The 72,089-nt window shown below is 44.3% G+C and overlaps 1 protein-coding gene across 3 annotated transcripts; it reads left to right on the forward strand.

Annotated features, from left to right (window-relative positions):
• Nucleotides 1–11,282: 11,282 nt before the first annotated feature.
• Nucleotides 11,283–47,076, forward strand: GATA5 (GATA binding protein 5). Of its 3 annotated transcripts, none has more exons than XM_084645534.1 (7): nucleotides 11,283–11,301; nucleotides 22,065–22,792; nucleotides 26,946–27,121; nucleotides 41,952–42,077; nucleotides 43,432–43,519; nucleotides 44,621–44,745; nucleotides 46,168–47,075. In XM_084645534.1, the coding sequence occupies exons 2-7, from the start codon at nucleotides 22,267–22,269 to the stop codon at nucleotides 46,321–46,323; spliced, it is 1,197 nt and encodes a 398-aa protein (XP_084501660.1). In that variant the 5' UTR covers nucleotides 11,283–11,301; nucleotides 22,065–22,266; the 3' UTR covers nucleotides 46,324–47,075. The 3 variants fall into 3 exon arrangements, with proteins under 3 accessions (XP_084501660.1, XP_084501661.1, XP_084501659.1); XM_084645535.1 differs by lacking the exon at nucleotides 11,283–11,301 and adding an exon at nucleotides 20,347–20,481 and having other exon boundaries at nucleotides 26,952–27,121; nucleotides 46,168–47,076; XM_084645533.1 differs by lacking the exon at nucleotides 11,283–11,301 and adding an exon at nucleotides 20,347–20,481.
• The last annotated feature ends 25,013 nt before the right edge of the window (nucleotides 47,077–72,089 follow it).

Here is a 72,089-nt window from a genome sequence, read left to right on the forward strand (position 1 = left end):
TGCATATCTTACTAAAGATGCTAGTGTTCTGAGCTTTTTCTAGTTGCTCAAATCTATGGTATCCAGATGAAATGATCATACTGGCCTCCAAAAGAAAATATTTAACCCAGAGATGTCAATGGAATATAGAAATAATGGTCAAAATCCCAGAAGCCTGCCTTGTTTTTGTCTTTCTCCTTTCATCTCACACTTTAGGTCATGCCATCACTTACATGCTTCGGCCCAAACAGGCAATCGTTGAGTTAAGAACCTCCAGTTCAAAGTGAACCATAAACCTTAGTCTATAAGATAAATCATACAAATTACTTTACAGAAATAAATAGAACATTTGGGAAGGAGGTTATCTTATTGCCTTCAGTTTACATCTCTAATGACTGTAAGTTCACAAATGCATTCTGTCAAGAATATAAACATTGCTTTTATTATACCAAGTACAGATATTTATTACCAACATTTGCTGTATGGCTTGTTGGTTTAGAGAAAATATTAGACTTTGGGTGAGAATGTATGTATTTTATTATTAAATTCTCTAGACACAATGTTTGTAGCTGTGCAGGGCAATATTTTGAAAGCTTGATCGTCTTTGATAAGAACTGGTGAATTAATTTATGCAAAAGAGTAAAGAAGAGGGGCCAAGCCCTGCTAACCTTTACTCATGTGAGTAATCCTTACTCCCACAAGTAGAGACATTGACTACACATAGGAATAAGGATTACTTACCTGAGTAAGCATCTTTGAAAATCCTTGAATTCAGTATCTCAGTTCCCAGTCTCCCACAAATCAGCATGCTTAGATTTTTTTTATATAGCATGATTATGAGATGTCTATTACTTACGGTCAGATGCTGATATCCTTGCTGACAATGAGTAGTTCCATTAAAATCAATGGATCGATCATTCCATTCGTCCGTATAAGTACTTATTTTTTGGTGGTACAAGCATATTGCTGGGGTACATGTGTTCTGTGATTGTAACAGTCATGAATATGATATGAGAAATGGGACAACGTATTGCATTTCCTGCTCATGCATATGTTTGATAAGCTCTTTGGAGACTGTAGTTGCAGCCAGAGATTGTTTGCTTCCTTCCCATGCTAATCACGGTGACTCTGTTCTGTCAGTCTGTGTTATGTCTGGTAAAGCAATGACAAGGAAGGCACAACATAGACAAAACCATTTAAGCCTAGACATGTTTGTGAGCATATGTGTGACATGTTTACGGGCTTGTTTGTCAGAAGAAGGAATATGAACCCTCTGCCCACAGCCAAGCTGGGCAAATCAAAGGCAGAATATAGTAGAAATTCCAAAGCTCTAGCTATATGTGCAGATCTGCCAAAATGTTGCTCTTATGCAAAGCCAGAACCAGAACAGCGATGAGGAAGTCCCTGATAGAGACCCACCCAAGCTGACGATTTCACCTAAGATAATTTCATACATCCCAAAGTTCAAGGGTATTCAGAACAAGGTTTTTTTTGTTTCAGGTCAGTCTTTCTTTGTTTAGTAAAAACATGGGAATAGACATTCCGGGGGCCCACAATGTACCTCCATGGCTCAATTTAGGAGGGCCTCTAGACTATCAATCCTGGGTTTAGGATCCAGATCCAAGCACTGCTTGGACCTTGTTGTCATCTTTCTCAGGAATGCTGCTAATGGAGAACTAACCAGCATCTGGACTATAAAAAGTATATTTAGATTTTGTATAATTTAATTTTTTATATAATTTCGCTAACTAATATCAATTTTTATTTTTATTTTTTTCAATTTTTAAATTTTCACAGTTGGGCAAAATTATGTGATTTAAATTTTCTCAGCTGTGGGAAATTATGGGGAGATCATACAATAATTATTTAATGACTGTAGATATTGAGATTCAAAAAGTCAAAGCTTTATGACCATTACAACACAAATTATCAACATCACATGTTAAAATATACAAAGTAACTATCCTTAAATCAAACTCTGAAAAGTTCTTGAGCAGCATTTTTCTTCCTTTGCCTCTCAGTAAATTTAGATGATCATCAATTAAAATATTTTTTCATCAGTTTGTATGTGTATGGCAAAATGGACATTTACCCACGTTTACTGATAAAAATGTAATCTTTCCAAGCCTAAATATATTTATTTCTAGATTTTTAGTTAATATTTTCAAAAGTAGCCTCTGACTTTGGGGGGTGCCTCGGTTTCTGAGTCCCAAGTCTAAAGGGCTCAAATAGCAAAGACCAAAAAATGGGAACACACGAGTTGCATCTCAAATGTACTGCAGTTCAAATTTCAGTAACCCAGCTATTATTTGCCAGATGTAGATGATGAAAACTATAAGAGAAGCAGGCTGTGCTGAAGCCTCCTTCATCTGACTATTCTTAATGAATTACATAATTTTCATTCTTCATAGGATAAGGTGTTCCCATACGTTTTAATTTTCAAAGCAATGCTCCATTGAGGTAAAAATCTACACTTTGCACTAGTAATTTTCAGAATTATAAATTCATTATTGCCTGTGTTAAAACTGGCACATCTTAAAATACAGTTTAGGTCTATCCTAGATTAATAAAGTATGTGGATTTCTATATGGAGGATTACTCTTCATTGAAATCTACAGTCTTCTGTAACATGAGAAAGATAGAAGTATGCCTGGATTATACCTGAAGAAGAGCTCTGTGTAAGATCAAAAGCTTGTCTCTTTCACCAACAGAAGTTGGTCCAGTAAAAGATATTACCTCATCCACCTTGTCTCTCTGGATTATACCAGTCATAATAAAGGGCAGGAACAATAATGCATTAAGCACGAAATTTAACTCAGGTGAATGTTTTAATACAGAAGTTTGTATAAGAACTAATACACAGACCATCTACAAAGCCTGTTACCTGAATGATAAATTAAAATCAAGCATCCAATAACAATAATAATGTAAAAGAATTTGTGAAGCTGTTTCCTAAGAACACCTTGGTTAGTTTCCAAAGAAAATAGATGTCAAAAACATTCCAAATCTCATGTGGTTTCATTGACGTTGGCTGGCTCAGAGCTCTGTATACAGAGTTTTCCCCAAATCTCTTAAAGGAAAACAAGCCTAATGAATTAGGGGCCAATCCTGTGAAGTGCTGAGTGCCTTCAATTCTTATTGACCTCTCTGGGATTCATAGATTTCTGGTCAGATCCCCTGTGTAGCAGAGGCCAAGAAATTTCATCCAACACTTCCTGCACCTATAAATGGGAGTTGAGGGTACTCAGCAACTCCCCGTAGGGGCTCAGCAACTTGCAGAATCAGGCCCCTATTTTGAATATTGTTTTTTTTTAAATATAAATAATATGAGACAGAGATCCAGGTCTTGAAGTCCTTATTCAAGCAAAGTTCCTACATTGGAGTCAATAGTGTAAGGACTGCAGAACTGGGCTGATGGTCTCAAGTTTAGGGCCAATTCCTCCTCCTTGCTTTACTCATATGAGCATCCCCAGTGTCTGGGACGGAAAGTGCTCCTGCAAATGTTTCCTTATGTGAGTAATCATTACTTGCAAAAGTAAGACCATTGAGAGTATGTCTACTCTGAATATTAAACCCACGTCTGTGAGAGGTGTGCAGGATTGGACCCTTCGCCCTTAATCTTCCCAGTTAGAACACTGCACACAAGATGTAGCAACAAACCAGATTTAGTTCAAGGTTAGTCTCAAGAACCCTTATCTGATCATGACAGTAATTTATCACCCAGAACCCATCATTAGTGTCAAGCTGTTTTATTACCCACTAACTTAACACTGTTTTACCAAGAGTCAAGTGTGATGTCACTCATGTTAAAGTAATTTACAGCTAATAGATCTGAGGACCTAGTCAGTGTTAGCCTGCTGGGTTCTTTTCATACTGACGGTTAGGAGTTCTTTTAAATTTTACCCAGTAGGCAAATTAGATAACATAAAGGAAGGATTGATAACAAAAAAAAAAAAAAAAATAGCACAAAATCCCTAAATATTCTTGGAGTGGAGCTTTTAACTTTAAATAGAAAATCTCATCCACGGCATGTTTTGCAAAACTGAAGTATCTAGTAAGGCCTAGGAGATAGTAATAAATATTCTGCAATATGTGACAGGAAATTTGTTAATGCTCTGGTCATGTAGCAAGCTTCTGCACATCAGCAGAGATAAATATTGACTATTCGGAGTTAAGAGTTCTTGCCATTCTGAATGTTAAAAAAACTACAGGAGACTTTTAAACCAGATTTTGTTGCAATAAATGGAGTCTGTTACATATGAACAGAGTTTTCATTTTCAGCTTTCTTTGTCTTTCCAGTCAATTCTGTGCAGTCTTAGGGTCAGCCTCAGTGCAGCCGGTGTTTAGAATAGAATACATTTCCCATTTCCAAGCACTTGGTGTCTCTTCTAATGAAATCTCTTGCTGACGTCTCCAGGATCCATATTCTCAGCCTGCTAAATGTTCAGAGATAATCCCGATTAATGGGTATATATTCTAGGCAGTGCATGATGGTGAATTATACTTTTGGAATGAGAGTAAGGCCACCTCTGTCAATTCACCTTACAAGTTTCATATCCGTTAAAAACATCGTAAATGACTAAATCTGCTATTATTTTCCCCTGAAAGTTCTGAAACTCAGGATCACTTTTATGATAATTTGCAAATGGACCAGAAGTTGTGAACCTCCCAAGACATTGCAGAAAAGCCCTAGTTAGGAAAGGTCTTTAAAGATTAAAATTTAACTGTTCTTGGAATCTCGGGTAAATATCTTGCTCTGACAACACACACCTGGACTGTAAATCATTGCAACAGCACGTTTGTCAGCCCTGTCAATAACTGTCCTGGTCTGTAAATTCTGTTTGATCAACAAGCTCTTAAAACACACTATTCATTGGTGACCTCAGCTTCAACTCACGGTAATGATTGTATGCAGATTAGCATAAGGTTCTGGCATAAGTGACCCCAGCACCTTGCTCTTAGAAATGATTGGCCAACCAAATGTTGAGCTGAAGATTTTTGAATACCTGGTGGAGGGTTTTGGCTGCTGAAAGCAAAGCCTGGTCCAGTTAAAGTGGGATGGAACAAACAGGTTACTAACTTTCTTTTCCTTCATGAGGAACAGAATTAGGGTCTGGTCCTACAAACACTTGAGCATGTTCATAGGTAGTTCCATTGGCCCTTAATGACACATGACTCTCTTCAGTTTGGCTCTGTGGAATTGCAGGAGGGAGTTATTGGATGTTAAAAGTTGTCCACTAAGCGCCAGTTCCTGGCCCTGCCTCCATAGCCACAGAGGTGCGCCGGCCACTGAATTAGTGGCTCCACTACATATAGACAGGTTTCAGAGTAGCAGCCGTGTTAGTTTGTATCCGCAAAAAGAACAGGAGGACTTGTGGCACCTTAGAGACTAATAAATTTATTTGAGCATAAGCTTTCGTGAGCTACAGCTCACTTCATCGGATGCATGAAGTGATCTGTAGCTCACAAAAGTTTATGCTCAAATAAATTGGTTAGTCTCTAAGGTGCCACAAGTCCTCCTTTTCTTTTTACTACACATAGGGGAAGCAGGATTTAGGGACAGTCACCTAAGGTATGTGTCCACCTTGTCCGCTATAAAGCCCAGCTCCACGGCAGATCTGTGCATGTCGGCATGCAGGGATGGCATGGGGATCTGCTGTTCAGGTTGATCTTTCCATCCTCGTCCCAACCCTAGATGGCTGAATTAGATCCACATGGGCTATTTGCAGTTTCACAGCTACAGTAGCCATCACGGAGCACCTCTATGGCCTGGAAGAAGATTCTTTCCCCTGTGCACAGCCTGGGCTAGGGTCTGGATTTGGACCTATAAACAGAACTATTTCTATATTGGAACCCGTGCCTCGTACATGCCAGGGTGACCGTTAAAACATTGGCATCTGCCACATAGTGAGTGGTGTTTGGCATTAGTGTGCTATTTACACAGGTTGCTACTCTAAATGGGCGAGCGCTGTATCAACTGGCTGTGACTGATATCACTCCGTGACTGTGGGGATGCATAAGCAGTAGGAAGACTTTTGTCACTGTTTTTAAAACACAAGGCTGGTCTTTTCTTCAGGGAGGATCCTCGTTCTGTCATGACAAATGTTTATTATTTAGCAGTTGTATTATGGTAGCACCTAGACTCCCCTGCTGAGAACAGAACCCCACTGTGTTAGGGGATGCAGTTCCATCTGCGGTGAACCTCCACTATGGGCTCCAGTTGTTCAAAGGTACATGTTTACTTTTGCACGCTCCTGACTTGTGTGTAACCAGTGCCCACAGCATGTGCACAAATTGAGAGGTTATGTGTGTGGGGGGGTGTAACCCTCTGTCAGTGTGTTTTACAGGTCCTCCTCTAGTCTGATCCGCATGGACTATTAGTTGTTACTGTCCCCAGCTACAGAGCCATGGCTCTTTAGCATAAGATCTAGCAGCTCAAGCTTTTATGACTGGAGTTCCCCTTTTCAGTACCCCAGTGTGTCAGCCATAGAGTGCCAGTCCCATGGGCATGAACCTTGACTTGCATGAACATAAGTTTTGTATGTGCACTCTAGAGAATTTGGGACAGAATGAAATTGTTTTCACTAAAACAATAGCTTGCCTAGAAGAGGATAAGACAGCACATTGCATGATGATATATTCCTCTGGCTAGCCAGAGAGACTTAGATCACTGGTATAGATGGAATAGCCATCCCAAACTGTTCTCCCTCCATGGGAGTCTGTTCAGACCCCTTGAAGTTATGTCTTTCTGCCAAAGGAGATGAAAAATGCAGTCAGTGAGGTTGAGATGTCAGTGGTGAGGGACTGAAAAATGAGGTTTGATCAGGTGAGAGATGCAGCCAAAAAGCTGTAGTGAGGCCATGAGAACGGTTTAGAGATGTGGTTGGAGGATGTGCTGGACAAAGCCAGAGGAGCCGAGATGTGTTGGAGAAACTGAGAAATAAAACCATTAGTCTGAGAATGTAGGTAAAGGAGCTAAGGCAGAAAAACGTGTTAGACATGGAGGTATAAAAATCATCTGGCCAAGCACTGCAAAGAACGTTACATTTTGCTACAATGGATAGGGATAGCTGCACTGCATATTTATCTCAGCCTTATCTTGCTCAGGAGGTGTCAGGGTGCCACTTCTCCCTCACGGAAAATTATTTCTATCTTTTGTAAAATAAATGAGGAGAAAGGTGTAGACTGAAAATTAGCCCACGGTAAAGACATTGCTGAAATTCATCTCTGGGATATCTTCAGTAACATCAGTGGACTTGCACCAGATTTGAACTCAGACCTGGGTATGTGTGTGTGTGTGTGTGTGTAGGTCTCTGCAATGTCAATGCTTTAATTCTCTTAGGAATGGATGTGACAAATGCTTTAGATAATGAATGAACATTACTATAACAGCTGATAGGCTTTATAATGTGAACATGTGTGTGTCCAGCTACACGATAGTTAAAATGTGCTGAGGAAAGTGATGGTAAAAATGGGAGCGGACTTAATTTCTCCTTCTGTGTCTTCAGAGTCGTATCTGCTTAGTTTCTGGATGAATATAGGTTTCTGCAACTCTCAGCAGTGCAGAGTCACCATCAATTTGGAAGAAGATTTAGCCCAAACTAGTGGCCCAGGTTTGTAGGTACTTTAAGCCCAGACAAGCTTACCCTGCTGGGCTGTGAATTAGAACCTAGGCTCCATCTTCATTTGGGCTGGAACCTGTCCCTTGTACAGAGCAGATGCAGGCTGAATCACTTGAGTGATGACAGTTCTCCAGTGCCTTCCCACAATTCCCCTGCAGGACAGACACGTTCTCTGCAATTGACACAGTTGACTGGGCAAGAATCCTAGAGCATCTTGGCCCAAAAAATTATGGAATATGCTCCCAGACACACCTGGGGCGAGTGCAGAACCAGTGAATACCCAGTAACATGGGTAGGGCTTTGCTGTGCGAATGTTCACACTGAGGTAGGCCAAGCTGACTGTTAATCACCCATGTTAAGCAGCGAAGCCAGACCCTTCACATGTACAATTGTGTTGAGAATAACCTTACATGGCTGGAGATGATGTACAAAGATGGAAAAAAATGTAGCTCCGTTTTCCAGACACCTGATTGAGTTTAGAATTAGAAGTGTCTTTTCACCTACAAATGCAAACAAAAGTAAGGGGCAGAGACACAAGGCAAACAGTCCAACACGAGACTCCCAAAATTTCCCCCATTAGCCTGGGATCTATCCTAGCATTGCCAAGCCCAATTGTTCATAAATCATGAGTCATGAGTCAGGCCCCACCCCACCCCCAAAAAATCATAAGACCTTTAAAAGATAATATATTGTGCACTTCATCAACAGTTCTCAAAGTCCTTTACAGAGAGGTTTGTATCATTATCCCTATTTTACAGGTGGGGAAACTGAGGTACAGAGGGGTGAAGTGATTTGCCCAAGGTCACCCAGCAGGAGGGGCAGAGCTGGAAATACAACCCAGGTCTCCTGGTCCAGTGATAGAACCACTAACCTACCCTGCCTGTTGGGGGTCTTTAAATTTGCCTTCTAGTTTTTGAGCCTGTGTCACACTGTCAAGCTGTTTTCTGTAACAATTCTGGCTAGAAACTTATCTTTTGTTTCCATGAAAGCTGGGCGTCTGGGGTAATCCCATGACTCCAGTGATTAAAACTTTACGAAAAAAATCATGATAAAACTGGCGAGAATCAGTAATTCTGAGTCCTGTCCCCAGGACGCCAGGCAAGGAGAAACTGGTCACTTACAACAGAATTTTCCAAAGCGCCTAAGTGGCTTCAAAGCCCAAGTCCCATTTTTAGGAGCTGTGCAATGGTGGCAGCTTCCCTGATGGGGCAGAGAGGAGAAAGACCCTTGGCATGTCTCCCTGGGGCCATGTAATAACCATGTTACATCATGACTTAGGTGACTGGAGCCCTGCTCTCTCCCCCACCCCCGCCCCACTGAACAATGGCTAACTGTTCTTTTTCCATCTATAAATTTGTCTGAGTTAACAGTTCCCAAGATCTGGCAGCAAGCTGGAGCTGGGAGTGAGCTGAGAGATAGGAGAGTGACAGTCTGAAATGAAACACAGAACTGCTGGGCCTGCAGCCGTCAGACAGGAGCCTGGCTCTCTCCCTTAAAGATTACTCAGACTCCGGCACTGGAGCCCTCCGCATTCCCCAAAATCCTAGCAACAAAGTGCTGTCTCCCAGCCTCCAATGAATCATGTGAATTTAACCTTTCACCTGGCCACAAGGAGGCTAATATACCAAAATAGCCTTTTTTTTTTTTTCCTTTTTCTTCATTTCATTTATTGCCTTTGGGTTGGGGGAGGAGACTGTGCAGGGTGGAAACCAAAATGTAAGTGGAACAGCACTAAAAGTGAGCAGCCACAACTCCCTGCCTCGCTGGGCTGGCTCGGCCAGGCAGAAGGGCCGCTGGAGGATCCTGAGCACCAGCTGAAGGGTTCAACAGATACAAGTCTGGTATTTTCCATTTTGCTACCATGAAATATTCCCCTCCACCCCCACCCCCCCCCACATACACACGCAGGTGGAAGGTGTAGAGTGGGCAGGTGGAAAGGAGGGGTTTGAGTGCAGGACTCCGGGATTCTACTTCTAGCTTTGTCAATAACTTGCTCTGCCCTTAAGGCCCCAACCCTACAAGCCCTTATACCTAGAGGTACCATTAGCCACAAGAGAAAGGTCCCACTGAGTTTTCACATCTAAGTGCTGGCAGGGCCAAGGCCCAATCCTGTTCCCCTTGAAATTAATGGCAGTGCTCCTATGGACCTCAGTGGAGCAGGATCAGTTCCTTTAGCTGCCTGGGCCAAATTCTGCACAATGTCGAGCATCTACTGAGAAGAGCTGCATGCCCATGTCTACCAATGACTTTGCTCAAAGCTGAGGGGCTCAACAGCTCCCAGGGTCAAATCCGCCTCAGTGTCCCTGTCTGTAAAATGGGGGTGATGATTTTCACCTTTCACTGTAGCTCAATTTTCCTGGCTGGAGCATGGGTACAAGAGTATTTACCTATCTCACCAGGAGAGTGGAAAGTTACAATAATGTTTGCAAAGTTCTACGAGATGAAAATCAGTCGGGATAAGCGCAGGATTATCACTACCACTTATTTGATTTCAGAGTAGCAGCCATGTTAGTCTGTATTCGCAAACAGATGCAGTGGGCTGTAGCTCACGAAAGCTTATGCTCAAATAAATTTGTTAGTCTCTAAGGTGCCACAAGTCTTCCTGTTCTTTTTACTTATTTTATTGTATTCCCTTAATAATGATCATAACGGACTCCCACTCTGCTCACATTCCATCCCATCTTCCCTTAGATGTATACAGCTTGATTGCTGTGAAAGTCTCTATCTGATATTCACTCATGAGTGGGGCAAAGATGCGTTTGAAATCTTACATAAATTCTTTATCAACAAAATTCTTAATGCAAATTACAAGCCAGGGCCAGGTGTGGAAAGGCTTGAATAACTTTGTGCCACGTGATCCATGTGTAATTCAAACCACAAATCCTTAGTCCCTGGCAGGCAATTTGTTTCTCTAAAAATTAAAGTAGTCCTTACTTGGGAAAATGCTTTACCCCTTTATCTGTGACCCGGCGCCCGCTTTGGGATGCGGAAGTGTTGGTGTACAATGTAGCCAGGAGCTGAGGAGAAGCAGACGATATAAACTGCTTGAAACCTGTGGAGGATCCCATTTCCCCCCTGCCATTGGAGTTCTGCTGAATTAGGAAAGAATATATGTGAACTTATTCTAGGAGAGAAAAAGCTTCTTAGAAAGGGGGGAAAGGCATCTTTGAGGGACATACAAATACTTGAGACACACACACACACTCCCTGAGACCTGGCTACATGCAGTGAACATAAGATAAATATTTTCCCATTAAGCCTGTTGTTTGTTTAACCCTTTCCAGGGGCTTCTCTTAAGTGTCCTGCATCTCCTCCCCACAAACCCATGATCGCTCCTTTCAGCTGATGGGGCTTCTTTAGCTTAGTCCTCACACACACCTCGCCCAGTCTCTGCTCTGCTCCATCCCACCAGGCTTCCTTCCCAGCAAGCCTTTTGTCTTGATTTTCTCTCCAGTGTTCCCTGCGGAAATTAACCTCTCTTGCAGGTTGCATTAGGCACCTGAGATCAAGAGCAGGCAGCCGATGAAGTGAGCTGTAGCTCAGGAAAGCTTATACTCAAATAAATGTGTTAGTCTCTAAAGGTGCCACAAGTCCTCCTGTTCTGTTTGCGGATACAGACTAACACAGCTGCTACTCTGGCACCTAATGAGATCGACACCGTGTGAAAAAGACAAAGAATTCGCTCTAAACAGATCGAAAGGTAACTCTTTCTCTGCGGCTTTACCCTGTTGGGAAAATGTTGGTTCCCGTTTCTTTAATTGATATTTGATCACTGCTCGGGGGGCTGGAGAAAAGATACCTATTTTATTATTTAAAGCTGTTGAAATGCTTTCCTGTACAAGAGAAACGAGAAATAAGATCATGCATGCTCCTTATCTCATTGAAGGCCAACGTAGCAAAAGAGAGGGCGCATTTCGGAGTTTAGCAAGAGTTGGCTAACGAATTTTTGAAAATAAGTGTTTCCTGAAGCCATCTTTCTGTTTGTTTCCCTTCCACTTAATTTAGACAGGAAGAGAAAAGCGGATCGAGGTACAGTGTGTCCCCTACACAGCGCTGGCTGTTGGTTTGGAAAGTTTGGGAAAGGTTTAAAAGTGTACAATCCTTTCAAGGAACCTGCAAAGTCTTTCAGTGTGGAGCGACAACATACTCCGTTGGTCTGGTGTAGATTTGGATTTGAATTTGGTTTTTTGGGGTGACATTAGGGAACCAATAGTGAACTATTTGAGCTCTAGATAAAGCAGACACAGATAGGATTGCTGGGTGCATTTTCAGCTCGTAACACTTTTCCTGCTGCTCCATTTCTCACTTGTTTAAAAGACACGGGGCGCGCTATTCTGCACGCAAGGCTTTCTGTTTAAAGTGAATTGAGATTCGGAGCGAACGGCGGGTTAATCTTGCTCCGCGTTGAAGGATTTTCCGTTTCATTGGGCAGCTGCGTGGAATGAAACCGTATGGATCAGTAGGGCACATCACCTGATTTGCGTTGTTTTCCACTCTGCTCAGCCATGGCTGATGCTGACTCCCTAACCTCATTCCAAGGGCATCTCTTCGGTTCTAAAGAAAGAGGGGGCTTGTATTCGTTACTTGGTTTATTGGGGGTGACTTCTCTTATGAAAGGAAAATCTCTTTTGCATTTGCTCTTCTTTCAGCGCATGCCCCTCCAACCCAGACTTGAAGCGAGATCAGAGAGTTTGACTCCTTAAAATCTAAAACCCACCAGTGTTTCTTTCCCCCGCTTCTCTCTCCTTTCGGTAAAAGGCTCCTGATGTCTTTCCCTTTCACCTTAATTGGAAGGAATGTCCCCTGACCTCCACCCCCCCCCCCCGTCCCCGCTTTCCCATCACCACCCTCCTTCCAGTGACCTACTCCTGTAGCGGATGCCTCAGGTGTCTAGGGTCAGAAAATATCCTACAAATCAACAGGGAAGTGGGGGTGGGGGGGATTAGGACAACGGGGTCTGGGGGCGCCACTCAGTCTGTCCCAGAGCCTTGAAAAAAACTCACCTGGACAGTTCAGCTCCTAAATCTCTCTCTCCTCTTCCTCAACACTAGTGGGATTTGCATCCAAGCAGCTGTGAATTACACTTAATGCTGGGGATGGGTTTGGTTTGGGTTTTTTTTTTTTACCGCAGCTAGACAATAATCCGCACGAGTTACTGGATGCTCTTTTGCTAACAGGGCTGCATTTTAAGGCGTTTGGGTACCGCCCCCCCCCCCCCGCATCTTTGGCTGCTCTGATCGCTCTGCAAAAAGACCAAAGGAAAGGAGCGGGCGAGCCTCAGCTGGTGTGAATTGACATTGACTTTAGCTCTGACCATTTCCACCATCTGAGGAGCGGCCCCCAAAGGTGTTTCTACCCCTAGCAAGTGTGACACGGGTCCGGGAATATCTCCGCCACCCGAGGCCCCGATCCTGCTCTCATTAGAGAGAAGTCAGCACAGATCCGTGTCGATCCCTGCATGACACGATCGGGTTGGGTTCCTGAGCACGACTGGCTGGCCGAGGGAGTCCCCACAGGTATTGTCTGGTGTTTAACCAGCAGCCTGCCCCAGCCCGAGCCTGAATTGTCTCTCCTTTGACATCCAATGAGCTTCTCCACACGGTGACATCCCCGCTGGATGAGCTGCGATTGCTTCGCACGCTGCTTCCATAGCGGTTAACAGGGCGATTGTTTTCAGGTCCAAATGACCCGCTCTTAAATACCCCATAGACCATATCCAGCTACACAAACTGCCTTCCCTAGACCCTGCCCTGCTCGACGGACAGGGGAGGACAAAGCCCCGCATTAGCCGGGTCGTTTCCCTCTCTCTCTCTCTCCTCTGATCTAGCACCCCCGCAATGAAGCCCTGGCTGCGAAGTACAACAGCCCAGTGGATGCTGATGAGCCGAGCGGAACCGCAGGCCCATTCCCTGAGCTTGGATCCCTTCCATGAGCACAAAGGTGCCAGCTCTGGGGGAACATTGTCAGCAAGGACCCTGTCCTGGCACTGAACTGAACCCACTCCGGATCCGGATCCTCGCCAATCCGCTGTCGATTCCTTCCCCGGGCGGTTATAAGAAGATCTGGACAGGATCTATACATTTGTTCTGCCCACCCCCACTCTCAGATACACCCTGACACGGGGGAGCTCTCTCGGGGCTCCTGTTGTGAGGGGTCTCACCGCCAGCCCGAAAGCTGTTTCACCAACCGTCGTGAGCTCGGGGAAGGAGCAAGGCTGGAAATCCTCACGCTCCAACCCTTGCTGGGGCAAAACTCCCATTGACTGCCCCGGGAAGGTAGGCTCCAGCCCTGCACCTTTCCAGGCAGCCTTGCAAAACGCGTGCCCCGGGCAGATCTTGTCTTCGTTTGGATGTGCCCGCACAGGGGAGGGAGAGAAAGCCAATTGTCAGGCAACCCAGCGCCTCGCCTCTTTCCAGTGACAAGGGCAGCACCCCGTCTCTCCGGGCCGCTGCTTCGCGGGGGGGGGGCAGTGTTCAGCTGGGACCGCGTGGGGGTCCCTGGTCGCAAGCCAGGGCCACGGACAGGAGCTCGGGAAAGCGCTTGGTTCTCAGACAAGCAAAGAAAACGCAGTGGGGAGTTAGCCTGGCATTGAGTCGCCTCGCCCTTTCCAGAGTAGCGCGGAATTAGCCCGGGGTGGCGCCCTGGTGTCACCCTTTTTTAGGAGTGTGTTTGAATCCGACAGTTACGTTCATATGAGTCTTTGCTTCTCCCAAAGCCAGCTGGGTGGAAGCAACGGGGTGCGGAAGAAATACAGAGACACACAGAGAGAGGAGATTGCCTCCCCTGGAAAAGTGTCCGTTTGCCCTGTCCCCCTCCGACCATTCATTGTTTCTTTAGAGTCATGTCTTCTTTTGACACTACTCTGTCTGATCAGGTGCCTTTGGCTAGGACAGCCTGCTGCATCCTTATAGAGCGATTGGGAGAATTGGGCTCTAGCGGTGATGGTGGGGCGGAAATGGGGATTGTTACTGCTCTAGAGCCCATCAGCCTGACCCTCTGTGTCCGCTGCCTATTTGTACGGACAGGTCCCCCTAGGTTTCGCTAGGAGCGCCCGGTCTGGAATCTCTCTATCCATCCAGGCACACGAGTGTGAAATATCCTGAACCCTGTGTTAGCCTTGCCAAGTTCCAGTCCATGTTTGCTTAGGGGACAGGGTCGATGCACGGGGGATCTAGCTGTCACGCTGAACTTCACTTTCGAGATCCATAAAACAGCTATTTGATCTCTCCTGCCAGGTGCCTTACTGCTATTACATTATAAACCATTGCGGTTACAAGATATCCCAGTGAAGGGACCCTGTGTTGGCTCACACGTCTGTGCTAGCCCCTATGTGCTTTCCTCTTTCCAGATGTGCTGGGCCCTTGCATCCCCCCCCCCCCAGAAATTCAGGATTGAGGGTATCTGAGTTTGGTGCAAACTGGTTAGCTTGGAAACGGTACCGATTTCCGTTTAAACCCTAACATGGATTCGAGCCCAGACAAGCAAACCTGATTGGGAACAGTGAGGTCTGCGCTCGGAGAGGTTCTTGATTTCAGCTCCATTGGGATTTTGACAGTGGCCCTGCAAACCATTCCTAGCCTGAATAATCCTTATTCCCACAGATTGTCCCACGGAAGCCAGTGGGGTCAGTCCCATTAGTAAGGATGGCAAGATCTTAAAGAGAACTGGACCCTGCAGAAGTTTGTCTGGTCCAGCCCCGGGCTCTGTTCCCAGCACCCGAGCTCCTTCTACCTTTCCGTGCGCCCAGCTTCTCTTTCCTAGCGGGCCATTGTACAGGGGACCCCGTGAATTTCGAGGAAGCACACGGGCCGGTGCTCTTTTTCTTGCAACTTCCGAAAGCCTCGACTCCTGGGAAGAGACCGGGAGTCTGCACCACATCTGAGGCAGACGCGTGGGCTACGGACTGGGGGGTCGCAGACGAATTCTGACAAGGATCCAGAACCCTCCTCCTTCAGCAATATTTCGAGACTTTTTTAAAAGCGCCCCCTCTCCCCCCATGTAACCTGGGACAGATCCTGCAGACCCTTGGCTGACTGTATCTCAGCTCTGTCCTGTCCCGGCGATTACGGACCACCTAGCAGAACAAGATCTTTATGTGGTCAATATGAGCGCCACACGTCCCAGGGCTCCTTCTGGGTGGGGGTGGTTGGTTGGTTGGTTGAAGTTTGAGGCGTTTGCAGTTTTCAGCAAGCGGATGGTCCGAAACATTTGCAAAGACCGGTTTCTAAAAGTACAATAACGCTTGAGACTTAAAATCGCAGCTGGCTTTTAAAGAGACACGGACAGCACAGTCTCAAAAATAGACTCGCTATATACCCACAAAGTAACGTGCACATAGAAATACATAGCGACCACGTGTGTATATGCATTATTTAAACACATACATACACTAACTTAAATCATACTAACAATATAGACAAACATACGGATATCATATATGCGTTGCGTCCATAATACGCACAGATATATACACAAACAATACCAACACACTGTGTATACACACTTGTACACGGGTATATGCATAATACGCGCACATCTACACAAACATAATTCTAACACTGTGTATAGACAGGTATAAACATACATAATACGCGCACATCTACACACAAACTTACATAATACTAACGCTGTGTACACTTACAGGGACGTATCCATATATAATACACACACATACACAAACTCATGTAAATTATCCACAAGTATATACACATCTGCATATACACACGCGTATATTATACATATAATGTGTGTGGAACATGCATGTGTAATGTATATATGCTCATACATGTGAGTACTCCGTATGCATATATGCGGTGATGTGTATATACCGTTGACAAATGACACACTTTTGTAGCTTACACTATGTGAATGAACCTCTTTTCCTTTAGGATCGTATTAAACCACTGAAATTATGAGCGTTTAGGAAAGGCTGATGGAAACAATTTGGGGTTTGCAAAGGAATTATTTTCCATAGAAAATATTTTCTGCCTAGAAAGACATGGAGAGAAAACTTTTAAAATGTGGGTTCCTATCTGGTGTTTTTTATAATGATTTGGTGCTTAAAGTGACCACAGTTTTAAGGACATTGTGTTGCACTTGATACCAGTTATGGAGAACCACAGTAGACCTGCTTCTGCCCATTGTAATGGCTACCAGTGTGTCTTCAATATAATGAATAAGCGTCCCAGAGCTTTAAACGCGCACACACGAGCATTAGACCACTCTTGTTTATGGAAATATAACCTTCTTCTGCAAAAAATAGAATTGTGTAAGCAAGGAGGGTACTTAAAGCCATCTACAAGTAATCTAATTAAAAGTACAGCAAGATTTAAGTTTAGGCATAAGATTAATATCTATAATGTATGAATGTGTATTTATATCTATATATACGTCCACATGTATGAGTGAGTATATGTGTGTGGGGGGGGGGGTTATATGTGTATGTTTGTTTGAGTTTAGAACACTTTATGTAAGTTTCCTTTATGGTAAAGATTATATATATATATATATACACATATTATATATGTATATAATAATAATATAATATATAATATATATATATATAATACAAGCTTTATATTTATATATATATATAATATAAAGCTTGTATTGTACATATTGACATCTATCTCTCTCTAGATATAGCTATAGATAGATGTCAATATGTACAATATAAACTTATATATATATATAAACTATAATAGTAAATATATATATAACATGTTTTAATATTATTTTATAATCATGCTTACCCTAGAAATCTTCCAAAAAGATTTTAAATTAAAATATTATTAAATAATGTTTTTAGTTTTAATAGTAAAATCAGAAAATTGAAATATTTTCAGTTCTCTTCGAATTCTACCGTTTTGCCGTAAAGGCTAATGGAAGGGTGTTTTCAACGGGTTTTCGTAACTGCTGTGTATATGAGAAACACAGGCTAAAGATCTGAATCTTCTATACGTTGTTTTTTCTTGAATTGCTTTTCTGTGTACTGAGAATATATTATAAGTAGTAAACTGCAGAATCTTATCTGAATCAGCTAGAATGTAACAAGTAAATAAATACGCACGTTTCGCCAGTATTATTCCGTGGTAAATAGCTCGCACTCTTATACAAATTCATTTTTAACAGGAGATTTTTTTATGCCTCCAACATATTTTTTGTTACTATAAAATATCCCAGTTAAAAGTACACAATAAACCAAACTGGAGAAATAACGTCCAGGGCTTATTACTTCCCTGCTGTCGATTTGTGTCTCTTTTCTAGTTATTCATACTCGCATTTTTTTAAAAAGCTGCCTAATATTTAATTTTTATTATAGGATGTTAGCAATAAATTCCAATGCAGGAATTGAACAGATTGAAACGGGGGGGGGGAGGTGGAGCCCGATCCTGCATGCAGTGGGGCTTCCCACTGTAGTCAGTGGGCGTTTTGCCTGTGCAGAGACTGCAAGATCGGGTCCCTAGTTTGTTGGGAAGCAGTAAACAATGGGGTCTAGTGGGGGATAAGGAATTAAACTCCGATTTTTTTTTTCAATTTGCGCAAAAGGGGTTAGGCGGGAGAGTCTCAAACAGATTCTAATGGCGTTGGTAGGACTCGTTGCCCACCATGAGCTCTGGCTGCCTTGGCTAACTAAGGTGTAATTCCTTGTCCATAGAAGGGAAAGAATTTCACAGGTATTTCAAGGCAGTCGAAATAATCAGAGACCCCTTGACTCCCGAGATTAATTTTGCTAGTTTCGCTCAGGTAAAGCCGGCTGAGAACCTGTCCAGCGATGGAGACAGAAAAGGGACTTGGTTCTGTTTAACCAATCTCTGCCAAAGGGCTTAAAATGTTGAATATAAAATCAAGTTTCATTTCCTGCCACCCCTTGCTTATTACATACGATCCGAATCAACTCTGCATTGTCTCTTTATAGGACAAAATCCAGGTGATAGCTTTGAGCTGTTTTAATATTCACCGTAATAATTAATAACTATACTAATTAAAATGTTGTTAAGCAGGTACAAGCTATAACTTGGATTTATATGTATTTAAGAGCCTTGTTCCTTAAGAGAGAAAATCTAGAATATTTATAACTGTGTGTATTAAATAAAAGGTGGCTGAAAATCCAACTTGATAATCCACTCCCAATAAACTGGTTTCTGATTTTGTTTTATTTTTTTCCTTACAATAATAGCTCCTTGCTCTTTTAACCTCTTTCAAACAGCGACACCTTTAACCACAAGTCCCTAAGAAGAAGAGGGATGTTTTCAAGTACTGAGCAAACGCATGTTAAAATTCTGGTTTTCGAAATTATTTCATACTAAAAACGATAATAATAAACAATCCGGGCTTGTTACTTAGAGCTACATTCTGGCCTTGGTTACTCCTGGTCTTCGGTAAAGAGTTTACTCAACGGTTTGTTCTGTACTTTATTGAAATTGTCAAGTTTTAGAAATAAATTTAGGAATGACCCAGGGCCCTATAAGAATCTCGGCTCTGCCAGCTTCTCCCCACAGGCGCTGCGAATAAAATATGGCTACATCTTTATCCGGATCTGGAACTTGTGAAGCTTTAGTTCAGCCGTTGTTTTGAGTGATTTTGTAAGCTGGTAGCCGGGCTCCCCCCTTTTCTTTATTATGTTGTGGTTTTTTTTTAAATAGAAGTTGTTGTTAAGGCAGAAACCACTTCACAGCTTCCTATATTTCAGTGAAGAATTCTTAGCTCGGTAGGAAAGTTTTAGATTGTTTTCAGACTTGATCATATACAAAGTGACTCTGAAAACCAAAGTGCTTTGACGTGGGGTGAGGGAGGGGAAATCATCTCGCCTCTGACACTTTAAACTGAGGGCACCAGGACAGGGAACCTTGCGCGTTTGATCGCATTTCTGCGGGAAACAGAAACTTCAGCATAGATATACACCGGTTTCAAAGTAATGTCCAGACCCTGCGATCTTTTCTGGCTATAAACCCCACGCGTATTTTCACTCGAATGCCTGAGAGCGGATACATGTTAAGCAAAACAGCTCCTTCCTTTTCAGATCTGAAAGGTGAGTGAGTGAGTGAGTGTGCGGGGGGGTTGTGAGGAAGAAGGTGGCTTGTCCTTCTATTCAGCGCCAGATCAAACAAACAAACAAACTGCCCTCTAAACCCATGGCTTTTGGAGACACCCAGGTGTAGTGAGCACCGCGGAGCATTAGGCAAAGGCAGGGTCTAGCTCTCTAAAACGCTCCGGTTCTTAATAAATACTAATAAAATAAAATAAAAAAGTGAATTAATTATTTAATCGTACCAATAGCCCCCAACCAGTCAATCGACTCAGCCAGGGGATCGCTCTTCCCCCCCCCCCCCTTCCACTAACAGTGCAGCAAAATTCCTGCCGACAAAAGGGACTCCAAGAAGAAATAAATACCTAAAACACATGCCCCTTGTGCAGCCCTGCGAGTTAAAGGGGCGATTCACTCCCCGGGAGTCTCTCGCCTCCCCCTCCCCTGGAAAGTTGGTCGCTGGAGGTTGGTTTTGGGAGACACCCAATCCTTAGAGAACACAACGGCCTACCTAGCCTGGGGGGGGGGGGTCACGTGATCCGGGCCATACAATTGCCCTGCTGTAAAGCGAAGGGAACCACTTTAACTTCGAGATTAGCAGAGAAAGGAGCCAGTTAAAGCCGATAGGGGAGCTGGGTCAAACCCTATCACAGCGATACCACTCCCTTCAAAGGGGAAGGCGGCGCGGGGGGGGGGGGGGAAGGGGGCTAAAGTCACCGATTCTTTACTGGGGAAAAAGGGAGGGGGGCAAGCCAGTTCCTCTTTTTGCTGGAATTTCCCCGAGGATTTGGATTCAGCTGCTTCTTAATTCCCACCCAGCCATGCACGGTTTTGCTCCTTCCCCGCTGCACTGTAAGTACTGTTCTGCGAATTTATCTGCCAGCTGCCCTTATCTCGGAGATAATGCCTCGGGAGTCGGGAGGTTTCCCGATGGGATTCTGTTAGCTTTGCAAGTGCTCCGTGATTTACGTGGTCTCCGATTTGGAAAAAAAAAAAATCCCATTTTCAGATGGTCCTTTTATAGAGGGGCCAGATTAGGATTATTTTGCTGCTTACCGATGAAGCAGCAAAATCCTGATGTGGAAAGGAGCCTTCCCTGCCACCCCTACGCAGCAGGCCGGCCGGGGGAATTAACAACACTTCGCATTCTTCGCTTTGCTTTCTCATTCCAAAAGATCGGTTTAATGCCACGCTTTCTGTTGCTCCTGTGTGCAGCAGCCGCGCTCGTTATCTTTTCACCGAGGCCCATTATTTACAGCGCGGCCACGATTGCTGAGTTGTTTTTAAAAAGACACCGAATTTGCTGACTTCTTAAAATCACCGAGGAAGTTGTAGGGTTGTGTTGCGACTTCTTACTGTGGCTCCTGAATAGACTGTGATGGCTGAAAGCGAACAGGAATCTCTCTTCCTGGCAGGGTTAAACGCAAATGGCGTTATTTATATGGCAGGAAAGTCTTTTCGAAAAGTGTTGATTTTATGTGTTGTGTTTTGTGTTCGTTATAGAACGATTATTCCTATTATTTCATCGGTTGCAAAATGTATCTTCACAAAAATAAATAAACCAAGAATCAGTTTCAGGAACATATTAAATGTTTAAAACGACTGCAGGGTTTTTATTTGTCCAAATCGGTGTTGTAAAGAAAAAGCAAATCCCATTAGAGAACTTCGCGAAATTTACATGGAAAGCAGAACATTCGTGAAGACATTCTTTAAAAAAATCGTACTAACAAAAGTTGAGAGCATTTGTTTAAAACACAGAAGTACCCCGTTTAAAATACTGTGTTATTGTATCTAGCCTAAATGTAACTTTGGGACTTTGAGTGGCGTTTCTATAGATACTGTAAAGCAAACTCCAGAATATGCATTATCACCTGCAAAGCCAGTATTTTATATAAGTAACACTGTATATTTCAATACATATGATGCGAAATATACACAATACACATAAATTATATATGTTGCATATGATCGTGCATTTGGATATATTTGTATGTGTGCTATACTTGTATATGATCGTGCATATGTATATAATTGTATGTTTTGTATATTAGATATGTTGGATATGTGTGTTGTATTATGCAATATAATAATACCCAATATAGTGAATTTTCTCTGTAGAGTGAATTATTATGGATAATACTGGCAAACTGAATAACTAAAAGGGGACTCAGTTCTGAAATAAAGATCTGCATCTGGCAATAATCCAAACCTTTAATTCTCTCCCGGTGCTTCTTCCCATCCTCATTCGTTTCGTCGTGTTTAGCTGCGATCTCCTTCCGTGAAGACGTGTTAAAACATCCCTCCTCTTCACCAGTGTCCGTGTGGAAGGGCAGGTGCAAGAGGCTGCTGCGAACCAACACGGGTTTGGTTTTTTTATGATCTAATAGTTGTGCCATTAAAAAAAAAAGTCATACCTGTCTGCTTTCATGTTTCAGGTGCCTGGAACTGTTACTGACCTGAGCCCGAACATCTGGAGACAGCTGCAAGGGAGCAGCCCGGCTTCTCATGTCAAACTCCCAGCCCTGGACATAGGAATCCTGAAGCCTCACGCCACAGAAAACTTCTGCGCCAACTGAGCGGCCGCTTTCCCCGACCCACGGCTGCCCCGGGCCTTGGTCCCACTTTGGAGGATATAAAATGTATCAGAGTTTAGCCCTAGCCCCCAACCATGGGCAATCGGCTTATTCCCACGACTCCAGCAACTTCCTGCACTCGTCGGCCAGCTCCCCGGTGTACGTGCCCACCACCCGGGTGCCCTCCATGCTGCAGACCCTGCCTTATCTGCAAGGCTGCGAGACAGCCCACCAGAGCCACCCCCTGGGCAACCACCCGGGCTGGGCGCAGACCGGCGGCGAGGCATCGGCCTTCAACCCGAGCAGCCCTCATCCGTCTTCGGGCTTCCCCTACTCGCACAGTCCGCCCGTCAGCAACAACGCCGGCCGGGAGGGAGCCTACCAGAGCCCGCTGCTCCTGGGCAGCGGGGCCAGGGAGCAGTACGGCAATGCCTTGGTGCGCTCGGTCAATGGATCCTACTCCAGCCCCTACCCTGCCTACGTGAGCCCGGAGATGCCTCCCTCCTGGACCGCGGGACACTTTGAAAGCAGCGTCCTGCACAGTCTCCAGACGAGGCAGGCTGCCTTGCCGGGCAGGAGATCCACTTTCGGTAGGTGACCGCACCTGGGCCCTGGTGCACCGCAGAGCCCAGCCCGGCTGAGCCGCACGCGGGTCCCGGTACCTCTGCGCCCCCTTCCCGGCTCCCAGGAGCCCTCCCTTCTGGAGGCCCTGGGGTAGGTTTAACTATTTTTAAAAATGCAAATGATTTGTAAGGCACCCACGTCTCTAGCAGAGGAAGACGGGGGCTTGAGGGGGGGGAGGGCTTGGACCCACGCCGGTTTGTTTTTCCAACCCATTGCACGTTTCCTGGGGGGGGGGGCAATCCACTTTTTGAGTGGGGTCTACCCTGTCTCCCGCTGGAGCCAATGGACGCTTCAGTGGGCAGCAGGATCCGCTCCCTAAAGTGCTGCCAGGAGCCTCATGGAAATGGAAAACTGACAAAAAAGAACCCAGCGTGTTCGTGCATGGCCCGGTTCTTGTGATCAAAGTAGCTCCTGGCTCTGCCCCGCTGGAGCTAATGGGACTAAATGGGGAGTCAGGTAATGGGCGCAATGAGGCAGGAGAATCTGACCCCTGAGTTTGAAGTGAACCTTAAGGAAAAGATGGTTCTCTAGAAAGACCTCCTGTGTCTTTAACCCTATGAAGGGTCAGGTAGTGGAATCAGCTGTTCCCTCCCCTCTCCAGGCAGGAACTGGGTTGTTGCCACATGAATGCCAGTGTGTGTGTGTATATATATATATATAATCTCAAGAAGGGGAAAGAACACGTTTAAAAAGGAGAGTGATTTCCCTGGAGGACAGGAAAATGGAGGTAGTTTAAACGCCTTGCCCTTTACCCCAAATGATCTCTCCTTTCTACAATATCGACTCTATGCCTTCGCCTCAATACTTGCCCTTGTGTTTGAATTAGGAGAGCAGATTTATAGCTCCTTCCCTTTTAAGTAATTTATTGTGGTAAATTAGTTTATATTTGAACAGACTCTTGGTCTCCTAATTCGCCTTCACCCAAACAATTCCCCAATTGCATCAATCTGCTGCCTCTGGAGAGACAGTGAAATCTAGTCAGGCGTTGAACAATAAAACCCACTTCAATTCGTTTTTATCCACACGGAGAGCCCTTTTAAATCAAGGTCCTAGCCAACTTTCCAGCTTCTCCCCCTCCTCCCCCTGACCCTTCCCGGTCTGCTAAATAAATAGGACCAGCTCTGGTTTATAACTTATGGGTCTATTCTTCTCCTAAGATTATGTTTTGAAAAGTACTTTAAAATCCACTTCAGGATCTCATCCTTCTTATTATCTTTACTGCGGAGAATCGAATTATCTTATCTCTCTAGTAAGAACAAAGTAAACTAGGAAACATGCCTCCACTCCATGTTTCTTACGAACTTTTCCAAATTGCGGGTCCCACTTTCTTTTATTGCACGTTAAACAGCTGCTTCTTTATGATTTCTGGGAATCTTTTTTATTTGCCTTTGAAAGTAATGTACAATCTTTTCCCCCACTGCATTAGTTGGATCCCCTGATGAGTTGAATGTAATTCTTCAATGCTCCTAAAGCAAACATTAATCCCATAGAAATCACCCCAGTTTATAAATCACCCTCTTTTCTGTTGAGAGATGTGGATTCCTTGCAAAGTCATTCTCTGTGCCATGCATTGTGTATGCTATTGGCCTTCCATAATGCAGTGTTCAAGAATCTCTTTTAGTTATTTATTTTTGCTCTTAGATCATGTGAGCGAGTGTGAAGCGCCTTAACACAACAACAAGTCCAAACTTTTTTTCTTTTTTAAGGATCGCTTCTTCAATAGGTCCAAAGGAGGTTAAACCAGGAGTGCATTTTGATTTGGAAAGAAAACAGGCAATTTTCAAACCGCGAAGAACAGCTTCTTCCAGAGTGGGAGGGAGGGAGTTATTTCGGGGGGGGGGGGAAGAGGCTTTAAATCAACTCATACTAAGACTGAAATAATAGGGGTTGCTCTGTATCGCCTGCTTGTAAAATAACTGAAGCAAAAATACATAGCTGGGAGATACACAAAGCCAGTCAGGCAAACAAAACGTTTCACTTTCCCTTCTGATTTCTGGAAGAAGGGGGTCAGATCTCACTCTGACATGTCTAGTTAAGTGCCCCATGAATATATAATATTTGGGACTTAGGGGAAAGTATACATGTGTACCCATGTGCAAAATATGGGTGTGTGTGTAAAACCCATGTCATCTTTGTGTGTGTGTGTAAAAGATGTGAATGTATGTGGGTATATACGTGTGTACACACACAGCACATTGATTTTATATTCATTTTATTTTACGTGTATGTTCTATAGCCACATAGTATGGATATGTAATCCAATTAGATGTGTGGTGTCTACAGCCATACACAACTTCAGACTCCTCCAGCGATGGTCCTGGGAGCTGTAAGATTGACTCGAGAAAGCTGACTCCCCCCCCCCCTTCCCCTGTGAGTCTGTCATTTGTCAGCTCGGAGCTCTAGATGTGATTGATACCCACAGGCCAGCATCCCCCGAAGTTGTACATCAGCCATAGACATTCCACCAGGCCTTCCCCAGCCTGCTTGTCGCCACCAGTCAGCAACCAACACCATTTGATTGAAATCAGGAAAGTCTTCCAGTTCCCTCCCTCCCCCCCTCCTCCTTTTATCATCTTACAATAACATCATAGCGATCATTTATTTTTACAACCGAGCTGGGCTGCACCCAGCCCGCTTCCAGCCACATGAGAAGCGGTTTCTGGGGAGTCCGCAGGGAAATGAAATCAAATCAATCTTCATTATCGCCCCTTGTCGGGGATATTTATTTTTTTAAAAAAATCATTAAATGATACATTAAAAGGTTAAGTAAAAAAGAAAACAGGGGAGGGGGCGGGGGCTTCTTTCTCCTTCTTAGCAGATCGTGGAGACAGGTTAGAGCGCTGCTAAAAGCAGGGATGGGGTGTAACTGAAATAGGTCCTTGCGAGCAGGTCCCCTCTGGTGCTTTGCAATGGAGAGAACTTGATCCTCAGCCCAGTGAAGCCGATGGGAAGGGTCCTGCTTCAGAATCCAGGCTCCCATGAGAGTCGGCAGAAAAGAACTTGGTCTGACATATTCGCCTGGATTTCTTTCTCTCTCTCTCGACCCCGCTGCGGCTGGAGTCAATGGGAGTTTTGCAGCTGACACCCCTGGGTCTGACACTTCTCGAGGGCATGAAAAGTGGGAGACCGGCTGATTGACGGGATGGGCAAACCGACCGGGCTATCTGCTGCCATCTCTGCTTAAGCAGAACTCCCCTCTTCATAGCCCTGGGACAGGGCCCTCAGCTATTTCCGCCTATGATTTATTTCATACTGGGGCAATCCAATGCAGTGCGGTGAGGAGAAATCACTGAAGTCAGTAGCAAAACTCCCTTTGACTTCCACGAGGCCAGGATTTCACGCGTGGTGTTTTCACCTGCGATCTGGAGGTGGGCAAAACTGTCAGTGACTCTAGTGGGAGTCCTGTTAGGGAGGGATCTTCCCATAACATCTTATTTCTGATCCTTATTTACCATCGCTCTCAGTCACTTCCCATGCGGGCTACCCCTCTGATACTTGTTCCCATGTAGTGATTCCCTCGCCCCACACCACACAGGGCCGTGTCCCTTCTTCCAGCGGAGTTTCTTCCCGAATCACGGTATCCGTGGCGCACTGGTGTGGTATTTTCAGTAGTGATGTTACAACGATTTGCCGTTTAGGGAAAACAAGCTGGCCGGATCCTGGTAAGCCAGAGACACACAGCACGGTCCTTTGCTGGAGCCAGGAGATGGCTGACAAAAGCCTCAAGGCTGGAGAAAAGTTCTGCAGATTCTTTGGCCGAAGAGAAGCCGGACGCCCCGGTGTGTCTGACACTTGGTGTCCCGGGGCTGTTTGCTCTTGCAAAGAATCGTATTTAGGAAAGTAGCCCGGGGGGGGGGGGGAGGGAGGCAGTTAAAGGTAAATTTCAGCGGCACCTGAATGCGCAGCAGCCAAATGCTCTCCCACAGCGTCCCCCAGAGCAATCGGTGCTTAAAGGGCTAGGGAATGCCGTTTTGCCTTTTGTTTCTCTTAAGACAAAACTGGGTTCCTTTGAGGACAGGCGCGCTGGCTCTGCCTAGCCCGGGTCGCTTGGGATCCCCGGGGGGAAGTGACCTTGTCCGGGGAAGGGAGCGAGCGCCTAACCAGCTGCGTTTGGGTCAGTTTCAGAGTACTTGGAAGAATTCCCCGGGGATGGCCGAGAGTGTGTGAACTGCGGGGCGATGTCCACCCCGCTCTGGAGAAAGGATGGCACCGGGCACTATCTGTGCAACGCCTGCGGTCTCTATCACAAAATGAATGGCATCAACCGACCGCTCATCAAGCCACAGAAGAGGCTGGTAAGGCTGGCAGCCCCCAAACCGCCCATCTCTTTCCCCCTCTCTCCCGCGGCGCGCTAGGGAAGTGGGGGATCTGTGCCGGCGCCAGGCTCTGGCTAGAGGGGGTGGTCTGTGCGCTCCGGGGCGGTGGGGAGAGGCGAGTGAGGTGCCTCGGAGCTTTCTTCTGGGGCTTGGAGAATTAAAGGTCTGGCCCCTGAGATGTTGCAGCTCTGAGGAATCCAGCTGAGAAGTGAACTCGTGAGTGCTAAGCAATCATCCCAGCCATATTTGTGCCGTCGGTCGCTGGCGGTCGGTCACGCATGATGATGACGATGAGAATCATTGTTCCTGAGTCGTTAGCTATTATTCGCTGGTGTGAAAACAGCGCGCCCACCCCACCCGCCCAGCCTGACCTGTTCAGCAGGTAAAGGTGGAAGGATGAAATGACACCAGCTCGTTACAAACGGAGACTTCTGTGCAAGTTTGCAAGGAAACTAACTAGCTATTTACACAGCTACTGCAGCACTGGTGGTAGTCCTACGGGACTGATTTGAAAGGAGAAAGCGATAGGCTAAGAAACCAAAGGTTTACATATTTGTATGTTTCCTCGGGCAGATGATTTATCGAATCTGAATAGAGTGACATGCTCTCCCCTCAGTCGTTCCCACAAAGAGAAATCCAGTGGCTTGATTTTTACAAACATAGTCTTTGACACTGGAATACAGAGGTGTCACCCCTTAATCGAAATCTAGAGCTGAGAGCAGTTGGGTGCTTTCGTTTTGCAAGGTAGGATGAAATTCACATTGATAAGCGCGGGTTGTCTTGTCCTCTTTCCTCTCTCAGTCCACTTGCCTCGTATTTCAAACAAATGACAGGGTTTCTTGCCAGTCGGGGGAAAATCTTTAATGTTTGGGGCTGTATAAAACAGAATCTAAAGAGAGAAGCAAACTATGTCATGTCTTTTTTTGTTTTGTTTTTAATATGACCACCTTATCATTACCCGGGAACTGGCCTTTCTCTAAATATTTTTTATCCCCTCTATCAACAAAAAGTCTGTGTTTAAATTCAGGGGAAGTTATTCAATGTTCGTTTGACATATTTTGACATTGTTCTTTAAAAAGAAAAGAAAAAGCCCTGAGCTTAGTTGGGATTCTAGTGTACAGTGGCCAGTTAAAACAATATTGTGTGGGAGAGAATATTGTGTGTTTATAGTGCAGAAGAAGTGAATTTGCTTTTCATGTCAATAAAAAATTATCTTTCCAAAGTTTTGCCTCTTGAGGCCCCTGAAATTTTCTGCTATAATGCCTAGCAAAAAAACACACACCATATTTTGGAAGGCTACCAAAGATAGATTAAAATGATCTATAGAGTGTCTGATTGACCCTCTGTTGGGTTTTTGATCACTTTGAGTGTATTTTATTGGGATAAATACATGCGGGCACATGTATGCATTGCTCTCTTAGAGGTAAGGAGTAGACAACTAAGAATCTACCAAAGGAAAATACAGCCAGGTTAGCTAGAGAATAAAAAAATAGATATTAATGGGAATAAAGGCTCAGTGTCATGGGACTGTATTTACATTTAAATGCTAAGATGAGTAGCTGTGGTTTTCTCCCTCCAGTGTATAAGGACCCCTTCCAATGACAGGCAGAGATCTATTAGGACCCTCCTAGTTATTTAACTTGCTTGTTATTGAATGCAGGAATTCACAGCTCCGGACACATTGGTGGATACAAGCTGATCAATTACAAACATGTATGAACGCTGAGGATATTTTTAATATTGCTCTCAAACAGGAAAGGCCTGGTTCTGTGCATAGAGCTCTAAGTGTGCATATCACCGGTCCAAAGCTCCTTGTGTGCATTTCTGGGTTTGCAGAAAAGTTTTCCCATGTAGGCTCCCCAAGAAAGAGGTTTGAGTTCTGCCCTTCACGCAGGTCACCAGCTCCCACCTTCCTGTGATGCTTCCACAGTGCTGAAGTCAGTGGGTGTGTTGTTTGAGCGTGGCTCTGCGAAGAGGCTGGTCAGAAATCATGGCTACCGCCGTGTGAACTGAGAGGAGCCTTTTTTCAAGCGAGCACCATAAAAACATGGGCAGTAGAGTGTTTACCGGATGCGTGGGCCCCGTACAAAGTCAGGAACCACTTTGACGGCTTGTGGCTGAGGGATGTTTAAATTAGCCAGCTGAAAAATGCAACTGGGGAGTTACTAGTGGTGCGGCATGTGCCTGTCCTTGTGAAAACCTTGACCAAAACAAAGGCATTGCCTGTTGGACACTAGCTATTTGTGTGTTCAGTGGAGGGGCTGATCTTGCAATTCTGATTCAGGGGAATGAATAGCCTGTGCTCAAGGATCAAATGCCTAGGATCTCAATTTAGGACCAGACCCAACTTCCATTAAAGACCATCAGGCCTTTAATAGATTGAAATAACGAGTATATCTTAACAATTACTCTCCATAGTGTAAATGCCCTCAGGACATTCAATTAAATTAAATGACATGCTACTAAGCAGTATTTTCAGATTAAATGTGCCTCACCATTTCCAACCATTTCGATGATCACAAACACATAGAATAGGCATAGTATCAGGTTAATATATAGTAGTGCATGCATCTAGACAGACAAGCTGATTATCTATCTACTAGAATGCATGTTATCACCTCTTTCTAATATACTTTTTAGGCTGGGCTGAATATGGAACAACAAGTTAACACTGATCTAGCCTTACTTCTTTGAAGTCAATGGGAGCTTTGCCACTGATTTAAATGGGAGCATAATTGTCCCCGGTTAAATAAATACTGTAGGCTGGAATCTCATACAGTCACTGGTGCATTTCTGGCTGTCGGCATTGGCTGAAGGATAGGTTATGGTTATTGTGTTCATTAGTTGCTGTATCTTTTCAGATTAAAATATTAATCTTACAGGTATTATACATTGGATTCCATCACAGTTGGATCTCCTTGCAAGGGGGAGAAGGTGTGTCTTTTTCATGTAAATTCACCTTTGATATTTGAATTTAGTTGTAAAAAGTTTCACCTTTTCACACTGCAGTGATTGGAAACAGAGCTCAGGGCTCGATCCCTCAAACTCTTAATCAGTCAAGTCCTCCCACCAAAATTAGGGAATATCACACCAGTAAATATAAAGTTTCAGTTGGAAATAGATTTTTTTGCAAGAGCTTAGGGTATGAATGCTAATGTAAAATCCCTAATTTTTACACGTATGTCTCCAAAAAGCTGCAAAGATATTTGCACTTTAACTGTGTACGTAATCTGTGCATGTGTGTAAAGTAAAGCCTGTGTGCAAGTGTGTGCAGAATTAGGGTTTATCGATAAATAATTTGGTGAAGACCCTAGTAGTTTGGTATTAAAGATACTGTTATAGATATAATGTAACAATATGAATAGGATACTACACTCATTACTCAGGTAAAACTCTCATTGGATGTCAATGGACAGCTTTGACCAAGAATTTACAGGATCAGATCCATATAGCTCAGGGATCCCTAAGGAGCCCATTTTCCTTTGCATGATGATAAGTCTTACTGAGGTCACTATGCAGGGACTTTGGCTTTTAACAGAATACTTCTATGAACAATTACAATCTCTGTGCAACATTTGTGCTTAGTGAGCCTCAGTGTAAATTGTCTGTTTTCTGTCATATTGCCTTTGAAGCTTTGTTTACAAGTTATCTAGGCAGATGAGATTTATTTTAAAATTAAAACTAACATGTATCAGTTAAACTGATTTAGAAGTCTAGTGCCAATTTTTAATAAGATTTTTAATGGATTCCAACTTCTTATTATAACCAATTTCTTAAGAAAAACAACTGTTTTAAAATGTAATTCTTCTGTCCGCCTTGCTGTGTTTTGCTTTCTGGTATTTATTGATATCTTCAAAGTCAGTTACTGGAAATAGTAAAGATGCTTGTGTCTGAATTAGAGCGGGGCAGGAACTGGATTTTCGGTTTCACAGAAAATTCCGTGATTTCAGTTCTTCCCATTCCAAAATGGAACAAACCCCCCAAAATGTGAAATTTCCCATTAAATGAACATTTAAAAACATTAATTTCAGGTGAATGAAAATGTTTCGTTTTGATAAAAATGAAATATTTCCTTCTGATTTTGTTTTTTTACATTACACATAATGTAATATCAAAACAAAATGTTGTTTCAAACCAGGAAATTAAAATGTTGCATTCTCAAAATGGAACATTTTGCCATCATCAGAATGCTCCATCCCATTATTTTAAAACATAGTTTCATTAAAATCCACACGTTTCCCCGGAACGTTTTGCTTCCAGTGAATCAGCATTTTCTGATGGAAAAACATTCTGTCAGAAAACTTCCAACCAGCTGTAATGTGAATAGTGTCTGTATACTGGGGCAGATTCTGATCTCAGGTATACTGATGTAAATCCAGAGCAACTCCACTGATTTTGAAGACCTTTTTTGTTGAGAGAACTGTGTAACTGACTTCACAGCAGATGTTTCTCAGAGTCCTTTCAATACATATAGCAGATGAAATGGAGACAAATAGGTTGCACCATTATTAAGGGTTCATAGAGTTAGGGAAGGCTAACTCTCACACCTTCCCACTTGTGTACTATGTCCAGGCTGCCTAAGGATGCCAGGGCTATTTCCTATGCTGCAGGGGGTTAGGCCTGATCACTGATCACCCATCCTTTATGCAACAGCCTCATCGGTAGAGCTGGTCAAAAATTTTCTGATGCTATGGTTTTCCATTGGAAAATGATTGATTCAACAAAATCTAAACTATTTCACTAGAATGTATCAATTTCACCAAAAAATCCAGTAGGAAATCATCAAAATGCTTCATTTTGACAATAATATACTAGCATATAGTTGAAATGATAAAGTCAAAAAAAATTTCGATCTTATCAAAACTAAAGGGTTCAATAAGGTTGAAATGAAATATCTCAGAATATTTTGTGATATGAACATTCAGAGATTTAGACTTTTTGTCCTGATTTGAGACAAAACCAAATTAAAAATCCCAGAATTTCCCATGGGATGGAAATTCAATTTTTCAACCAGCTCTCCCCATAAGAGGAAAAATGATCAAGTTAGGGATGGTTTCAGAGCTCAGTCCCACTTATTGCATGTTCTGAGCTCAAAACACAGATGTGTAACAGCCATTTGATATGTCCAGCATCACTTACCTACCATAATCCTCCACCCCAGATCAGGAGGAACTGTTGTTAGGTTGTTATTACTGGTGGTATTTCCAAGCTGGGGGATGTAATGTATTTACATATGTATATATTCAAAGCTCCAGGCCTTGCCACATTGGGATATGCTACTAAGGTATTTTGTTGAAGTATTAGGACTTATTCATTGTAGGGGCTTTCCTGGTACAGGCCATCTGCCTAGCACTGGGGAATCATTACTGACTAAATACTTTAAATTGCCAGTTTTTAGAGATGTAACAGCTAGGACTGACAAATGGAACTAATCTAATGTTTAGATAAACTCTGATGTGTACAAGCAATCTTTCTTCTGACCAGCCCCAAATCTCAAGCTGTAGAGGTCTATGGCCATGTGCAAACGGTACTGCATGCAGGCCAGGTGTGTGTCTTAGGCCTTGTCTACACTACAGGGGAAATTCGATCTAAGCTACGCAATGTCGACAGGAGACGCTCTCCCATCGACTCCCCCTACCCTTCTCGATCCGGTGGAGTTCAGGAGACGACAGGAGAGCAATCTGTGGTCGATTAAGCGGGTCTTCATTAGATCTGCTAAATCGACCACTGATGCATCAATCGCCGCTCGTTGATCCCCCGGTAGACAAGTGTAGACAAGCCCTTAGCCTGTCTGGCAAGCTCTCACACAGCTCCTCTCCCTCACTCCTACATCCCAAAGACTCCCTTTATCAGACACACGCATGCATAGCCTCTCATTTTTAGAGTCCAGGCAGTATCCTATTCACGTCAACATTCACGACCATGTGAAGGATTTTCTCTGGCCATGGCAGGCCCTGGTAGGGACAGGGTTTTTACACCTATAAGGTCTGATTTGTCATCCATTGAAGTCAATGGCAAAGTTCTTATTGATTTAAGCACTGCGGGGTCAAGCTCCTAGTGAAGCGAACCTCGTGCATCTCTGCAGTTTAGGACACTTGAAAACACAAGCTGCTCATGACAGCTGCTCTTTTTGCTGCAGCGATTCCTAGTGCATTTTTCTCCAGCTGAAGTCAACAGGAATCTTGGCTGAGCAAGGAGGCTACTACAGACTAATATCATTTGGATTTGTCAGGAAAATAAATGGTCAGGTTTGATATATTTACATTTTAACGAGCCACTGAGCGTGTAACACCCATTCCCCAGAGGGCTATACATGCCCAGGAACTATTTTTCATAATTTTTAAGCAATTATTCACACACGATTCAATGCTGTGAGCTGGAAAGCGAAAACATTGGGACCAGCCCCTGTAATCAACTCCATGTAGGCAGACACTTGTACCCACCTGGAGGCCTGTGAACCAAAGTATCTGATTGCAAGATCAGGGCCTGGTCTATGGAAACTCACAACTCACATTATTTACTTATTCCCATAATATAAGAACTAGCGGCCACCGAATCAAATTAATGGGTAGCAGGTTTAAAACAAATAAAAGGATGTTCTTCTTCACTCAGCGCACAGTCAACCTGTGGAACTCCTTGCTTGAGGAGGTTGTGAGGCTAGGACTATTACAGGGTTTAAAAGAGAACTGGATAAATCCATGGATGTTAAGTCATTAATGGGTATTAACCAGGATGGGTAAGGAATGGTGTCCCTAGCCTCTGTTTGTCAGAGGGTGGAGATGGATGGCAGGAGAGAGATCACTTGATCATTACCTGTTAGGTTCACTCCCTCTGGGGCACCTGGCATTGGCCACTGTTGGCAGACAGGATACTGGGCTGGATGGATCTTTGGTCTGACCCAGTATGGCCATTCTTATGTTCTTATGTACAATTCGCATTGACTTCAGTGGGAGTCCCCTGCACAGTGCTTTGGCCCTAAGGGGGCAGATTTTCAGAGGGACTTAGCTCCCATTTAGGCACTGGAAGTGCCTTTCAGGGTAATTCAGGCACGCAGCGCTTTTTTGAAAATCAAGCCATTAGCGTCACAATGGGAGCTGATTGGCACTGAGCACTGGAAAATCTAGCCCTTAATGTCAGATTCACACTGGCATTTTTTTACTGGTATTTGAATCCTGTCATCATACAAAAAACTGGTTGTTCTGGTGATTTAAAAACAAAGTGACTGGCCCTTCAGCAGGCCGATAGCTGGACGACCACTTCCTGCTGCAGTTACGAAATCCAGTCTCCAAATGGGGAAATGGCTCCGCCAGCATGCAACATGCAACATGCAGCATGCCAGTCTCTCGTCTCCATAAGCAAGATCACTTGAAAAAAGAATTCGGTTCTGCTCCCATTCAATCAGTAGCAAAACTCTCATTGTCTTCACTGGAGTCAGGATCAGGACCACCTGGGAAACCGGTTTCAACCCCAAGGAATAAGGCAGAAGTGGGAGGCCAAAAAGAGGTGAAACTGAGGATGGCTGTGCTCTGGTTCTAAGGGCATGTCTACACTATAGCCGCTTCAACGGCACAGTTACGACGCTGCAGCCGTGCCACTGTAGCGTGGACACTTCCTTCGAGGATGGAAGGTTTTTTCCCCATCCATGTAGTTAATCCACCCCTCAGAAGGAGGTAGCTAGGTTGACTGAAGAATTATTCCATCAAACTAGCCGTGTCTACACAGGGGATTATGTCAACCTAACTACATTACTCAGCAGGACATAAAATTTTTCACAGCCTTGAGCGACATAGCTAGGTTGATCTAACCTCCAAGAATAAACCAGGCCTAAGGGGCCCAGTATTGCCATCCCTATGTAACAGACCTTCCACTGATATAAGCTCTGTGGAAATGTGTCCTAAGCAATTGTTAACAACACTGAGTCTACATTAGTTTACATTAGTTACCAATAGTTGAGTAAAGGGAGCTGGAGTGAGCTCTCAGTACACTCCAGGAAAAGGACCCATGTCTTCTTGTCCAGTTTATCCCTATTGTTTTCCCTTTGTTCCTATTTAAAGTCTCACAACAGGCTTGGTCCTTGTGGTTGTTGTTGTTTAATTAACTTTGAAATATCTGAGCTGAACAAATTCCACAAGGATTAATTTTCAAGATGCATGTTGCCATCCTAGGTCTGATTTCCCCCTGCCCTCCATAAAACCATTGTTTAAACCCCCAAAGCTTTAAAAAAAAAAAAAAAGTCGAGCTTCAGGGTTTCACATTTGCTTTGATTTTGCTAAGTCCTAGACTTTAAAAAAAAAAAAAAAGTTTTCTGCACAGAAATTTTCTGAGCAATATCCCTGCGTACAGTCTTCACTAGTTGGTTGGTAGTAAAAGAGTGCTGTACTTGAACCAGTGAATTCAATGAAACACTAAAGTCTCGTTAAGATGAGGAACCGTTGAATTACACTCCCTTACAGTGCATAGAAATATATACTTTGTAGTAAAATAATGCTCTGTTCTCTTTATCTTATGAGCTTCATTCTGTAACCAGCCTAGACAGATATTTCACTATGTATTATTTTGCCTGCTGGGTATGCTGCTTTTACTATGCAAAATTGCATTAAAATAAAAGGCATATTTTGCACTAGAGATTTCAATGTGACTGCACAGTAGTACAGCAGGAACGATACTTAGCAGTGCTGTATACAGCAGTGTAGTCATGTATATGAAGTTACGGTAAGTAAGAATAATACAGTTGCTAGCCCCTTTTATACGATACGGCAATGTTCTGTAAGCAGCAGTTTTGCGACTTATCCTTTTTTATCTTTGACATGAACAGAATGCAACCCTACTGATTTCCATAGAAAGCTATATTACTTAGTGATGGGCTGGGACGGAATTTTGTTTTATAGAGCATCTTTCATAGTCAAGATATCTTGAAGCACTTTACAAAATAATAAATTAGGCCCTGATCCTGAAAGCACATGTAATTGTGCATACGTGAGTAGTCCCATTGATTTTAATATTAAGCTAATGCAGAAGTTGTGATGCTGTCCCACAGCTAACAAGCAGCTCGGAGCCCTGGCTCAAGCCGAAGCCCTGGAATCCCTGAAGCAGGATTCTCAGCCTAGGTGGAGGAATCTCTGTCTCTCCAGCAGGGCACAATCCTGCAGCACGCTCAGGACACGCCTGATATCTGTCAGTCCCCACAGCAGAAAGGCTGGATGCAGGCCTCTAATAATGCAGTTTTGGGTTGACCAAAACTATTTGCAAATCCAAGTCAAATTTGGTGAACAGTTTCACCCAAAAAAAGAAACAGAGAATTTTTCCCCTGAAAAGTCAAACTGTCTTGTTTTGACATTTTCAAAATAAAATAGGATGTTTTGTTTAGAAATGTAGCTAGATTTTTTTAAAAGGGTAAAAACACCCAAAATGAAACAAAACAAAATGGGGGGGGGGATTGGTTTTGGTCAAATGAAACAAAATATTTTTCAGATTCTTTTGGTTTGGCTGCCAAACCAAAAAAATCAATTCTCTGATGGCTCTATTCTTAACTTGGTTCTTATTCAGTGAAAACATCCACTAATTGTAAGATTGGGCCCTTTCTGAGGACTCAACTATTTTCCAAGTTACTGAGGTTGTAATTTTTTTTTTAAGGCAAACATAGAACTTTCCACTGCACGGTGGCACAGAAATATACCACATGGTTACTGCAGCACCTCATGAAATAATTTTAGTAGAGCATGAATATCCACATGGATATGTTCCGTGCAAGTTATTGCACTGTTAGCAAAAAACCCCAACAAAGAACAAAAAAGGAATTAAAATGATTAAATTGTTCTTATAATAAGAACAATGTTCTCATGAAAATCTATAACACCAATCACATTCTGAGCTGAGAACGCATGTTCATTCGATAGAGAGGTTTCAGAAAAGAGTAACTATAGCCATTATTTAACTCTTCGTGCGTAGGTAATGCCACTTATAACATCCTTTGAGGACCTTGACTTGGGGTTTGAGCTTAAATACCATGTTAACTGATGGGTATCTAGATCTGTGCAAAATGTATGGTGTGTTTTGATTTACTATTTCATTGGTTTCAGTTCATGTGATTTACCACCCCTTGAGTTTTAGGCTCATTCGAAGCTAGAATGGCAAAGGAACTCAAATTAATAATCCCCAGCTCCTATATAGCGTTTTTCATCAGCAGATTTCAGACTTGTGTGTTTTGCAACACTCTGCCTTGCATCTGGGTTTGTATGGTTTCATGAGACATCTCAGTGATCCAGATTTCAGAGGTTTCACAAAGGTTCATTTGACCAAGAAGACCTACCATTTGCCCACCTGTAGCAATCTGTCTAATGACCCAGTTCCCCAACAGTCATGCCCATCTAAAGTGGCAACAAGTTTTGATGAGATGTTCTGGGGGTTCAAAGGTATTTTCTATGAAACGCCTCTGCTTTCATTTCCATGTTCTGAGTTTCTGATGGCTTTGTGGTTTTCTTCAAACAGTCAGCCAGCTCCACAGAGAGACCATCCTCTGTTAATTCTGAGTTTCTTGGGTCAGTAGCTCTGTTAGACCTTCATGTAGCTAACTTTAGCGTACATTTTATTAAATATGCTCAGACGAATGATTCCAAGAGCTTTATCAGCAGCAGTTGGCTGTCAAGTGCAGCCCATGAAGGGCTTTTTGTTTAAGTGTATGCTACATTTATATAAATAAACACTGGAGTACAATGTTGAAGTCAACAACTTCCTAGACAAGGTCAGAATGCTACAATGGCGGACTTTGCATTGGGGGTGGGGAAGGGCAAGAACGCTCTTTCTTTTAAGTAAACTGCTGGGAAATTAGTAATAATATTTTGTACCTTTTGTCCTTCAGTAAGCAAAAGTAGCCTTGACTGTGTCTTTCTTGCTGCAGTGGAAAGTTAAATCACAATGGGCAACTTCAGAGAATGTTTAAAGTTTTTTAGACCCAGTGTTTTGGTAACCCTGGGCCTGATCACGCTCCCAGTGACTTCCCTAGGAGAAGGAGATGGTTCCATGGTCTGTAAAAGTATTTGAAACAACAGTGTATTAAAACTATCTTATAGTTGGTTCTGAAATGCCGTCAGTTGCATATTACTCACTCTTCTGTCACAAAACTGCTAGGTGACTGATGATGCAAAGATTACAGAGTAGGAAGGATTTTCTACTGAGTTAGGCACTGAACTGGAACTGAGGAGATGTGGTTTCTATTCCCAGCTCAGCCCCTGACTTGTCTACATGGTGCTTTAGTCCACACAAGAGGGTGTAACTTTTAGTCTGTGCTAGGCTGTCACACACTAAATGACTCGGGTGGACCCTGCTGATGCACAGTAATGTAGTACAGTTTGAAATGGGACCACATTAACGTGCACCAGGGAAATTTTAGTGCACACCAGCACGGTCTACACGGGCCCTTTAGTGCACGACACCCTAGCACAGCCTAAAATTTACCCCCGTATGGTGTGGACTAGAGTGCTGTGTAGACAAACCCTTTATGTCTGACCTTGGAGAAGTCATTTAATCTACCATGTGTCCCAGTTCCCCATTTGTTTAGTGGAAATAGCACTTTCCTGTCTCGCAGTGTTGGGGAGAGAATAAAATCCATTAGGGATTTGAGGCCCTCAAATACGAGGGTGATGAAGGCTGTAGAAGTATCTAGATAGGAAGACCACTTTGGTGCCAGGCCTAGTATTGGAATTCAGTGGTCAGGAGCACAATTTCAGCAAGTCTGACCTCATGTCATGAGACCTGCTTGATCATCCGGGGCGGTGGGTCCAGCCTCTCAGGTAGTACTGGATAGGTTATCCTGCTATAACACTTAAGGGTGGTACTTTCCAAAGGTCTCAGCACTGGCCTTACTCTACATCCAGTCAGTGGTAGAAGTCCCCCAGTCTTCAGCGGGGACAGCTAGGCCAAAACCAAGCACCTCCTCTTAATACCAGATGTGGTCCTTACGACTGTGAGTAGGCCCATTGGCTTGCAGTATGTGCTGCTTCCATGGGACTATTGATGATAGGAGAGACTATGGGACTGTTTTCAGGCTAGGTTGTGCCAATTCTGCAAGGTGCTGATCTCCTTCTTCTCTAGCTGAGTTACCTGAGGATGCTCAGCTCGACACAAGATGTGAGCTAAGCAAATGGGGCCCGATAGCAGTTAAGGAGGCATATCTGAGGGTAGGATTTTGCCCGGGTTAGCTATACCAGGTTAGCTATACCAGGTATATCCATGACCCCATCCCTCCTGCTCAGGACAGAAATTGCTAGGGAAAGATTTTGAACATCATCAGATTCTTTTCTGTGCAAAAGTTAATCCGCTTGCATCTCAGGGTTATGTTTTGGCAGGTTGTTTTTTGAAAAATAAATAATGTATAAAGGAATATAATGATCTGCAACAAGTTGCTGAAGGTTTCAGAGTAACAGCCGTGTTAGTCTGTATTCGCAAAAAGAAAAGGAGGACTTGTGGCACCTTAGAGACTAACCAATTTATTAGAGCATAAGCTTTCGTGAGCTACAGCTCACTTCCTCAGATGCATATCGTGGAAACTGCAGCAGGCTTTATATATACACAGAGAATATGAAACAATACCTATTCCCACCCCACTGTCCTGCTGGTAATAGCTTATCTAAAGTGATTTCCAGCACAAATCCAGGTTTTCTCACCCTCCACCCCCCCACACAAATTCACTCTTCTGCTGGTGATAGCCCATCCAAAGTGACAACTCTTTACACAATGTGCATGACAATCAAGCTGGGCTATTTCCTGCATAAATCCAGGTTCTCACATCCCCCCCACCCCCATACACACACAAACTCACTCTCCTGCTGGTAATAGCTCATCCAAACTGACCACTCTTCAAGTTAAAATCCAAGTTAAACCAGAACATCTGGGGGGGGGGGTAGGAAAAAACAAGAGGAAACAGGCTACCTTGCATAATGACTTAGCCACTCCAAGTCTCTATTTAAGCCTAAATTAATAGTATCCAATTTGCAAATGAATTCCAATTCAGCAGTTTCTCGCTGGAGTCTGGATTTGAAGTTTTTTTGTTTTAAGATAGCGACCTTCATGTCTGTGATCGCGTGACCAGAGAGATTGAAGTGTTCTCCGACTGGTTTATGAATGTTATAATTCTTGACATCTGATTTGTGTCCATTTATTCTTTTACGTAGAGACTGTCCAGTTTGACCAATGTACATGGCAGAGGGGCATTGCTGGCACATGATGGCATATATCACATTGGTGGATGTGCAGGTGAACGAGCCTCTGATAGTGTGGCTGATGTTATTAGGCCCTGTGATGGTGTCCCCTGAATAGATATGTGGGCACAGTTGGCAACGGGCTTTGTTGCAAGGATAAGTTCCTGGGTTAGTGGTTCTGTTGTGTGGTATGTGGTTGTTGGTGAGTATTTGCTTCAGGTTGCAGGGCTGTCTGTAGGCAAGGACTGGCCTGTCTCCCAAGGGTGAGAAAACCTGGATTTGTGCTGGAAATCACTTTAGATAAGCTATTACCAGCAGGACAGTGGGGTGGGAATAGGTATTGTTTCATATTCTCTGTGTATATATAAAGCCTGCTGCAGTTTCCACGATATGCATCTGAGGAAGTGAGCTGTAGCTCACGAAAGCTTATGCTCTAATAAATTGGTTAGTCTCTAAGGTGCCACAAGTCCTCCTTTTCAAGTTGCTGAAGCTGCTTCACTTAGCAACCAGTGACTCAAAGAGCTTTCTGTCACTTTGCCCTCCCTGTCTTCTGAAACTCAAATCTGATCTGCACTTAACAACTAACTTTGTAAAACGTTTCATTTTTGTTCCTTCTCCCCTTACCCAATTTATCACAATGCTTAGTAATGATGTGACGCAATAATGGGAAAACAAAACAGATGTGGAATTCTTTGTTACTTGCATCACCCAACATCTATCTCCGTGATGAATTGACATTTTTGTCCCCAGGCTGAAGAACATCACTCAAACACCTGAATGTGGCGATAGTCCATGATATTAAATATGGCACCAGTATCTTTACACTTACTGAAGAGTCCTGTTCAAATAGTTGGAATGCCTAGCGCTAAGAGACATTAAAATGAAACGCCCATAAGTTGACAAGCTAAAACCCTGTGTTGAGAGCTCTGAATTTCCCACTAGCTGAGAACACGATTGACAGAGACAGGCCTGCTGCTTCTACAAAGTGTTTCTGCTTCCAGCTAAAGAAACATTAGCTTTGGGACTTGTCCTGCAGTCAAGCCACCCACAAAAATTGGAATTAATTAGTGTTTGGAAAGTGCTTTGGGCTCTTTAGATGAGAGGCGGGAGATGCAGGAAGTGCAAAGGATCATTCTTTTTTTATGAACCCGTTCCAAGCCCAAACACCACTGATGATTTACACCAGAGATCAGTCTGGCCCCCATTAACTTTAACAGTTAATTTAAATCAACAGCATTTTTCTATGGAGTTCGCAAAATTTCTACTTTCAAAACATGGATAATAATTCTTATAAGACTCGTCTCCCTCCGAGTGGATCACTTGGAAATTATCGCACCATGTTATGAAATATTATTTCTCGGAACATATTTATTTAACATTAGTGGAAGGGATTAAAAGGATGTTTGCAAGGTTTATCAAGCTCCATAAAAGAACGTTTGCAAATCAAATGAGCTCACTGGACGGCTATTTCTTTGATGTGTATTTTGTTATCTTGTGCATTTAGTCAGCATTTTTCATCGTCCAGGAAATCAGTGTAATTTGAGATTTTTCCTTTTCCCCCTGCATGCAAACTCTTACTTTTCTTTTTTTCATGTGTGTGGGGTTTTTTTTAGTCTTCATCGAGACGCGCTGGCCTTTGTTGCACTAACTGTCACACAACTAATACTACCCTCTGGAGACGGAATGCAGAAGGAGAGCCAGTCTGCAATGCCTGTGGATTATACATGAAACTCCATGGGGTAAGGCGCTAATTTATCCTCCAGAGGAAACCATATTGTCTTTAATCATTTCCCACCAGGTTTAAAATATCCTGCCTTCACTTCCTATTGGAAGGGGCAGCTTTATCCAGTCCAAGAATTGGAAAGAATTCAGAAAAGAGCTAAAGGAATGATCTAAGTCTGGAAAACACGTCTTATAGTGAGGGACTTAAGAAACTCAGTCTGTTTCATTTATCAAAGAGAAAGTTAAAAGGTGATTTTTATCATGCTCTACAAGAACATACATGGGGAAGACATTTCTGATAGTAGATGGCTCTTTAACCTAGCAGGAAAAGGCATAATGAAATTCAGTGGTTAGGAGCAGAAGCTAGATAAATTCAGACTGGAAATAATGTGCACGTTTAACGGTGATGATAATTAACTATTGGAACAATTTACCTGTGGACGTGGTGGATTCTCCATCACTTGAAGTCTTTAATTCAAGGTTTGCTGTCTTTCTAAAAGATCTGCTGTAAATCAAACAGAAGTTATGGGCCTGATGCAGAAACTACTGGGTGAGGTTCTCTAGCCTGTGTGATGCAGGAGGTCAGAGTAGATGGTTATAACAGACCCTTCTGGCCTTAAAATCTATTCATTTTAAAGGCGGCAATACGTCTTTCCTTTCCATTATCTCAGGGGCACAAGTGTGATTCTGTTTCTGCTAACATTTTAATATGAATGTAGTAGATAAGAAAGATGTGATTGCTAGCCTGGAGTTCCCTGTTTCCATAGAACAGGTACCTCCAAGGTAGCAGCAGGGCAAAGTTTCCCAGACCAGGACTATGCACCTGCCCAGACCTGGCAGGGGCATGTCTAGAGGAGACAGGATGGTTTAGTCTCCACGCCCATTCGATTCTTGGTTTCTAGTAAGAAGGGCAGTTAGCGCCAAGTTGTGGAGATGGTTTGATGATGTTTATCCACTCAGGGCAGGAACCTCTAGTGAATTGTCCATAGGCCACAAAGCAGACTTTGTGCTTCAGCCTGGGCCAATTTGAGCCAGTGCCCTAGAGGTTAACATCTCTCTATCCCATGACCATTCCCTGGGAGACATCCAGTGCCCCACACACGGGTGTAATTTAATAAGACACAGTTGCAAAGGTCACTAATAAATCAGGAAAAGGAAAATAGGAAATAATGGAAAAGAACAAAATTTGTGTGAAAGCCTCAACTGTTCAGCCTTATACATCTTCCAGCCAAGGCCTGTTGTGGAGAAAAATAGCACTTAGTGAAGGACAAGGTCTTTGCATGAGCTACAGTATGTAAATATAAAAGTAACACACATGGCAGAGCTCAGTACAATACACTATTAATGATTCCAAACTTTGTGGGTGTCAAGGTGCCACGACCTCTGGCAATGAAAAAGGAAAGCATCCAGACAAGGAAAAGGAAGCCTAAAAACATTACCAAAGGCAAAACCTCAACAGGTATGGTTCTTTTATTATTCCTCCCTATGGCTTAGACTCTAAGTAGGGCCTAGTGTTGTCAGTGATTCTACAGCTATGAAATTGGCTAAAAAGTTAATTCCTGCTACAGAATACGCCTGCAGAATCTAATCTTTCCTACAAGAAAACAGAGTGTCTTTTAGTCTTTATGACTGGAAAGAAAACCCTGCAGATGCAAGCTGATGCAGTGTTGTTTCCCTGAGCCTCAGACGAGAGTCCCATTCTTCTCATTGGGGTGTCCACTCATGTTGGCGATGTAAACGGCAGTGCTGTTAGCTATCTCACTGCTGGGCATTTTAGAAGACACATGCAGACACTGTATCCCTGGATGTTGGATGGATGGAGTATATAGGGGTGGGAGCAGTAGGGCAGCCGGGTATTTTCAAGAGTTGCTGGGGCAGAGGGAGGTAGGAAAGGTTAAGAGAGGATTTAAAAAATTCCCCTCAGAAGCACTTGAGAGAGATCTTGTCAATTTCACTTTGCTGCTATACGCCTCCATGCTGCGCAAAGGGTTCCTGAACTGCAGCTTCAGCAGCAAGGATGTAACTGGTGTAAAGGGGAAAGGTGGGGGCCGGGAGTGCCTCAGATGGTCTGCTGAGCCAGTGAGGGGAATGCCTTGTGTTGCACTCAGCAGCAACCCTCTTGCTGGTTTAAGAGTGGGGCTGATGGACTCTGAAACCATTCCAGCCCTCTTCAGTCAAATGCATGATGAGAGCCAGGCTGTGGGGCCTTTAGTGTGATGGGTGTTAAGGTGGGGAGCAAATGAGTGGACTCGTCTCAGGGCTCTGACAGGAAGGGCCACCCAGGAAGAATAACGTTCATGTCTATCACGTGTCTCCCTCCCTCCCAAGTACCTCTAGCATGTCACTTACCAATCAGTTCTGTTTTTTCCATGTTTTATCTGAGAAACAAACAAACAAACAAACTACCACACAAAAAGTACTCTCATGTTTCAACAATGCCATGAGATAGGAGATTCTCCCCTAAAAAAGTTCAGGGAGCTATTAAAATATAAATGACTGTTTCTCTGAGAACTGACTTATGTGTCTGCTACTTTATCAACTGGTAACCGTTATTTTTCAGGGTCTACAACTTCAGCCACTAACTCCCCTTCTTCCATTACAAACTCGGACAGCACCGTCACTTTAAAAACCGAACCCAATGTGACATCACAGTACCCAGGACAAACCATAGTGTCAGTCTCCCAGGTAAAGCTTGAGATCAGAGAGCTATTTGTATTTGTTCGCATTGATTTTTTTGACTAGCCGGTACCGGACTAAGTAGTTTAACTGTCTGTTGCTACAACAAGCCAGTTTCATAATTAGACTCTCCCATCCACACCTCAACCTGTCTTCTATCCCTAAATGCACCTTTTGCTCTGAAAAGTATTAGGCACAGATATAAAGGGTGGCCACAAGTTTTATAATTTGCATAGAGTCCAGTTCTACCCTTCTACAGAGTACACAGCTTCAACTTGCACTGATGGCAATGGGCGTTATGTCCATGTAGCTGGGCTTGATTCTGATCTTGCTCTGTTGTAAATCAGGAATAACACAATGGAGTCAATTGAAAACCAGTGTAAGTGAGATTAGGAACTTGCAGAGTTCTTGACAGCTTTCTAATCAGACAGGTATATACTTACCTGTATGGCATTCTCTTTATTGTTCTGCTGGCAATTAGAGGTGTATCTAACACTCATGGAAGTGCAGCGCAAAGAGTGTTCTCTAGAGATCATTGGGTGTCAGACCCATTTCCTGTCTCACGAGTTTGTCTGGATGGGTTGCATTGGGTGCACGGATTGGTGCTTTGTTTATCTGATGGAAGAGATGGCTCTAAATCAAAATGTTCTGACTATGCATCGTCTTTATATTGGGCCTAACCAAGCCTCTGAATCTGAATATGTCTGAATTTAAGGGAAGTTCCGACTGAGATCCCATCTGTGAGACTTGGTGCCCTCTCTAGTTATAGTAGAGGTTCTTGGTTGACATTGATAAATGTGATTGGTGTTATGGTTATAAAGAACATACGTGTGCCCAGAGATCTCCAAACTGGACACATTCAATCTATCTATCAATCAATCAATCAGTAGAGCCAGGTATAGCACAGGCTTCTTCCAGAGAGCTCTGCTAAGGCACTTTAGTCTTAGAATGAAGCAATACTCTTGTCTAGTTCTGGGGTTCTCTTGAGCATACAATTCTGCTAGGGTCTAATCTATCATATTCATAATCTCTCATATTCATACTACTAAATTATGACAAATCTGACTATTCTTTTGCTAATGACATGATGCGAGTAATGGGTTTATCTTACATTCCCTTCATTCAGAATTGGAACACTATCAGCTAAATTGCTGGGGTTTTCAATAGAGCCTAAGGAAGATAGGCATCGAATTCCCATTACATTTCAATGGAAGTCAGACACCCAATTCCGTTAGGTTTCTTCAGAAATCCCATCCTAAGTGATTAGCTAGACGATTTTAGAGCTCGATTATTGCATCACTGATCAAAGACAAATACAAATAAATAAAAGTAACTCTAACTCAGTGTTCTCATTTTGAAACTTCTGCTTTAAATATATATTAAAATACATCTGTGGCTTTATAATAATTCTCCTTATCGTAATCTTCATAGGCTCAAAGCCAGTCGGATGACACACTGGCCAGCGGCCATTCTGAGTTCAAATTTGAACCTGAGGATTACGCCTTCACTTCTGCTACCATGACTCAACAGTCAGGACTAAGCATTCCCCTCCGTCAGGACTCTTGGTGCGCACTGGCATTGGCCTAGAAAGAAGGCTTCCAATAAAACACTCTGGACCAACCTTTCTACCTTCCCAACTAACGGATAAGAGGCAAAAGAAATGGCTGCCTTAGAGCTTTGGGACTGAAAGGTTTCAAGTAGTCCATATATGATTCTGAGTTCAAAGACAGATTTCTCTCAGAGGCTGGAAGTGAAAGCTTAGAAAATGTTGGCTATACTTGGCCAAGTTCATTCTTCCTGACTGACTTGTTCTGTGGTACTCACGCCTCTAAAAGCTTTCACTCTGCAGAACTGAACTGGAGACGCCTCCCCAAAGCAAAAGAAAAGGGGATGTCTCTCTTTTCATGAGGAATCCTTTATCTTCCTGAGATGAAACAAATAAATACATCCCAGAATCTATGTTTATTCACGATTATTTCTCCCTTTTCTGACTCTTCTGTGTGCAATTTCTTCCACTTTCCAAAAGACTGTGATAATATAGCACCAAGTAACTTAATTCTATTAACACGTAAACTGTGTTGCCTTCCTTATGTTTACTGGCCACAGCAGGAAAGGAAAAAAAGACCCTGTTGTTTTAAACGTATGCTGTTTTATATTAAAAACAATCATCTCTATAGAGCATTCGCTTCTGAAGCATTTAGTCTCTCAACACTGATCCCATGAGTCATTCATGACATAAACACGCTGCTCTTCCAGTTCTATATCCAAAGAAAGAATTTCTTTTTCTTTTTAGGCAAACCATGTGACAAAAATGGTCAAAAAAGATTCCGATAATAAAATAAAAGAAACCTTTGAAATGTCCTTTTTCTTTTGGGTTATTTTGTTGTCGTTTCCAGTATTGCCAACTCCACACATTCAAAAATCACAAGTAAAGCGCCTAAAAATCATGAGCTCAGCTTAAATTCATGAGATTTTTTTTTAACCCTAATAAATGTGTGGTTCTTTTTGTTTGCCTTCTGGTGTTAGACTGTTTAGAGTTCATGTTTTCAAGCTTTTATCTGAAGTATGGGCATGGCTTACAGACTCCTACATGGAGAACTCAGAGCTGGGATTATGATCTGGGAATTGGCTGTGTAAAATGGCAGCCTTGTCTACAACAGGTCTATTTACGGCCTGCATCCTGAGTCATAACTTTAGGGAGAAAATAAATTGTTCCTACTCTTTATTCCTGCCAGCAATGGAGAACCCATGCAGTTACAGGCGCATTGACGTCAATGAAAGACTGCCTTTGACTTCAGTGGGAGCCCTTTCAATTAGCTTGCCTGCGCTTTTGGATCAGCTCCTTAGATCACGTGATCTTGAAAGCTTATGCCCAGATAAATTTGTTAGTCTCTAAGGTGCCACTAGTACTCTTCATTGTTTTTGATAGGGTTCTGTATTGCCCTTGATCGTGCAACAGCGAGACAAGTCAAATTGCCATGAACCCATGGAAATGATGTTGGTGGGACCTCATGGAGGCGGTAGGGAGCTACATAGTGACATTCACCCCAGTGCGTCGCCTCTCTTTGCCCCCTACAGCTGCCTTGCCTCCGCCAGGCCCCGGGGAAAGGAGTGAGGGAAGAGCCAGTCAATGCACCATGTCCTGTTTGAGCTCTCTGGTCCAGGGGTGGCCAACCTGGGGCTCCGGAGCCACACGCGGCTCTTCAGAGGTTAACATGCGGCTCCTTGTACAAGCACCGACTCCGGGGCTGGAGCTACAGGGGCCAACTTTCCAGTGTGCCGGGGGTGCTCGCGGCTCAACCCCTGGCTCTGCCACTAGCCCTGCCCCCACTACATCCCTTCCCGCTCCCTCCCCTGAGCCTGCCGTGCCCTCGCTCCTCTCCCCCCAACCCAGAGCCTCCTGCACGCCACGAAACAGCTGATCAGGAGATGCGGGGAGGGAGGGGGAGGTGCTGATCGGCGGGGCTGCCGGTGCGCGGGAGGCGCTGGGAGCAGGGGGCGGGGAGCTAATGAGGGGCTGCTGACATATTACTGTGGCTCTTTGGCAATGTACATTGGTAAATTCTGGCTCCTTCTCAGGTTGGCCACCCCTGTAACGTTTGTAACACACTTAGCAGCTGGGAGCTGCCTAACTTCCCCTTTGCAGCTTTTGTGAACACAGGGGATGTGCTTGGTTGGGGGTGAGCTCAGGTGGAGCAGAGTGAGTGCTGTGGGGTGATCAGAGACACCCCATTTTTGAAAAGCAAAAAAAAAGAGGGGGGGCAGAAGTTGAGTAACATCATACAATTACTTTTCCAGACTCTCTTATTTCTCACGTCTAAATTAAAACTCTGCCTAGCTGAATAGCTATTTATGGTCAGGAAGCTGTCAAGTAATAGTCCCTTAATATAGAAACAGACTGGTACAAGGCTTCCTGAAGCCGCTCTTCCTCCTGTCAGAAGAAATGGATCACTCGATTTTTATTATAAACAACAGGATAAATACAATCGGGGGAGAGTGAGATCTGGCATCAAATCATGTCTCATCTGAAATGGAGTATGGAACTTTTCCTCCATTTAATCCATGTTCGAGAGAAAGCAGATGCTCCAAGCAACTTGGGGAACATTAGTCCCCTTTCAACTTTGCTTAACTTCAAAAGTGACATAAATACCCATTCCCTCTAGGAAGCTAAATAGCTGCAGGCTTACATTGGCTTTGCCCTTAACTATCATTTAAAGAGACTAGGGATTTCAATCCAGCCTTTTATCTAAAACCCTAAGTGAAAAATATTTTGCAGTTTGTTTTAGTGTAACTCAAAAGTCTTATTAGCGTCTCAGATCAGGTGAAACTTCAGTGCTGCATAGCGGCTGGAAGAGTCTCTTTCCCCCTTTGTAACACTCCTTTCTTACAGTGAGTTAAGAATATGCTCCAAACAGACCGTCTGCGTGACATCCTCAGTTGGTGTAAATCTGTGCAGCACCCTTGACAGCAGTGCATCTGTTCTGATTTACACCTAATGACGTGGCCCTCAATCTCTTAGCGCTTTGCTGAGCTTGGCATTAAACACAGTGGACTCTCTATTGAGATATATGCCAGACAAGCCTCCCCAAATTTTCCCTGCTCGTTGGTCCCCACCAGTCAATGCTGCTTTCACTTGTCTGCAGAGCTGGTGTCTTTCTAAGCCCTGATCCCTGCTGGGAATCTGATTCTCCAGTCTATCCAGGGTTTTACTCTATCTGCTGAGGAGCAAGTGGTGATGGTGAGCTATCTCTGGGTCTCTGCTTTCAAGTGCAATAGGCCCAAAGCGTCATTTATTTTGTGTTGGGAGTCAGAGGCGATGGGAGCAGGGTGGAATGCTGGGTCACGTGCCCCCTCCTGATTTGCTGGTTGGTTTGCACTGAGCATGCTCAGTCACACTGCCGAAGCCAGCTGCCCTCACTCTGCCTCCACCCCCACACACCTTGCCCACACTATCGGCAGGCATGGGTCATCACTGGTTGGACTTTGTAATGGCTGGTCTTTGGTCCAATTTCAGAATCGAGAGGTGACCCAGTGGCCGACCCCAACTGATCCCAGAGGCTCAGTAAAAGCAGGGTGTGGCTCACAAGAGGCTTTAGTCTTTTTTGATTGGTTTCACTCAGCTCGCAGACTGGGCCAAAGAGTTCCCCTTTCAGTGGGCTTGCGTCTCTGCTCACTTGCAGTAGCGTGAGCTAGTGGCAATTGCACTCAGCTCCATGACATCAGACTGATGTAACCCTGATGTGCGAGAGAGGAGGGCCAGGCCCACTGGGCTCTTCTAAGTGTTCTACCAGGGCTTCTCATGCACCTTCCTGTGAGCGGCTCAGATCTCACCATTTCACTTGTGCATATGCCCACCTGCACTCACTCGCCCTCGCGTGAGCCCTATCTCACTCACACTCACTGATCCCACCTCCTCTTGTGGAGCACCGAGATGGAGTTATGAAAATCAGACGCGCCTTCCCATTCCTGATTTTCTTGTTTGCAGCTCCCCCACTTTTCACGGGTATCTGTCTGTATGCATTTTGAAACACCTACGATGCGGCCTTCTGCTCCCTCTCCTGCTGCTTTGCCTCCTCTTGGTCTGAAAGAGGCTTTTTGGTGGCAGAGCAGTATCAGCATCAGCTTGAGCCCTGGTGTGAGCAGGTGCATGGCATCTGAAGTCACTGGCATTGCACCAAGTCAGAATTTGATCCTTAGCGTTATCCATGGTTCCTATCTCTCTCTCTGGCTAACTCACTTGCTAGGCTGTGCCCACGGTTCCTCACCACTATCCTCTCCCCAGAAATGTTTGGCGAGCTTTTGCTCTCATTAACACCAGCCCAACTCCCTTGACCTCAGCACTGGCCAGTTGTGTTCAGAAAAATATCCTCTTCCCCACAAAACTTTTTTGTACTTCACCATTCATGACATTGCCCACTGACCCAATGGCATGAGCTTCCATTGATTCCGTCTTCCCCCTGGCGATGGAGGAAGAGTTCACCTGATGAGTTGTACCAACCCTGCAAGTTCGCCCTCTCCCTCACGTGCAAGTAGGTGAGACGGTCTTCACTGCAGCTTGGATAAACTGCAAACAGAGGGGCGGCCAAAGTTTGGTGGACAGGATTCTACCATTCGATCAATGACCCACTGACTCTATGATTCCCAACATGCAATGTTCTATCTTGGATATTTGAAAACACTATTTCACTAGGAGGGTGGTGAAGCACTGGAATGGGTTACCTAGGGAGGTGGTGGAATCTTGGTCCGTAGAGGTTTTTAAGGCCCAGCTTGACAAGCCCTGGCTGGGATGATTTAGTTGGTGTTGGTCCTGCTTTGAGCAGGGGGTTGGACTAGATGACCTCCTGAGGTCTCTTCCAACCCTAATCTTCTATGATTCTGTGATCTTGACCCAAGCGCTCCTATGAAAAGGGAGAACTGGTGCTCTGAGCTGTGATCTGCAAGAGTCCTACTTCCCTGTTAAAGAGGGGGACAGAATGAAGCAATCTGGTCAGTTTCACACAGCATGGAGCATAGCCGCAGCTGCTGTAAATCAGTATAATTGAAGTCAATGGCGTTATGTTAATTTACACCAGCTAAGTTAATTTACACCAGTCCTAAAAGTTTCCTTCAGACTCCTGGCAAACTGCCCATATGGCCCTGCCTCAGACAAAATGGAGGCACTCCTGATCCCAAACTAATGCATTTGGCTGGGCATTGATTGAAAGCAGCAAGTGGAAAAAACACCATATGCAAAATTAGTAACATGGTCAAACCACCAATTAAATCCTGAGCTGTATACAAAAGAGGGGTATCTGAAGAGACGTTGCGAGAGGATAACTTCTACAGACAATAGCAAAGGGGTTCTTGCTTTTGCTGGAGTGCATGTGAGACCCCGAGTGGGTGTCACTTGAAAGGCAGGCAAGGGAACCCGAACAATGCCAAGATGTTGACACCGATGGCTCCAGCAATGTTATTTATTGCCTGCTTGTCAGTAAATTTTGACCGTAAGCCTGGATATTCTCTGGCTTGATGGCTGACAAAATGAGATGATATGACAAGAATTAAGTAATTGTGATGTATAACTTTCCTTTCCTGCTGGTCCCCTGCACTTAATGATGCACACCTTCCACAAGGCTCCCTTGTCACATTTCATAGAATCATAGAATCACAGAATATCAGGGTTGGAAGGGACCTCAGCAGGTCATCTAGTCCAACCCCCTGCTCAAAGCAGGACCAATCCCCAATCAAATCATCCCAGCCAGGGCTTTGTCAAGCCTGACCTTAAAAACTTCTAAGGAAGGAGATTCCACCACCTCCCTAGGTAACGCATTCCAGTGTTTCACCACCCTCCTAGTGAAGAAGTTTTTCCTAATATCCAACCTAAACCTCCCACACTGCAACTTGAGACCATTACTCCTTGTCCTGTCCTCTTCTACCACTGAGAATAGTCTAGAACCATCCTCTCTGGAACCACCTCTCAGGTAGTTGAAAGCAGCTATCAAATCCCCCCTCATTCTTCTCTTCTGCAGACTAAACAATCCCAGTTCCCTCAGCCTCTCCTCATAAGTGATGAGCTTATGTTAAGCTGAGCTTAACATTTTTTTCTCCATTGACAACAGATCTTTTGGTCAGAGAATTGCTCCTGCACAGAGTGTTTGCAGAATTGGTCCTGCAGTCCTTCTGCACGCAAAACTGCCACCAAGTCAAAGGCCTGGGGGCCAAGACCTGAAATGCAGCACAGCCAGCTCTGTGCCACTGCATTGAGGGCACAAGGTCATGGAAATGCTCCAGAGAGACCCATGCTCTATGCAGACCGTGGGGCAGTGTGTCATGGTAGCTCTCTCCATCAGACCATGGAAGATGGTGGAGGATTGTGGGCAGGACAGGGCCAGTTTGGAGGAGGATTATGAGGCCCAGGTCCTCAACGGTAAGTAGTTCCCTTTGATTTCTTTGAGAGTCTGGGCCTGGGTGTTGCCAGTGGATGATGTCAAAAACAGCCATCTCCACCAGTGGAAAAGCAGGAATCTCACCAGGAGTTCACCTTTGAAGAGTTGCTGCTTCAGTGGGAGGGGTTTGCAGCCGCCCAGAGGGAGCAGGAGCCAGGCATTGGAATTCAATGCAGCTAAAGATCCATGGGGCATGTTGCTCCTATCCCGTGGATTTGGGGCTGGCCTTTGCAGGATGACTGGAGTTCCAGTCCCAGTTCTGATGCTGTGTGCCCTTGGACAAGCCTCATCCCCCTTCTCTCCTGCTGTTTCCCCTGAAATTCCCCATCCGTATTTTCTGTTTGGATTGTAATCTCTTCAGGGCAGGGATATTTTCTTACTAGGTATGTACCGCGTCTAACTCGATGGGGCTCCAGTCCTGGCTGAGGACTCCAGACCATTGTGTAATGCCACCAAAAATAAGCGTTGCAAATCTATTCCTTATCCCATGGCACTCATGTCCCATGGTCTAATTTTAATCCAGCCTGCAATGGTGCAGTGAGTCACCTGAGAGGTAGGTTTTTCCTTTCTTAAACAAGCATCGCTGATTCCCCTGGCTGGCTTGGGCTGTAGCCAAGAGGTAGGCAGCGAGAGTGTCTGCACTGCAGTGTGCCTGTCATCCTGTGTGTAACCATCTGTTTGAGTGTTGTTGCACAGCTGCTTTTGAGCTATCACTTGCCATTGTCCAAAGGTCACCTGGCCAGATGCGTTTACAACACGACTGCAACGATCCGTTTCATTTTGCACTTGCTGCAGATGCCGTGGTGTTTTCACCAAGTCAGCAAGTAACTAATGACACGCTCGAGCTGCTAAACACATGTTGTTCTTGTTTAGGGTCATATGAATAGCACAATAAAATCATTGCTAACCAGAGCGGTTGCTTTCTTTTAATTGTTTCCTTTATTCTTCTGTGTGGAAAATGGAAAGTTGCCACTAAATTTCTGATTGGAAGGTTTACTCCCTTCCACTTTCTAATTGGGTGTACTTTTTACAATGGGCCTAGAGGTTCATGATCTCACTGCTTTGCATCAGGAAGCCCTTTACTGCAAGCTGTATGGCAGTTCAAATGTAAATCAACACCTGTCTGAGGGCTATGGCACTTAGAATATGACTTAGCCAACAAACAAGCATGGTTAAACTTGCTCCTCGTTAGACAGCCTTTATTTAATCAATAGGGCCAGATCCTCAGTTGGTGTAAATAGGTGTAGCTCCATGGAAGACAAGAGAGTTATGGTCATTTATACCATCTGAGAATCTGGCCCATAATATTCCAAAGTGGGTTAGCTTAGTGGCTTCTGCAGCTACAGAGGTGTCCCTAGCAGTGGGACCAGAGGAGCCATGCTGGGCAAGAGGTGCAGGCTTTGGGAGAGTTAAACAACCAGGTGCAGCCCCATGTATGAGCTGGAGTCATCTCCAGAGGCCTCTCCCAGCAATGAACATGGGAGGGGAAGGAGTAGGGCCATTGGCCCCATAGCCACTCCCTCCCTGCAGGGTGGACGGGCTTACTAGTGCCGCGGGGCTGGAGTTGTCTCAAGGGTACAGTAGCAGCTGCCGAATAGCTCCAGAGCTGCTCTGTGGCACAGAGAGATGAATTTCTTCTGTCACGGCTCATTCACCTCTCCCCGGCTATTCAGCCTAGGAGCTGGGTGCCAAATCAGGGGCTAATGCAGCCTTGTCAAATCCTGAACCACCATTCCTTGGGCCAGGCTTTTTGGTTCTGGACAGGTGAGTGGAATATCCTCTGCTTGGTGTGTTTATTCCCATCCTCTGAACTGCAAAGAGCCGGCAAAGGAGCTGGACTTTTCTATCTCTGCTGATACATTTTCATGCCAGTTTTGAAAGGCAGAATTAATGGGCCTGACTCAGGGCCCGAACAGCTCAGCCAGGCCCAGGAGAGTCTGCCCCACCCGGCTCTCTCACTGCCCAGCAGCACCTAGTCTGGGCTTCTCCTGACATCATTCTGCTGTGGGGCTGTAATTGGACAAATGTCTGTAGAAACTCAGAGGGGGCCAGGCATCGGGTTATGGGGGCATCGAAGCCAGGCATCAAGGAGGGGGCCAGAAATGTTAAGTTGCACAAACCCGGCAAACTGTCTTTCACACTACAGCAGGTTTGAGAAAGATGGACGAGAGCAGCCCTGGGAGAAATCCTGACTCCACTCTGAAGTCAACGGCAAAAGTCACAGCAACTTCAGTGGGGCCAGGATTCCATTCCAAACCATGGCACCCAACTTCCTTTTGCACTACAGGCCTGATCCAAAGCCCAGTGAAGTCAGTGGGAGTCTTTGCATTGGTTTCAGTGGCCTATGGATGAGGCCTGATGAACCCAAGACTTCCAGGGACCTAAGAGGATCTCAGAGCTCAAAGGTTAGTATTGCTAGTTGCCACCTGTTTGTCTATACTGAACCTACACTGCATATCCATTTCTCTGATGGGGCTGTCTACCCCGCATGGAGTTCTGATGGCCCTGTCCAATTCTCCCCCCTCCCCCCCGCAACACACTCACACTTTAATTCCTCTTTCACCTGAAGCCCTCATTACACGGGATGAACCTGCCTTTTAGATCCTAATGCCCCTCCAAATGGCACACCTTGATTATCACTACAAAAGGTCATGTCCCATTTCCCCCCCCCCCTTGCTGGAATATCCTCTTAAGTGACCTTAAGTGATCACTCTTGTTACAGTGTGTATGGTAACACCCATTGTTTCATGTTCTCTGTGTATATAAATCTCCCCACTGTATTTTCCACTGACTGCATCCGATGAAGTGAGCTGTAGCTCACGAAAGCTTATGCTCAAATAAATTTGTTAGTCTCTCAGGTGCCACAAGTCCTCCTTTTCTTTTGGCTTAATTATTTGTTGATCATCTCCTACAGGGCTATACATCATCACCTCAGCCTCTGTCAGCTCCAGGAAAGAGACAGAGGCCAGCCCTGATTATGAATCAATCACCCTGTGTGATAGGTGCGAGAGCAGATCTTTCATGTCAGGCCACCACAGCTGGACTGAGCCCCTGCTGTTTTAAACGCGTGTCTGAGCTGGGGCTTTAACATACGCGTTCCCTAACTTTGCTAAAAGAATGGTTTGTAAATCCACACACTGCCTTCACATATGCACTTATGCCAAGGTTCATTCCCTGCAAGTCCGAAAGAAAGGACAGTTCCAGAAGGTCTGTGTTCCTGTTGCCTGTGTCCTGCTTTCCAAAGCCCCCAGTGGACTTGTTCTTCCCCGATGCTTTTACTATTCAACTGGATATTATGCTAAACAAAAAAACTAAAAACAACACACACAAAAAGAGAGGAAGAAAGCAAAATAGGCAGCATTACATTCTAAACCAATGCATTGGCTCCATTAGGAGTCAGAGCTATTTATTTCTGCTGTTGATAAACCTGAAGGGAATATTTACTCCTGCCATTGTATGCACTGCTGAGGAAGATAAACAGCATTGTCCTTTTACCGCAAGGGGCGGGATTCTTCTTACCAACTGTTGTTTTTTCCTGGGGGTGTTTCTCCAAGAACCTCTTGTTTGCCATGAATTTACATTGAATTGCCCAGAAAGCACTTAGTGAAGGTGTGTTCACGCACAGCACCTTAAGAAAAGTGCTTTTATTTCAAGCCTGAGCTTTCTCCAGTGGAAATTTGCTAGAGGTCGTACACACTGAAGAGCCCTGCTCTGCCTTCCTACTGTATTCAGGATCCTGGGTTTTTGTTTATTTTCAACCAAAAGAGTGGTGTAGCAGATAGTTACTATGCCCCTAAGGTAACATATATCTAAAGCAAACTAGGAAAAGGGAGAAAGTGCCCAATTACCTACATACAGATATCTCGGACACAGGGCATGCTGGTCTCACTGAACCTGACAGTGTTACAGGGCCATATTTTTGCATGGGTAAGCTGTTCTTGTAGGATTTTTTCAGTGTAATAAGGACAAATTAGTGTTGGAATCTCAATCAAGGCCAGGGAGGCATAGGCGTTAGACTGATTTCCATAGGCACAGTGGGATTTTGAAAGACGCTCTGTATTTCCCTTTCAGTTGGGAGCACAGTTAGACCAACCCTGTGGGCTTTGGAAAATCTCACCTTCTGATAAGAATCCTAAAGGGAGGCCAGTGTAAATGGATGTTGCTCTGAAGCAAATATCTAATCTTGTCCTTTTGTGTGTGTGTTGTTCAAGATTGTGGGAGATGAGAGAGGGAGAAAAAGAATAGAGGATGAAAGGGAAAGGGATAAAGAATTAAACGATTAAAAAGCAGAGTCCCGATTGTCTCAGGGGAAGTAGAGAGAAATATTAAACCACTGACCTTTTCTGGGTTTTGAAAGCTTTAGGGAGGCATTCAAATATTATGTGCAATATAGAAGCATATATAGGTAGACAGGAAGAAAGAAAAAGACAAGTGGAAAGATCTTTTGGAATGATTTTTTTCCCCCACCAGTATATTTAATGCGGACAGAGCAAGAAAAATTTTTCTATCTCCACCTCCGTGTTCTTGTAATATGCCAGGCACCACGCTCAGGAGTATTCCACGTTCCTCATCTTTGGGGAAGGCAGAGATGGTATAGCAGTGGGTAGCAACCTGCCAGCAGATCAGGAACAGACACTGCTGACAACTGGACACAGGAGATCAGATTCCAAAGTAAGGGCCTGATCCTGCAAAGACTTGTGCACATGTTTAACTGTCTGCACTATGAGCAGTCCTGTTGACTTAATGGGATTACTCATGTGAGTAATGTTACACACGTACTTAAGCATTTGCAGCACCAGTGTGTAGCCCTATGCTGGGCAGTTCTTTTCTACCTCTGACAGATATCTGAGGGTCTGTCTCTTTTACACTTTGGCGACACTTGAATAGCTTGACATGGTGATAAAGTCTCATTGAATTGAAACTTCTGGAGCTAGATTTGTCCTCACTGTTGAAGGGAAGTGCCAGGAGGAGAAAATTGTTACTTGAAATGAGCTGATAAATGGTTTATGCAAATGTGTTTCAGCCTATGGATTGTCCCTGGACTATTCATCCTGACTATGGCTTCAAATGTATTGACTTCAGCACTCACCAGTGCTTATTTACTGTTGTTTCAGAGGGTAAGGACTTGTCTACCCTACACAGTTTTGTCCACAGAAGTCAGGTTTCGTCGACAAAACAGTGGAGGTGTACACACAATGCTCCTCATGCCGATTGAACTCTCCTGCTACCAGCTCGACAAGTGCCATAAAGCTTTTTGTGACAAAGTCCGAGCGACATAGTGTCAGTGTAGACACTGCGCTTGCTCATGTTGCCCTAAGTGGCCTCCAGGAGGTGTCCCACAATGCCCATCATGACCACTCTGGTAAGCAGTTTCTACTCCGCTGCCCTGCAGCTAGGTACACAGGCATACACCCCTTCCTCTGGGAAGCAGCGGAAATTTTTTTGCTCAGCGTGGACATCTCACATCACATCTTCCCAGCTGACCAGGCCGGCTTGCTGCAGCAAACAGGCTCCCGTACGGAGGGCGCTGCAGTTGCTGGAGCTGTTGGGGCTGTGGAGAGGGGAGGCTGTGTAGTCACAGCTCCAATCCAATCGTACATGTATGAGCAGATTGCTCATGGCATAGATGAGAAGAGGCATGAAAGGAACATACAGCAGTGTGTGCTAAGATAAAGGAGCCGAGGCCGGTGTACCAGAAGGCAAGAGACGCCGACTGTTGCTCTGGTGCGGTGCCCAAAACCATGCCACTTCTACAAGAAGCTGCATGCCATCCTCAGCAGCCACCCCATCTCCGCTGCCAAGAGCCCTGTGGATCCTTCGGGAGGACTGGACAAAGTGATGGATGAGTAAGTCCAGTTGGAGCAGGATGTGGGACAGGCTCGTCTGGTGACTTGGCAAGACAGGACCTCTTTCTGACTCTGGAAGGGTCTAGCCAGTGCCAGCAGTCTGTCTCTGGCATGCTTGAAGCAGGAGAAGGGAGCTCCAGTAAGTAATCATTTTAATTTGATAGTGCACAGTTACATGAGATAGAGGTGCCCTTTATTTTGTTACATGGTGCACATGGGAGAAGGGATCGAAATAAACAACACTAAGTACTTTTTGCATGTTTCACATTCCCCTGTGCAGCTACGCAGTGGGGGCCCCTGCAGAAAAGTTGTTAATGCACACTGAGATCTCCAAGAAATTCTCCACAGAGATCTCTAGGAAACTTTCCTGCAGATACTCTGCAATTCTCTGCCGAAGATTCCTTGGCAGAGCTGCTTTGTTTCTTCCCCCATTATAGGAAACTTTCCTGCGCCAATCGGCAAGTACTTCTGCAGGAACCAAAGCAGCACACAGGCAAGCACCATACAGACCCAGTCTGAAGTCACACATATGCAAGAGATGCACCCTTGCATCTTCAATTACCCTCAGTAGTGTGATTTCAGCTTCGATCATCCCTATCTGTGGAAAACGGTGCCAGTATTCAGAATGGTGTCCCTAGGTGCTTGTACTGATCCCCTTCTGAAACCACTCAGAGCCTTTGTCCTGTCTTGCACATGTGCGCACACACACGGACGCACACACACTCGGGCCAAACTCACCATGTTTAGTGCTCTGACCGTGTTGAGCATTTGCCAAGGAAAAATGAGAAAGAAGTGCATGTAACTTTTATGATTCAAGACCATGAGTGCCCACACAATACTGACCCTGTGTACTGTTTCTTTTGCTTCCGCAGATGTGCCCTTGAGGGTCAGCTTCTACACACCAGCAGAGCGCCTCCATCAGATCAGGAGGTGAACGAGAAGGAGTAAGGAGGACATTTCTCTGGAATTGCTGCAATCGTTGGATCAGGATGATAGTGAGCACCAAGCATGGAGAGAGACAATAACTGAGAAATTACAAATGGATAGCTGGGGGAGCAGACAGGATCAGGAGTGGATAGTAAATCTCATGGAGAACCAAACAGAGATACAAGGGCAACAAAAATGATTCCAGCGAAGGGCAACAAAAATGATTAGGGGTCTGGAACACATGACTTATGAGGAGAGGCTGAGGGAGCTGGGATTGTTTAGCCTGCAGAAGAGAAGAATGAGGGGGGATTTGATAGCTGCTTTCAACTACCTGAAAGGGGGTTCCAAAGAGGATGGCTCTAGACTGTTCTCAATGGTAGCAGATGACAGAACGAGGAGTAATGGTCTCAAGTTGCAGTGGGGGAGGTTTAGATTGGATATTAGGAAAAACTTTTTCACTAAGAGGGTGGTGAAACACTGGAATGCGTTACCTAGGGAGGTGGTAGAATGTCCTTCCTTAGAGGTTTTTAAGGTCAGGCTTGATAAAGCCCTGGCTGGGATGATTTAACTGGGAATTGGTCCTGCTTCGAGCAGGGGGTTGGACTAGATGACCTTCTGGGGTCCCTTCCAACCCTGATATTCTATGATTCTATGATACTGAGGTCCCTGATTGTACTGCAGGCAGAACACATGCATGCTCAACTCCCCCTGCAGCTCCTACAGTATGACCTTCCTTGCCCTCCCTAAACTACCCCCAAACATTCCTCTCATGTTCTTGGCCCACTGCAGTACCCCTTGCACTTCACCCTTAGGGACATTTTCCATAATGACAGCTGGACTTACACACAGCGGTGAGATCCTCATTTCAGAGAGTGCTACTCATTGTCATGTCCCTTGTAAGAAATGTTCATCTCTGTATTGCTGTTTAATAAAAATTGAGTCTTACAAAGACAGTGATTCTTTATTTGTGATCTACATGGGGTGGTTGCAACATAAATTCTGGTTGCAACTCAGAGGCAATTGCCACATTTGCAGACTGCAGTTAACACTCAGACAGAAATCATTACAAGGTCATTCAAGGTGGCAAGTAAGCAGTGCCTGGCTCAAATCATTACAGAAAGACACATTACTGGGACTTATTGTCAAAATGCTGCTTCAAAGCCTCCCTGATTCGAATAGCTCACACACACAAATACACACACACACACACACTGAGCCCCTCTAATAGCCCTGGTGTTTGGCTGCTCAAAATCAGATACCAGGTGATCCACCTCAGCGCTCCATCTCTAGGGAAACCTTTCCCCCTTGGCTTCACAAATGTTATGCAGAGCACAGCAGGCTGCTATGACCATGGGAATATTCTCCTCATTGAGGTCTAACATGCCGAAAAAGCAGCAACAGCTACCCTTTAATCTGCCAAACGCACATTCTATAGTCATTCTGCACCTGCTGAGCCTGTTGTTGAAGCGCTCCTTGCTGTTGTCAAGGTTTCTGGTGTAAGGCTTTGTGAGCCATGGGAGTAAGGAGTAGGCTGGGTCTCCCAGGATCACTATGGGCATTTCTACATCCCCTGTTGAAATCTTCTGGTCTGGAAAGAAAGTCCTTGCATGCAGCTTTCTATACAGGCCAGTATTCCCGAAGATGCGTGTGTCGTGCACCTTCCCTGACCACCCCGCATTGATGTCAGTGAAATGACCCCGGTGAATCACCAGCACCTGCAATACAATGGAGTGGCCCTTTCCATTGATGTACTCCATCGCAAGATGGCCTAAGGTCAAAATTGGGATATGCATGCAATCTATCACCCCGCCACAGTTAGGGAATCCCATTGCTGCAAAGCCACCCGCTATTTTCCTCACATTGCCCAGAGTCACAGTGCTTTGTAGCAGGATGTGATTAATGGCCCTGCACACTTGCTTTAATGCAGCCCCAATGGTGGACTTCCCAACTCCAAACTGATTTGTGACTGATGGACAGCAGTCTGGAGTTGCCAGCTACCACACAGTGATCTCCACTCACTTTTCCATCATTAGGGCAGCTCTCATTTTGGTGTCCTTGTGCTGCAGGGCAGAGGCAAGTCCCACATACAGTTCAAGGAAGATGGCTTTGCACGTACGGAAGTGCTGCAGTCATTGCTCATCATCCCATAACTGCATTACAATCCAATTCTACCACTTGGTGCTCGTTTCCCGAGCCCAGTAGTGACAGTCCACTGTGCGCAGCTGCTCTGTGAATGCCAACATCCGTCCTGAATTGTTCCTTTCTATGGCACACAGCAGGGCAGACAGCACAGATTCCTGTTCAGATTTGTAGCTCATGACATACTGCAGGATCAGCTGTGTTGTGTTCATAATGCTTATCACAAGACTGGTGAGCAGTGCAGGATCCATGCTTTCAGGCAGAGATGGTGGTTTAAAAGCTGTGGCCGTGCTCCGCCGACACAAGGAACATTGTGTGAACATGCACAAGCAATGTAACTACAGTGGTTTATGTTCGTCAACGTAATTTAAGTCAATTTAACTAGTGTAGATGTGGCCTTAATCCCAATCCCATAAAGCCTTGGCAGGATGGCTGTACACTTATGTAAATCCCTATTCACCCAAGCATTTATGTGCCAAAACATATTTTCATGAGTGTTCTCAGCACTTTTCCTTGTTGAACACCTTGCAGGGAAAATTTTTCTCAGCCAACTGTCCATGAAGAGCAAACAAAACTGGCCCAAACTATCTCTGGAAGAAATTCAGACTTTATTCTGATTTGTTATAGTATCGTCCCTGCTCAGATTTTGACTTGTGCTTAGATATGGGCCCCAATCAAACTCCACCACCACCCAAAAGAAACCTCCCTATATTTTTGAGGAGTTCAGCATCCTGTTCTGAATCTTGCAGCTTAAGACTTAGCCTTTTTATAACCTAAAAACAAGACCATGGAGGAAATTTCTAGCCTGTGTCCCTATCCCATGCTTAAATTAGTATTCCACCCTGCTGCAGGGCAAGATTGCATGCAGCGAACACCCCTGCAGAGCCGCCTGAAAGATCAATTAAGGAAAGAAAGGGGGCGGGGAAAACAGCCCTAAAGCTATTGTTATTTCAGGTGTAAATATCACTTTCCATCTGTTCTCTCTTCTTGTGTAATAAAAACGAATGGCTCCTGATTGTGACATTAATGTAAATGGTAAGCATTTAACTACAGGAATTAAGTGTAACAGCTGACTTGTGATCTGTGTTTAAATGCCTTTAAGTGATATTTCCTTACAGAGTATTGATATTAAAATAATTGATAGGGAAAAGCACACCCCTCTTTACTTTATCAGAAAGACTAGGTTGAAATAGACAGGTCAAATCTATGATCGGGGGTGGGGGTGGGGTGGGTTAAGGGGTTAATCATTTACGCTGTCTGGGACAGTGGCTGCAATAGAAGCGGTGTATGCATAAGGATCTACAAGCATATAGCCTTAAATGTGGAAAACCAATGCTTATATGGCACCATAAATTGACCTTTTTGGGGGAGCAGCGCATTCGGATCCACCTTTGTTTGTTTTGTAGGCGAATATAGGCCTGTGAGTGCTATTGACACTGGGAATAACCTGTATGCTGCTGGTAATACTCTGTTGTGTGCCAGCCCGCACTGCTGTGTCTATAGAAAGTGTGATTATTTATATGCAGAGATCACAGTGTGAATGTGATCACAGAGCCTGACCTTGTCATCTTTCTTCCCTGATTAGTAACTCTCCAGCAATAAACAGGGGTGGAAGATTTCTACAGTAGATGATTGTTAATGTCGTGCATTCAAAAATAAATGGTAGTGCTCCTCTTAGCCTCCCAGCTTGCCCGGGAATTCACTGAGAAGAGCAGAAGTTTGTTTTTCTGCTGTCTGAGAGCATTTAAAAACTATTATATCATCAGCGATTAAGGGCCATTAAGCAACCCATCGCTAGTCAGTTGGCCATGGCTGCATTGGCACTTGCCAGCTGATGGAACACCACTGGATTTGGCCTTCGATTGGTGCATGCGATAGATAATGTGGATTAGGCCTAGTAAAATCAATGGGAGTTAGGTGCCGAAATACCTCTCAGGATCTGGGCCTTAGTGCCTCTACAGCTCCAAGGACAGTGGTCTCTTGAGTGACTTCAGGCACCCCATGGACAGGAGACACTGGGATGCACAGTACCATGCCTGGCTAGAAAAGGAGCTGAATGTTCTCAGCAGGCTGAGCTGAGGAATATAGCAAAATTTTCCATCCATCTGAACTGGATTTACTTGATGGTTCTGGAGCAGCTGGGAAAAAACCCTCCTGCTTTTAAATTAGGAATAGTTCTGGAGCCACAGACCATAGCAACTCTGTAACGGCTCAAAGCCAGACCCAGAATATCTCAATTCTGGATCAAAACCAGAACCCCAGATCTGAAACTAAACAAAGTCCGAATGCAGACATAGACCCAGGTTTGGATCTTAACTTGGAGGTTTAGGCTCATCATCGTTCCATCTGCAAGCTCCTCCAAGCCAGGGGCACCCACAAACCTCTTTGCCTTTAGCTGGGGTTGCAGGTTCTCAGACCTTCTCAGGAATCAGGAACCAGGATAGGTTGATTCTCTGTTCCCAGCACTGAGTTATTCTTGTTTGTCTTCTTTCTGAAATACAGTAAGAATCTTGGGCAAGTCAAGAGTGACTGAGGAGAGCAGACCCCATTAACTCCACAGAGGAATTTCCACATTCTAGTGGTAATAAAGGTAGAATTTCAAAGGGCCCAGCCCTGTTAGTCATGGAGAACCCTCCATTCCCACTGCAGCCAGTGGAGTGAGTGAAGGCCCTCAGCACCTTTTAAGAGATGCTCAGCACCTTGCAGACCTGGGTCCAAAGTTACCATCTTACTCTTTTCAGAATTCCAGCCCTCAGCTTTTGTTCCCAAGCCACTCCAACACCAAGGAGTGTAACTGGCAGCAGTTTTAAACCAGGAAATTTTGCCTCATATGAAAATACAGCTATAAATAATTAGCCATTTAAAATATTAAATGTGAATAACTCACTTCTGAGCATCAGATTTTTATCACAATGGTCCCACCATCAAGGGCTCTGGCCTGAGGTAAATGACCATGATGTGAGTTAGACAGCTTTACCCAAGGCCAAAGGTACATAACAGTGTCAAAGTCAATTACTTTCCCCTAGAACCCCGTGTTCTGCACAGCCCTGGACACCATAATTTCAGAGTGGGGTTTGCAAGGGAATTTTGAATTCTTGGCAAGAAATTAAGCATCTGGCAAGAAAAAAAGTGAAATGTCACTAGAATTCCATTCTGCCTGCCTGTCTGTCCAGGTTCTGCTATTGCAGCCCACCACCACAGTATCTGACTAGATGGGCCTGAACCACACCCCCATCTCTAAACACACCCCAAAGTTGGGGGGACATTCAAAATTCAAAGCAAGCTCCAAAATTTGAGATGGCCAGTACCTTTCACACAAGGGATGAAATCCTGACCCTACTGTAGTCAGAGTTTTGCCACAAGACCCTTCTGACACAGACAGTTCTCGATCATATCTGTGTTTTACTGGTAGGTAAACTGAGGCACAGAGAGGTTAAGTGACTTGTCCAAGGTCAAACAGTAAGTCAGTGGCAGGAATTGGAACAGAGCTCAGTTTGCCTGTTGCTGTGTTCCGGGCACTGAATCAAAGACTCAGGCCAGAAGAGCTCTGAAAAGCACGCAGCCTACAGTAGGAGGTGGTGCATAGCTCCAGGGGTGCGCTAGGACGGGCTCAATGCTTTGCAGTTCATAGTTGTGCACATGGAAGTTCAGCAGCCAAGCAAAGAGCCTGGAATAATCCCATTGCCTTAGGGCAAAAAACTGTTCTAGAATGCAGGGTATGAGCTGTTGCTCAGTACAGTCAGTGGCCTATAGCCCATGTATCTCCAGAGCCTATCCTAGTACCAACAGCTGTGGAGCAGAACTCTCCCTGGACTGAATGGGGAGATCTGCTTAAAAACCAGGAGTTCTCCATGGCCCTTACTGTGCCTTGGGTTGTTTCAAAAACACAAAGGTGATGTTTAGGTCAAGTTCTATTCTGTTCTTATTAAAACACCCCCAACATACTGGCAGCAAAGAAATCCCTGTCAAAAATGAAGCTGTTAGATTTCCTGATGCTCAGCCAGGCACTCTTTCTTTCTAAAAATACTGTTTCGGGTTAAAAGGCAACAAAGATCCTCCATCATTTTGTAGCAAAAAAAGGAGATTTTATAAAAAAAAAGTAGACTAAATTTGGAAAATGTTTAATAACAAAAGTTGCCTTAATTTAACAACAGCTTTTATTAGAGTGCACTTGTCCAGTGTGATTAATGGACATTTTCCTTTGAAACTATGGGAGTCTTTCCGTGGTTCTGAGAATGAGTAGGTTCCTTCAGCTTCCTACAGGATTTATTGGTGAAAGACTTAATACAATTCAGCACAAACATTTTAACCTTTCCATCTAAAATGCTGAATTCAACCGTTTCCTGAATGTGTATAATTGAAAAACCTATGCTTTCCTGGGTCAAGCTCTCTGAATCATTTTATGTCTCTTTGCTCCTATTGACTCTTTTAAGAAAACACTGCAGGAGGGTACAACCACTTTCAGATAAATCAGAGATGTTTACTTTATGAACGAGGGAGGAAGTGAAATACTCAAATAAAGTTATGCAGCTACGTGCCAGAAGCTAACTGCCCTCTTAAATTTTCTTGTTGTCTTGAAAGAGCCTTTAAATAAAATTTATGACCTAAAAAAACCTTTACATAGTGCTAAGATCCCCATGGTCCCTCTGCCTTAACTTGGTGTTCTCTGCAACATCTTAACATGAGGCTCCTGTTAAGAGTCCTGCGACGAATGATGATGTTGCTTTCAGGGGTTGAGGACATGGCAGTTACACCTTCAAGGTGTAGCCACTAGAGGGGGACAAGGAGCCACAACCTAGTAGAGTGAGTTACGTGTCTTCTTCCAGTCCCTCCCATATGAGATTCACACCCTTTGATCTCATTTTGCAATTGGGGTGCAAATGGCCACAAATCTAAATAGAGTCAAGACGACTGAGTTTTACCTGGTTTTATATGGCAGTCACAGGAGATCATGAATTTAACATAATTTTTATGTTAAGCCAAATGTTGTTGACTTTGTTATCACATATTTATCATTTCTATAAGGGCATATATATAGAGAGAGAGACAAATATAAACAGAGACAGCATCTCTTTTCCCAATAAGCTTATCATGCACTCACCCAATCCTGCAAACCCTTAATCCCAGGTGTAGCTGTTACCTCTCTGAGAAGTCTTTAATTGGTAGTCAGCTCAATAGCCAGCGGTAAGCACACCTGCTAGTAAGTACTTCAGCTGGTACATAGCACGTGGACTGGGCTCTAGCTGACCCTTACCAACAGGCCTTTCAAGGAACAAGTCTGATTTTCAAGTTTATGCTGACACACGAAAATGGGTGAAAAGAACAGGAGTACTTGTAGCACCTTAGAGACCAACAAATTTATTTGAGCATAAGCTTTCGTGGGTTACAGCCCATTTCATCGGATGCATGCAGTGGAAATGGGTGAGTTTCATTGCAAATATTTTACAGTGCTGGCTCAGAGATGTTGCAGTATTTCAGGGGAGGGTTTCTCTGTTTCACAGGCAGACACAAGCTAAAGCTCAGAAGCCCCAAAAATGCATTTAGGGTGACATTTATCCATGAGGCCTATGCACTGCTTACCTCCCATTAAGCCTTCACAATAGGGCTCAAGTGGTGCATAGGTTCACTAAGGGGTCATAACTATTGTAAGGGACACCAGCCAGTTCCTAAGCATTTCAGTTCCCCTCACCCAACCTTTGGAAGAATTCAGATCCAGTTTTGGTTCTCCTTACTGCAGTTCTGATCCATCTTTAGTCCCCCTCCATCCACTCCTGCAGTATATCAGCACCTGACATATTTCACTTTCTGGTTAGAAATGCTTGGCCAATTTGATTAAATTTTACTTGAATTAAAAGTAAAAAAAACCAGCAGAGTGAATTAGCCTTGTGCAACCCACACTGCTTTCCCTGCCCGGCCAGGAGTTTCTTCAGCATTCATTCCACTGTAATAATGAATAGCTACAGTAATGTGACTGACACGTTAAATATCCTGACTTGAGCCAGAGAGATTATAGGATGATAAATATTAAAAGGCACATGTAAATGGTTTGGATTTCCTTCCCCGACCCTGCTGCTCAGCTAACGATGCACAGAAGGTCACCAGTGCTGCCGCTCTCTGCTCTGGCTGCCAATTCTAAAGCAGAGCTCCCTGGGTAAACGAGGCTGGGGCTGGAATGCAGCAATGAGCTGGCTGCCGGCGTCCCTCACCGGGGCATATGGCTTTAATGTTTATAAGTTCATCATGCGGCGCGGGATATTTTGGATTCATGTCCAAATACAACACTTTGACAGATAGCTTTATATATTAAAAAATATATATCTCAGCATCCTTCCACCATGCCTCGTTGGCCGGGAGGCTGGATGCTGGAGTAGGGCTGCTGTTCTTTCTGGCAGGTGGCGCATGATCTTTGAACACCCGAGGTTAGCAATCCCTTCTTGTCGTACACCAGTGTGAAAGCAGAGCGTGGCCCAAAGTTTCACACTCAGCCTGATAAGCCAGACGCATCGGAATGACCATGGGGGGGGGAACGTCATTATGCCCCCGGAGGCTTCCATATGGGTGGCAGGAATCCTTGGTGCAGCCGGATCTCCCTTCCTGACAGCAGGCCTCTTGGCACTGAAGGAGATGAAGCTAGTGCTCTATTGGGCAGAAGACTTCCCCCGTCCCTAATTAGTGAGGATTGGAATGAGTGGGAAAAGGCTCCTCCAACATCAATGTTTATTTTCTTTGTTCTCTTGCTTTTAATTTAAAGGGGCAGCAGTGGTACGGGGAGAGAGAGAGAGAGAGATCACTGTAGGGCAGGCCTTCTTGACGCTAGGCAGGGGTCCTACTGTGGTAATGGGAAGGACCATCCACTGGTTAAGACACTAGGCTAAGACCCGGGGGGGATCTGGGTTCAAGTCTCCGCTTCCCCCACAGACTCCCTCTGTGACTGTGGGTAAGTCATTTAGCCCCTCTGAGCCTCAGTTCCCCAACTATTAAAAAAAACAGTGATAAAACCACTTCCTATCGCACATGAGGGCTGTGCGGATAAATCCAGTAAAAGATTTGGGTTGTGCTCAGGTACTATGGTAATAGGGGGCCACATAAGTACCAAAGATAGATAGCAGGAGCTCCATTGAGACTCAGCAAGGGAAAAGGAAGAGTGAGGGAGATGTAGAAGACGGTGTGGTGAGATATAGGAGAATTCATTTACACACATCTCCTCCCCCTAGGCAGCTCTGCAATTCCCCAGCAAGGCGCTTTCCCCCTCTTGTTGGCCTTCTTGGTCATTCTTCTATGAAGCCAACATCTGGCTAGTTCTTGCTGGACTGCTCCTTTCTCTCGTTAGGGAAAACATGTGCGCCATTTATCCATATGCAAAACTCGGAGGGAGAATTACTGGGGTACAAACTCCTCCCCCTGCCCCCCCAAAATAGCCCAGTCAGACAGTGTAGACCAGAGCTGGAAAGTGTTAAGAATCATTATAGTAGGTGAAAGGAAACGTGGGGGCAGAGAAGAGGTCACTCCCAAGGTGCAGCCTCACCTCCAGCACCTTCTGTACAAACGCCAGGATCGCTATCTTACGCTAATATTGGATTATGGTCATTACACAGTATAATGTGTCACTGATAAGGGGAGACTTTTTTCTGTACCAGTCCGTTTCATTTTAACACGTACGGTATGTCAAGTGAAGGGAATATTTTCCCTTCTGCATCAGACTCTCACTCTAGAGAGGTCAGTTATAGGAGCCCATGTGCAAATAGTACAGCCGGAGCACAGAAATGAAACTCCTTTTGTGGAGCAGGAGCCCCTAGGGCACCATGAAACATGTAGGGGAGCTTGGTAGATGCACCGGGGGTGTGAACAACTCACAAGCAATCCATAAACCAAGGCTTATTTGCAGAAATTATATGGGGCATAATTTTGAATAGTAAAAGACATTTCAGAATATTGGCAAAAGAGGCAAAATCCTTGATAAATTATTCCTTATGTATTCTTTGCCCAGCTCTACTCACAATACAATGATTTTTTGGTGCATAGTTAGTGGAACTGATACATTAATTCTGCTTTGTAATTCCATTAAAACCAAAGGAACTTTAAAGAAGGAGATAAAGTGCATATCTTACTAGCATATAATAGCTCTTTTTGAATTGAGTTCTAATTAACTCATGAAATAAAATGCAAAAATATATCACGGTTAACATTCCACATTCATTTCCTACTGAAAATCATTCATTCTAAAAGCTTTGCTAAACCTTTTCACGTCCTCGTCAATACTATCCACCAAAATGACAGAGGAGACAATAGCAACTAAAAATATCCCAAAGACAGGAATTTGCCAGTAATATTTTTAAGCTCGGTAGATGGATAAGTTATATATAGTATATACAGGCAAATGGGATTAGTTATATGAATGAAACTCATATTTTTAGCAACATTTTGCCAGATAAAATTTTAAATAGGTTAAACTAGTTAACACAAATATTTATTGCTGTGCACTACACCTCCTCCATGTGCTTTTGGGAAGTATCTCCTGAGGGATTTCTAAAGATTCCTGTGGAAGCTCCATGGTGCTGTATGTGTTAAGTACATTGTGCAAGATTTCTATAGGATTTCTCTATAGACATTGTCAAGGTTCCTTCCCCACTCTGAACTCTAGGGTACAGATGTGGGGACCTGCATGAAAAACCCCCTAAGCTTATTTTTACCACCTTAGGTTAAAACTTCCCCAAGGTACAAACTATTTTACCTTTTGCCCTTGGACTTTATTGCTGCCACCACCAAGCATCTAACAAATATATAACAGGGAAAGAGCCCGCTTGGAAACATCTTTCCCCCCAAAATCCTCCCAAACCCTACACCCCCTTTCCTGGGGAAGGCGTGATAAACATCCTCACCAATTTGCATCGGTGAACACAGACCCAAACCCTTGGATCTTAAGAACAATGAAAAACCAATCAGGTTCTTAAAAGAATAATTTTAATTGAAGAAAAAGTAAAAGAATCACCTCTGTAAAATCAGGATGGTAAATACCTTACAGGGTAATCAGATTCAAAACATAGAGAATCCCTCTAGGCAAAACTGTAAGTTACAAAAAGACACAAAAACAGGAATATACATTCCAGTCAGCACAACTTGTTTTATCAGCCATTTAAACGAAACAGAATCTAACGCATATCTAGCTAGATTACTTACTAAGTTCTAAGTCTCCATTCCTTTTCTGTTCCCGGCAAAAGCATGACACACACAGACAGAACCTTTGTTTCTCCCCCACCTCCAGCTTTGAAAGTATCTTGTCTCCTCATTGGTCATTTCGGTCAGGTGTCAGTGAGGTTATCCTAGCTTCTTAACCCTTTACAGGTGAAAGGGTTTTTCCTCTGGCCAGGAGGGATTTAAAGGTGTTTACCCTTCCCTTTATATTTATGACAGACATCCACAAGGATAAATAGAGGAAAACACTAATATAATTCCAAGGGGAACTGACCTGTTAATTGGAAGTATTTTCCCTCCCTTAGCCCCCTCTGTAGTTCCCATTTAATTGTGTGGGAGAAGGGGGTGCCCAGGACTTTGATTCTGAAAGCAAGTCAGGAAACTTCGACGAGGATGTGTCACTCAGTCTCATTTCTCTTCCCAGTTCAGATTTCTTAGCTGTTCCACTTCCTTTCCTTTCTGCCCCACAGCACGTACAGCAAGTCTTGTGGACTGGACTCACCTTTCAGCCTTCAGCAAGCGTTGGATGCTTAGCTGGAAACACAGGAGAATCCCATGGACAAAAAATGAACCAACCAAACAGGGTCTACGGCTCCCTCTGCTGACTCTGTCTGAAAGAGTGAAATTGCAAGGGGCAAATTCCACATGAATGAGGCCTAAATCGCAGGTGCAACATATGCCCATGCCAGTCAGGCCATCCGTGTGTGCGAATGGCTTCGCAAGCATGTACTAGATTTGCTCACACATGCACAATGAGCAGCCTGTGCTTATTGCAGCCTGCAAATGAGGCCCCAGTCTTTCACAATTTCACCCTGCAGGTCTTCTGCCGGTACCCTCCCTGCGCCCACTGAAGTAAGTGTTGGGCTTCTTTGGAAAGATTGCTGGAGTAACCTACAGAAGCAGTTCAAATTGCTGCAGCTGTTACCTTTGGGTTGGAGGCTATTACTGTTGAACACTGTGTTAGGTTTTCATAAGGTGCGATTTTGCCTGTCTTAGGAGGAGATGATTAACCTGCCTACAGAGGTTTTTTAAAAGTCTCTTAGTGACAAAGTGATAGATATTTACCTGAGAGTGTCCCAATGCCAATCAATAATGATCAACTATGGTCCAGCACAGTACCATTGATATCAATGGGAGTTTTGCCACTGCGTTTATTAGGGGTAAGTTCAAGCTCATAGGTTTCAGAGTAGCAGCCGTGTTAGTTTGTATTCGCAAAAAGAAAAGGAGTACTCGTGGCACCTTAGAGACTAACCAATTTATCTGAGCATAAGCTTTCGTGAGCTACAGCTCACTTCATACTGCATCCGATGAAGTGAGCTGTAGC

Source organism: Lepidochelys olivacea (assembly GCF_965140295.1).
Source record: "Lepidochelys olivacea isolate rLepOli2 genome assembly, chromosome: 13".
NCBI classification, from domain to species: Eukaryota; Metazoa; Chordata; order Testudines; family Cheloniidae; genus Lepidochelys; species Lepidochelys olivacea.

Bases quoted from the DNA above. Each gene is read 5' to 3' on its own strand.
- GATA5 (XM_084645534.1), top strand. From the start codon at position 22,267: ATGTATCAGAGTTTAGCCCTAGCCCCCAACCATGGGCAATCGGCTTAT. The intron at 27,122-41,951 runs GTAAGGCTGGCA...GGTTTTTTTTAG, and splicing joins TCAAGCCACAGAAGAGGCTG to TCTTCATCGAGACGCGCTGG. The intron at 42,078-43,431 runs GTAAGGCGCTAA...GTGGGTGTCAAG, and splicing joins TATACATGAAACTCCATGGG to GTGCCACGACCTCTGGCAAT.